Source organism: Danio aesculapii, chromosome 5, assembly GCF_903798145.1.
Source record: "Danio aesculapii chromosome 5, fDanAes4.1, whole genome shotgun sequence".
In the NCBI taxonomy this organism is placed as follows: domain Eukaryota; kingdom Metazoa; phylum Chordata; class Actinopteri; order Cypriniformes; family Danionidae; genus Danio; species Danio aesculapii.
The window spans coordinates 64232470-64304558 of record NC_079439.1 but is presented as its reverse complement, the minus strand read 5'-3'; the positions used below and the strand labels follow the sequence as shown (position 1 = coordinate 64304558).

General features: G+C 37.6%; 4 protein-coding genes across 7 annotated transcripts in view; all 4 read right to left on the bottom strand.

The window, feature by feature from the left end:
• Positions 1–14972, bottom strand: part of LOC130229728 (transcription termination factor 1-like) — a 15861-nt gene extending 889 nt beyond the window's left edge. The window contains exons 1-9 of one of the 2 annotated variants that reach the window (XM_056458680.1): positions 14886–14972; positions 14087–14799; positions 10428–10610; positions 6445–6523; positions 6228–6358; positions 5922–6129; positions 5731–5817; positions 5571–5636; positions 139–224 (exon numbers count right to left, since the gene is read on the bottom strand). In XM_056458680.1, coding sequence (XP_056314655.1) covers positions 139–224; positions 5571–5636; positions 5731–5817; positions 5922–6129; positions 6228–6358; positions 6445–6523; positions 10428–10610; positions 14087–14717 — 1471 coding nt within the window. In that variant the 5' untranslated portion in view covers positions 14718–14799; positions 14886–14972. Of the gene's footprint in view, positions 1–138; positions 225–5570; positions 5637–5730; positions 5818–5921; positions 6130–6227; positions 6359–6444; positions 6524–10427; positions 10611–14086; positions 14817–14885 lie in introns of both variants that reach the window. The other variant, XM_056458681.1, reaches the window with a different exon arrangement.
• Positions 14973–19910: 4938 nt separating this feature from the next.
• On the bottom strand, positions 19911–35065 carry LOC130229725 (transcription termination factor 1-like). Of its 3 annotated transcripts, none has more exons than XM_056458676.1 (10): positions 34973–35065; positions 34169–34886; positions 30818–31003; positions 26809–26887; positions 26587–26717; positions 26281–26488; positions 26084–26170; positions 25924–25989; positions 20973–21058; positions 19911–20771 (listed from the first exon to the last, which is right to left on the bottom strand). In XM_056458676.1, exons 2-10 carry the CDS (start codon positions 34803–34805, stop codon positions 20431–20433), a joined length of 1821 nt encoding a protein of 606 aa, XP_056314651.1. In that variant the 5' UTR covers positions 34806–34886; positions 34973–35065; the 3' UTR covers positions 19911–20430. The 3 variants fall into 3 exon arrangements, with proteins under 3 accessions (XP_056314651.1, XP_056314652.1, XP_056314650.1); XM_056458677.1 differs by having other exon boundaries at positions 34169–34903; positions 34973–35057; XM_056458675.1 differs by having other exon boundaries at positions 34169–35051.
• A 3848-nt stretch (positions 35066–38913) lies between these two features.
• LOC130229729 (transcription termination factor 1-like) lies at positions 38914–50786 on the bottom strand. The gene is made up of 10 exons (XM_056458682.1): positions 50699–50786; positions 49988–50618; positions 46411–46596; positions 43375–43453; positions 43151–43275; positions 42841–43048; positions 42670–42756; positions 42514–42579; positions 39685–39770; positions 38914–39201 (listed from the first exon to the last, which is right to left on the bottom strand). Exons 2-10 carry the CDS (start codon positions 50553–50555, stop codon positions 39008–39010), a joined length of 1599 nt encoding a protein of 532 aa, XP_056314657.1. The 5' UTR covers positions 50556–50618; positions 50699–50786; the 3' UTR covers positions 38914–39007.
• A 10163-nt stretch (positions 50787–60949) lies between these two features.
• LOC130229727 (transcription termination factor 1) lies at positions 60950–71734 on the bottom strand. The gene is made up of 9 exons (XM_056458679.1): positions 70823–71734; positions 67967–68152; positions 65288–65366; positions 65071–65195; positions 64738–64945; positions 64536–64622; positions 64362–64427; positions 61994–62079; positions 60950–61796 (listed from the first exon to the last, which is right to left on the bottom strand). The coding sequence occupies exons 1-9, from the start codon at positions 71460–71462 to the stop codon at positions 61588–61590; spliced, it is 1686 nt and encodes a 561-aa protein (XP_056314654.1). The 5' UTR covers positions 71463–71734; the 3' UTR covers positions 60950–61587.
• Positions 71735–72089: the final 355 nt, after the last annotated feature.

The following is a 72089-nucleotide window of genomic DNA, read 5'->3' as shown; positions in this document are numbered from 1 at the left end:
AAGTCTTCTGAGATATTAAGCTGTTTAAAAGACGAGTCTCAAAACATTAAAAAAAAAAGGAACTTGAGTGTCCATCTATGGAGTGTACCTGGCAAAACAAAAGAAAGCAGTGGTTCATCTCTGAAAGAAAACACCAACCTTTAAAACTCCTGGTGTTCCAATTTGGCACATAGCAGGTTTTCATTTTGCACCACATTCTTTGAACATATGTTGGAGGGACATTTCTGTGAGACACAAAGGACAAAGATGTAAGGCCAAACACGTTTAAACCGCCAAAATCATGAGTACGCCTGAACGTGCATGTGCATTATTCTAGTTTTGCTGGGAACTGGAATAAGTGTCACTTAATGGCCTGTTTCCACTGAGTGGTACAGTACGGTAAGATACGGGTCACCTTAATCAGGCTTGCGTCTCCACTGCCAAAAGGGCACCAACTAATCAAATCATGTTCACATAAAGGTTAGTAATGAACATTTACACACACAAGTATTTGTGCGTATAAAGCATCTGTTTTGTGAGAAGTGCTTCTCATATGATATGTGAACAACCCATACAGCTTTACTGTAGACATTTCCTCAAGCGAGAATGACTTCGGCTGAAACTTTGTTGTACACCATGCCCAACAAAAGGCTACCATTGGTACCCGTACCGTACCACTCAGTGGAAACGGGCCATTAGACAATGGAAACAGCCATTAAAGCGTACCGAACCGAACTGTACCACTCAGTGGAAACGGGCTATAACTGTGCTCAGATGCCATTACTACCGCTTCATTAACTCAGTTGATGATACAATTCCTCATCTCCAACCCCAGACAAAAATTATGGAATCACCACACTTAAGATTTTTCAGTCAAATTATTTAATTTACAGCAAATTAACACAACAAAAATGCTCCATGAACCGCCACCTTATCGTATTTGATTGCATGAGTGATCCTAAGAGCCATGACGTTGGGGGCTAATGCCCCTGGTAGGGTCTCCTAAGGCAAAAAGGTCTTAGGTGACAGGTCAGACTAAGTGCGGTTCAAAAACCACTTATGAGTACAAAAATATCAAGGACCGTGACATTGCCCGGTATGGCGCAGCCGGGGCCCCACGCTGAAGCCAGGCCTGGGGTTGGGGCTCATATGCAAGCGCCTGGTGGCCGGGTTTCTTCCCACAGAACCCTGCCGGGCTTAGCCTGAAGGAGTGATGTGGGACCATCCTCCCGTAGGCCCACCACCTGCAGAGGGAGCTGTAAGGGGCAGATGCATAGTGGAAAGGGTGGTGGTTGAAGGTTAGGACCACAACAACCTGATCGTCAGGCACAGAAACTGGCTCTGGGACATGGAATGTTACCTCACTGGGAGGAAAGAAGCCAGAGCTAGTGCGGGAGGTGGAACGGTACGGATTAGAGATAGTTGGGCTCACCTCCACGCACAGCTGGGGCTCTGGAACTCTTCTTGAGAAGGACTGGACTTTCTTCTACTCTTGAGTTGCTCACGGTGAGAGGCGGCAGGGTGGTGTGGGCTTGCTTATAGCTCCCCAACTTAGCCGCCATGTGTTGGAGGTTTCCCTGGTGAACGAGAGGGTCGCCTCCCTGCACCTTCAGGTCAGGGAGAGGTCTCTCACTGTGGTTTGTTTGTGCCTAAGGGCCAAACACCAGTGCAGAGTACCCGGCCTTCTTGGAGTCAATGGGAGGGGTGCTGGAAGGTGCTCCATTGCTCTACTGGGGGACTTCAATGCCTATGTGGGTAATGACAGTGATACCTGGAGAGGCATGATTGGGAGGAACGGCCTCCCTGATCTGAATCAGAGTGGTGTTTTGTTAATGGACCTCTGTGCTAATCACAGTTTGTCCACAACAAACACCATTTTCAAGTATAAGGGTGTCCATCAGTGCACATGGACCCAGAAAACACTAGGGCTGAGGTGGTTGTCTCACTTTGTGGTTGTATCATCTGATCTCCGACTGTATGTCTTGGATACTCGGGTAAAGAGAGGAGCAGAGCTGTCAACTGATCACCACCTGGTGGTGAGTTGAATCTGCTGGCAAGGGGGAAAGCTAGACAGACCTGGCAGACCCAAGCGTATTGTGAGGTCCTCTGGGAACGTCTGGCTGAACCTCAAGTCAGAGGGAATTTCAACTCTCCTCTCCGGAAAAGCTTTGACCAGATCCCGAGTTAGGCTGGAGACATGGAGACTGAGTGGTCCATTTTCTCCAACTCCATTGTTAACGCGGCCGTGAGGAGCTGTGAGCGTAAGGTCTGTTGTGCCTGGTTGGGCAGCAATCCATGAACCCGGTGGTGGACACCGGAAGTAAGGGATGTCGTAAAGCTGAAGGAGTCCTACAGGGCTTGGTTGACTAGCAGGACTCCAGAGGCAGCCGATAGGTATCGACGGGCCAAGCGTGCTGCAGCCTGGGCGGTTGCGGAAGCAAAAACTCGGGCCTGGGTAGAGTTTGGGGAGACCATGGAGGAAGACTATCGGTATCAATCCACAAAAAAAGGTTCTGACAAACTGTCCGGCGCCTCAGGAGGGGACAGCAGCTCCACATTGAAACTGTTTACAGCTGAAGTGGGGAGCTGTTGACCTCGACTGGGGATGTGGTCGGATGGTGGAAGGAATACTTTGAGGATCTCCTTAACCCCACCAACATGGGGTCCAGTTCGGGCACCACAGCATTTCATCTCTGTTATTTGTAGACAATGTTGTTCTGTTGGCTTCATCAAACATGGACCTTCAGCATGCACTGGGGCAGTTTGCTGCCGAGTGTGACGTGGCTGGGATGAGAATGAGCAGTTCCAAGTCTGAGGCCATGGTGCTCCACCGGAAAAAGGTGGTTTGCCATCTCCAGGTTGGAGGAAAGTCCTTACCCCCAAGTGTACAAGTTTAAGTATCTCAGGGTTTTGTTTACGAGTGAGGAAAGGATGGAACGTGAGATTGACAGGCGGATTGGTGCAGTGGCAGCAGTAATGCAGTCGATGTACCGGTCAGTGTGGTAAAGAAGGAGCTGAGCCAAAAGGCAAAGCTTTCGATTTACTGATCAATCTATGTTCCTACTCTCACCTATGATCATGAGCTTTGGGTCTTGACCGAAAGGACAAGATCTCTGATATAAGTGAAATAAGTTTCCTTCGAAGGGTGGCAGGGCACACTCTTATGGATAGGGTGAGGAGCTCTGAGACCCGGGAGGAGCTTGTAGTAGAGGGAAGTCTGGGGTTCTCTCTTAAGACTGCTGCCCCCCACGACCCGGCCCCGAAAAAGCAGCAGAAAAAGAATGAATGAATGAAATGCCACAAAACACTGACTCACTCACTCACTCTCCCTCTGCTAAGTCCCTGATTTTATCAGGGGTCACGCCACACTGCAATAAACTGCCAATAACTCTGGCATATGTTTTATGTGGCTGATGCCCTTCCAGCCACAACTCAGCACTGGGAAACAACCATACACCATCTCATTCACACGCACACTCATGCACTACGGACAATTTTTAGTTGATCCAATTCACCTATAGCACATGTGTTTGGACAGTGGGGGAAACCAGAGCACAGAGGAAACCCACATACTCCACAAACTTTTATTATGTTGTGTCATATAACGTTATAGGTCAGTCATCGTGGATAAAAAACGCATTAACAATCTTTATTCAGCTCACTGCGCTATTATGTGCCAAGTGAAAAAAATAATAATTAAATGACTCACTCAGTCTAATCTTCAAGATGAGCCCACAGTTACCAGACTTAAAATCGCTTTGCTTCTGTCTCCCGCTTCCCTGATCCATTTGCACAGTTTCATCTTCTCAAGATTTCTTTTGATCAGGCTCATCATCAGATTTACTCATTTTAAAAAATGAAAATAAGCTTGATTGCCTCTTTGCCATTTTAAAAATACAACTAATATTTACTATGCCATTATTTATATTCGCTGCTCAGTGCATGCAAAACAATCATCAACCAATGAGAGTGATTGTAAAGATAAGAAAGCCGAATTGCTGAAAATATTGTTGAGGGCCAATAGTTAAACATGACTTTTGCTTTAACTTGCGCATGGTGACCCGGCACTCGGTCTTCTGCTGCTGTAGTACAACTCTTCTGCATACCTCGGTTGTAACAAGTGGTTATTTGAGTTACTGTTGCCTTTCGATCAGCTTGAACGAGTCTGGCCATTCTTCTCTGACCTCTGGCATCAACAAGGCCCACAGAACTGCTGCTCACTGGATATTTTCTCTTTTTCGGACCATTCTCTGTAAACCCTGGAGATGGTTGTGTGTGAAAACCCCAGTAGATCAGCAGTTTCTGAAATACTCAGACCAGCCCGTCTGGCACCAACTACCATGCCACGTTCAAAGTCACTTAAATCAGCTTTCCTCCTCATTTTGATGCTCGGTTTACTGCAGCAGATCATCTTGACCATGGCTGCATCCGAAACCGCCTACTACTCAGTAGGTACTGCATTTGAATTTAAACATACTACTCGGCCGTAAGAAAAGTACTTTCTATACAGTATGATTGTGAAAATTATAAATGGAATTCGAACATACTACATCCGCCATTCTGTCATGGTCACGTGACCTACATTCGTCAGTTGCGTCGCTTCACGCTCATTCATGAATTCTCTCGCAGGGCATCATGGAATAGCGCAGCATGCATGGGATGTGCACTTCAGAATCTCGCCGGAAGTAGTAAATCGTTCGGGTACTTCTCGCATACTGTTTTTCAAATTCTATGAATTTGGACATACTACTCGGCTCACATACTGATTTTAGTGTACTGTATAGTATGGAAGTATAGTTCCGTTTACATGCCTAAATGCATTGAGTTGCTGCCATGTGATTTGCTGATTAGAAATTTGCGTTAACGAGCAGTTGGACAGGTGTTCCTAAAAAGTGGCCAGTGAGTGTACATGCGTCCTTCAATATGTTATATGTTTGGTGAAAAAAAATGCTTTTCTTCCTTAAAATTGTCTTGTTTCTAGTCCAGATCTTAGATCAAAAAGCACTTTCTAGATGAGTAAAAATTATTGTCTTGGAAGAGTAGTGTTCCTTTAAAAATGAATATGAAAAGCACTGTCTGCATAATGGATATATTGTCAAGGCATGGGATGATAACCGTGTTCAAGGTATACCGCGGTTTGGTGTCAAAGTGTCAAAGTTTTAAAACCGTCAAAATTTTCTGTAATACCGTTCCTAAGGTATATGTAAGATTTTTACATTTTTTTAGGACAGCAGAAACGATATCCAAAGATATAGTTTTAAATTGTAAAAAAAAATAAAATAAAAAAATCAGTGTTTTTAAAAACTGAAGGCAGCAGAAGTCAATAATTCATTTAAATTATTAATCCTGACATGTTTACCATTCCAAAATATTCTAAATGTTTCTCAAATTAAAACATATTGTGTACAAAGGGGAAAAGGTTGTTGTTGTTTTTTACCCAGACATTAAAGAATATATATTATAGAGCAGTAATCACAATACTGTGATACTGTGAAACCATGATATTTATATCCAAGGTTATCATACCGTCAGAATCTTATACCGGCCCATGCCTAATATTGTCCTAGATATACTCATCAAATAGTTCTCACCCGAAAGCAGCTGTGAGACTTCCCCAGTCGATATCCGTCACATCCTCCACTTTCATTTCATACATCCTGTGTCAACAGATCATTATTTTACAATGATTTTACAATAGTACAATTCAAGCAGATTAAAACAAGTTAACGCAAGCAATACAAGATCTCTTACGCTTTGATGAGTCTGATTTTGGCCAGCACACCTGTCTTTCCTCTAAATGTAGCCCCTGAGGACATTCGCACAGAGAGTATGGACATCCTTAGGGTGTAAAGGAGGAGAAACAAAAATCTGAAGAATGTATATAATAAAAAAAAAATTTAAAAATCTGATAAAATATCAACAATATAAAAGAGCTCTCTTACCATTTTTCTCTGCATTGCCTATAACATCGAGTTTCAACATTCTCAGCAATTGTGGTCCAGGGCAAATTTTCGTACAGTATTTCTCTACTGACTCTTTTTGGTTTCTTTTTATTAGGGTTTGCAGATTTCAGGACAGATACAACATGCTCACGCACAGCCTTTAAAAGCCTCTGCACCTCCTCAGTAGTCCACGGTCCCTTTCTTTTATCTGTGTGATGAATAATGATGAAATAAAAATGACTAATTGTCAATAATTTGCAATTGACAGGTGAACGTGTGAGAAGCAGCTCACTGAAATAGACTTACCCGAACTAATTTGTGGATATCGTTTCCTGAGGGAGTAAGGACTTCGACCTATCTTTTCAGACATTTTTAGCCATTTCGGGCCATACCTTTTATAGTACTTTAGCAATCTTCTGTCTTCTTCTTCAGTAAAACTTTAGAGAAAAAGGAAGAAATCAGTACAGAACAAAATTAAAAACCAGAACCATAATATGATCTGTGTGAATAATATTTTACATACCTCCCCTTATAATGTCTGTGATCAAACATCTTCTTTCCACGAGTGTAAACATCATGACAAGGCCTGGCAATTCCTTCCGCTGTTCAATTTTAATTTAGAAAAAAAATAAAATAAAATAAGCTTCATTAAGCAACAAAAATGTCACATTTGCAGCAGTTTCTTATAATGTTCAATATTCACTCAAGTCTTTATTAAAGAGATACTTCACTCAAAATGCTTAATTCATCACTATATAACATTCTACCAATTGTATATATGTTTTATATTGTAGAATGCATTTATGTTAGTGCTGTAAATCTCCCAATAATATCTTCAGAGTAAGTCACAAATATAGGTCACTTGAAATCCAAAATCTTTCCTGCAAAATACTACAACCCCACCCCAGCCCAAACTCACAGATAAGCCGCATTTCCACTGTCGGGCTAGTGCGAGCCAGGGCTTTTATCGGACCAGGCCTGGAAAAATCGCTCAGAGGGTTGAGTAGTGAGGCCGTAACCATGTCAAGTTTCCACTTGTCGGGCTAGTAGCTCACAGCGCGTCATGCAAACCCCATCCCCAGAACGTCCCCCGAATAAAACGTCACACTAGCTGCCCACTTCAGTGGGAATCAGGAAAATAAAGCACACCATCGCATCATCACGAAACCATTCAAATGAAGACAACCGAAACAAACAAATGACACGTTACTGTACAGCAGTACATTATATGTCTATATGCACAGGCCTATATGTATTTGCATTCATTGTATTTGTTTACTCGCCAACCGACTGTTGGCATCGTGCATCGAGTGGTCTCGCCACTAACGGAGGGACCCAGCGCAGTGAGCGCACCCATCCATAATATAAAAGTGTTAAGTGTTTCAGCAGTTTTCCCCAATGTGTTTGTAAAGCGGCGCTGTGCGCAGGACTGCAAAAGTATTTCTGCTTTTACTATAAATGCTCTGTTTGCACGATTTGCTTAATATCATCGTATCCAAATACTTTATAAATAATATTTCAAACCTCCTCCTGTGTTTATTGTTTATAGAAAATATCTAAAATCTTTTTTTTGTTAGGCCTTTGTAAAATGAAAGTTATACATGTAAACGGTTTAATTTATGTATTGTATATACCTACATTGTTATAGCTAGCTTTTGTTTGTTTTATATTGGTTTATTTATTTAATGTGATTTTATTATATGCAATATTTGTAATTCTTTAAATAGTTTCAATATAGCTTAAGCTATTTTATCGAGATATGACACTATGGAGCCTACAAAAGTGGACACGAAATTTGTAAAGTTTTATGTCTTTCTGTTGTATTCATATTTTGTATTAGCTCCAAAATAAATAAAAAAAGAAAGAAAGAAAGAAAGAAAGAAAGAAGCCACTCGCAGCATCAACAGAGCTGTCAAGCGGGCACTCTTTAACTCGGTCTCTCACACACATACATGCATCTAACGTGCACGCATCACACACAAACACACCCTTTAAACTTGACAAAAACTCTTGACAACCTTTACTGGCTGCTGTGTCTTTAATATGGTTTAAAGATTATCATGCGTAACTGAAACATCAAGGAGGACGCAGCAAAGAAAAGTCACTTATAAATTAAAACTTTATTATTTTATGCAACAGCCTTACATATAAAAGGGAAACAAAAGGGCGATCATAAGCAAAAAGACTATAGCCTATAAGGTGTTTTATGGAATAGCCAATCTTAAACTGACCAGCTATATGTTTTCTTTCGCTTATTTATTTATTTGTTTGCCGCATGTACTTGTGTGCAATTGGAAAACTAGTGTAATGACGGCATGCCATCTTTACCAGACTCGGGCAATGTCCGCCTCTCCTTACACTCCGCCCCGAAGCCCCAGCTGGCCCTCTTTGGCCCAAGGTATTCGGCGGGCTGAAAAAGGCCGGCTGCTGGCCTAGAGAAAGTGACAGTTAGGCGCGATACTGGAAAGGGCCATTAACCCCACACAGACGCAGGGGTGAAAGACAGTGGCTGTGTTTACATGGACATTAGTAATCAAATTATTTGCCAAATTATTAATTTGTCAACTTTAACTGCAGTTTGGTACTTTCACTTTCATTTGGGAACTTTTTATGCATGCCCCCTATGCAAAACGAGATACTGGATGCGAGGAACTGCTGGAAGAGTGTAGTTTTAATAGAATGTTTGATACCGCACGGCGAATGGGAGAAAAAAACAAAAAAAAAAACAGCACTTTTCTCTGTAACTTAGATGCACTCAGTACGTGCAAATAATAGTGTCAGAAAGTCGTGTGTGTGTATAGACTATCCTGTCACAAACTGTGGCGAAAATCCTACATGACGGTAATAGTTTGATTAAGGTGTTTACATGTTTACAATCAGAGAGCAGCATTTACTGCGGATCTTTCAGTCCATAATATTGTAGTGGTATTAACGTACAGTAAACTTAGTAACTAAATCATTTTGACTAAAGTATGTCTTTAAAAACTAAGAGAACTCTTGCCGCTACAAACTAACTTCCCTTCTGAATAAACAAACAACGAAGACTGATCACACACTTATCAAATCCGTAAAGACCGGACAATAAACACGAACTGGAACCACGTCTTTTTTAAAAGAAGACGAGCGGCAAATCCAGATTTCATCATTTCCAGATGCGAAAAGCTCTCGGGCAAAAAATGCTCTTTACAAACGTATTTTTGTCGCATGTTATCGGAGCGCTGTAATCCACACGTGAGTCCAGCTGCGCTCTCATAGAGGGAAATGAAAACAAAACCTTCGTTGAGGCACATTTATAAACGCAACACTGACGACCAAACAATTCTTCTTCTTCCACTTGTTTTTTTTTTACTGTTGGCAACACAACGTGGTGTGTCTCTGCCATCTGAACACTGTAACTGTGCGTTCACACCGAAGGCGGTGAGAGCGTCAAAAGTCGCTCTGGCGACAATGCTATCTGCCTTCAGCGGCGAGAGTGGCAAAATTCGATCCATTGATCTCGTATTTAAAGGAGCCGTTGCAGCACATCATATCAGTTACATTCCCATATAGAACATGCTTTCTAGCGTGAAAATGTTGCGCACTTTTTATCAAATTTATTTAACTGTTAACAATGGAAGATCAAGTTGCATGTGGTGTGGCTTTGCTTCACTTAATTATACTATATGTCCATATCTCTGAAAAACGCTATAGTAGCAATACTGTTTTGTATTGTCACAAGAGACTCCCGCTTTTTTAAAGAAAAAAAAATATGTATAACATTAATGCACATCAGAAACTCGCCAGTAACTTTTTTAATGCATGTTACTGTAAGAAAACATTGCAAATAATTGAAAATCCGGCGCCCGTAATAATCAAACCCATAGTAACAACTGTGGTCGGAACCAAAGTTCACAGTGACTGTGTTCTCTGGACTCTTTTTAAACGGTGAACTTCTTCATTCTGATTGCTTGCTGCCTAACCGCGTCATAGCTCATTACCATAAAGTTGACTTGATTTCAACTCTCCTCGACGCCCACACTGGCGAAGACGTGCCGCACTGCTCCTTAATGCTTATCGCCGCCGGCTCCCTTTGAAAATGAATGACTTCCAGCTACTTTGGCGCTCTCGCTGCTTTCAGTGTGAACATAAAGTAGCAAGTAAAAACAGTCTTTGAAGCGATCATGCATATTAATGAAGTTGCACCTCATTCACAACAGAGCGCGCTGAACTAAGTCTTTCTCATGAATTAATGCTGAAAGCTCAAAGACGTCATGTTGTACTCGCTGGTACAGACATCCAGTCTACACGCTGGAATTTACACAAAGATCTAATCGTCGTGACGAAGCTTCAATTTTTCCTTTTTAAACCAGAATAATGAATTTGCTCTAAATAATGCAAAAACAACAAATTTTTACTTTTTAGTGAAATATATGTGTCCTAATAGTGTTTATACCAGCGTGGGACACATATATGACTGTCAACATCTCTAAAATGTTCCTGACGTTTTAAATCAACATAAACACTCACCAATCGTTTGAAAAAACCCGTACTTCCTTTTCAACTTTGCCAGTTTCCTTTCCTCATTGAACCGTTTGGGATGAAAGAGCCTGACCGCATCTTTCACTTGTGTGAGAGCCAGAATGTTGCTTACGTTCTGTCTTAACCTCTTATTTTCTGCTTTAGAAAACCTTCCATGTCTCAGTGCGATGCCTGTGAAGAAAGAGTAAAAGGAAAAAAGTAATTTATACACATATACAGTAAATACAAACATTTGTTTAAGTAATATTAAGAATAATTATGAGAAGAGTCGTTCTTAACTAGTGCTGGGCGAAAATGCAATCACTGTAACTATTTTCCATATTGAACGTTAACGAAATACATTTCGATATAAGTTGTTAATGCTTCCAAATTTAATAGAGTACCTCAACAATAACTTAATCCACAAAAAAATTTAAATTTTCGGCCGATAAAATTTTGGTAAATCTCTAATATCAACACTAGGGATGCTCCGATCGATCGGCCGGAGATCGGTATCAGCCGATTATCACATTTTATGACTCGATAGGTACTCGCCAATCTGTTCGATTTCATGAACCGATCGTAGTTTGTTTATGAGTTTACTCGCAGAGGAAGATGCATGGGCACACACAGCAGCGCTACAACACGTGAGGAGGTAAACGATGTGTGGGCGGTGGTAGTGATTGTATGCATTATAAAGCTTGAAGCATCAGAATCAGTACTCTGTATCGGCTGATCACCATGACAAGAAATCAGTACTCAGTATCAGCTGCAAAAATCCTGATCGGAGCATCCCTAATCAACACACTTTTAGATTCCCATTGTTGCACATTTCTGCTATGTGATTGGCTCTTAGATCAACATGGAGTAAAAAAGTCCAGATTGTTATTGACATAAATTTTATCGCGATTCAATATAGTATCATTTATCGGCACAGCTCTATTCTTAACTTAGGTATGATATATTACAGTCAGAAAATGTACTACTATATATTATATTACACTATAATATATACACATGGGACATTCTACCAGAAATGTATATTTTCACTTCTAATAAATGTGACAGGGACAGACTTAAGCGTGTCTTCCTCAAAAAATCATACAAAAACAAGCATAAAATCATACAATTCAATGATAGAGCGCATAAGTCATAGCCTTAAACATGTTTTTGCACTCATTTTATATTAAAAGTTGATGCAACTGTGACAGGACTAGGCATGGGATGATAACTGGTTTCAATGTATATCACGGTTTGGAAAAGTTAAGGTTTTAAAACCACTAGAATGTTATGATATACCATTTTTACATGTTTTTTTTTTTTTGTGACTATTTTATTATTATTTTAAAGAGAACAGTATCTCCAGCATAAAAGGACCCTCCACATCAAAAGCTACTGTGCCAAAATACTTAAAATGTTTCTTAAAATAAAACATATTGTGTTCAAAGGAGGAAAAGTTGTTAAAAATAAAATATATTTCAGAGCAGTAATCATAATACTGTGAAACTGTGATATTATTATCAAAGGTTATCATACCATCAGAATCCTATGCACTACTACACTTGGTTTTGGTTTTATTGTAAAAAATTAAATAAAATAAATAAGAAAACCTGTTAAATGAGAATCTGAAATATTTTATGGCATACAAAAAAAATAAAGATGATTTAGTATTCAAAAATGATTAATTTGATTATTTTTTAATAAATCCGTCTTACACTTTATATTTTCTGATTTTCATAGTATTTGTATTTATTCCGGTATTTTCACCATAAACCGACTATTTGATAGAGCTTGATTTTTTAGAAATGATGGGATGTGTTGGAAAAAATTGCATTGCGTGTGTTAACTAGCAACATTAGGAGATTAGAAATGCAATACAAAATGTTTTTCTTGGCGTGGCAGTTAAAGAGATATTAAAAAAAAATAAAATCTGAGAAGCAAATGAATGACATATTGTTTTACAGAACAACTCACAGAAATCAACCCATTTTCAAGCCATCAACCCATTTTTAACCCATCAGTCCGTTTTAGAAATTTTTGGGATGAAATACATTTTATTCACTGTATTCCTGTTTTCATTTCAGGGACAGATAATGTACGTTTCTGGGGGCTGTTCCATAATCCAAGCTTAGAGAAAAAGCCAGGCTTATTTTGGTAAGTCAGGTTTATTAATGGCAGATTCAGTTTCATAAATCAAATCTGCAATAGTTCAAGCTCAGTTACTCTGGCAACTTATGCTGCGGTCACATTGGGCTTTGTGTGTGCGAAATTCTGTCGTGCGGCGCTGCGAAAAGGGGCGGGATTAAACAAGATGATTAGACATTAAAAAAAGCGAGCGATTGCTCCATGTTTTAAATTTCTGTCCAGAGAGGTCATGTTTTGATCCTCGATGGTCTCACGCAGCCAAGTGATGCGATTTCGCAGGTCAGAGTTCACCAAGCTTGAACTTTGCACCCCAGCAACCGGCGAAATTTGACGCATGACCCTGCGTTTCCGGTCTGACGCATTCGCGTGCGTATGAATGGAAGTCTAGGGGAGGACAAGCCCAGTGTGACCGCAGCTTCATGCTGGGAAACTAGCCTGACCCGGGGCAGGTTAACTCTTAGGCTAAGTCTTAAGTTCAAGCTTAAAGTAATGTTAACATTTACATCCCATAATTTGATGCAATTTTAATTCACTTATGAATTCGGACATACTACTCGGCTCGCATACTGATTTTAGCTTACTATATAGTACGGAAGTACGTGGTTTTAGACGCAGCCTAAAACTTCCAGGCAAGTGTGTTGACGAAAGTTGGAGCTAAACTATGCAGCACACCAGCCCTCCAAGACTGAGTTTGGACACCGCAGTGGTAGAATGGCCACATATACACAGGGTGCGAATTTTACATTGACGATCGGTCATCAATCTGAAGTTTTTCGATTATATTCGGTAATATGCCTCAATGAACCAAATTCATTCATTTATTTAAATAAATTACATCTAATTTATTACTCAAACTTATGTTTTCTGTGTTTTGAGGGATATTGAGCGGTTCTCAATGACATTTGTGATATTAAATAAACCAACCCTATAAAGCCGCATGTATCATATTTGATACATGAGTTTCTAAGACCTATATAATATCAACCTGATCAATACTTTGTTTAAAATCCTGTTGTATATGATTTGATAAAAGGTAACCAGTAAAAACAGTGAAAAACTGAATTTCTTCGGCTGTAAAAATGTTAAAGGTAAAATTATCTTTTGCCATTAAAATTAACTCGTCTGTCTACTTTTTGATAACTCAGGTCTTAAAGGAGTAAAAGGATGACCATGAAAGACTTTCAAGTGCAAGCAAATGTATAATAAGATACAAACCATGTATCTAGTTTTATGGAAAACTACAGTCTCGAAGCCTATTGTACAAGAAACATGTTTGTGAGCTCTGACGCTGTCTGTTGGTGCTCTAGATTTGCCCGTTTAAACCCGCTGAATTAATATTTGAGGCGCAAACATGAATTCACAATGGTACGGACCATTATAGGGGTGGTCAAATGCATTTTTTAAGTTATCTATTATTTTAACTAGCAATATTATTTAAGATACAGATCAGAGCTAATTATTTCTTAGCTATAAAAGGGCAGACCCCCATACATCTTGTACATATTTCAACACTATCAACTTACCTTGTTTTCTGAATTCCCTGAATCTTGGCAGGTCATACTTGATCATTTTATTTTTCTCATTATCGCTTTGGAAATCTATCGGCATATTGTGGCAAAACTCTTTCAGTTCTTCCAGGAGTTTCAAATCTACTGGAATCTTACGAGTTTTGCGCGTTCTAGTCCCAATCATTACATCAGGCGGGTCGCTTTCCTCATCTCTCGTGTTTGGCTCTTCTTCCTCATGCTCTGACTCGATCTCAGTGTTAGTCTGTTCTTCTTCTGCCATTTCAGCATAGCTGGTCTGTGTCGCATTTACTCTCGTTCTCAATCTTCTAGAAGTCTTCTCTTCACTTGAGCCCTGAAGCTCTTGTGTTTGTGCTTCATGTTGATTTGAGACACCATCATCCATCACTGAAGTCTCGCCTTCATTATCCAGCTTTCTCCTCTTCTTCTTGCCTGTATGTGTTTGCAGATTATCATCAGATTCAGTTTTACTGTTTCTCCTCTTTTCCTTCTTTTCGCGCTGTTTCTCAGTCTGTTCCTGTGGACTTTCAGTGAGCTCATGCTGCTCTGTAGTTTTACTTCTCTTTTTCTTTTTCTTCACCTTTTCCCCATCAACCTTGTTAGGAGAATCTGACTGCATCTCATCCATCGTAAATAAACGATCTTCACACGCTAAAACTCCTGACGACCCCCTTGCACGTGTATCGCTAACTTCTCCTCCTGCGCACGAACTGATAACAGAAGCACACTAAAAACATTACAAATATATGTTTAGCGACACATATAAACTTACATAAGCAGAAATATAATTCTGTACCTGAAAAGGTGAGCGAAACGTTTACTAAAAGAGTACTTTCGCTCCTGAACTTCTTCACTGATATGTCTGCGAACTTCCCAGCGCCACCACAGCTATCCTGCCACCTGTCGGCCAGAAGAGTTATTACATAGACATGACAATAAGTTACTGTACTGTACGTGATCCTGCACCTGCACATCTGAACATTATTCAGTAGAGATCACTGCGTGTAGTTGAGAATCCAATATAATATAATAGTATTTAAGAACAAAATAAGCATTTATGTTCAGTGACTTCAAGCTTAAAGGGCACCTATGATGAAAATCAACTTTTGTAAGCTGTTTGGACAGAACTGTGTGTAGTGTGTCCACACTCCACAGTCATATTGGAGTGATAAAAACCCAACAAGTCTCTTTAAAATTCTTAAAATTCCCTGATCAGGCATGTGATAGGCCGAGGACAAAAAAGAAGGAAATTAACTTTCTATTTAATTAACTTTATTTAATTATTTTAGAAAATGGTGTATCTTAAAATAATACTGCCTCTCAAGTAAATGTGTTTTCATTTAAGAATGTTTAGATCCGGGGTTCTCAATCTCAGTCCTGGAGGGCCGGTGTCCTGCAGATTTTAGCCAAAGACTATAGAATACAAAAGACATGTCACTCGTAATATTTTGAATAGAGAAAAGTGTAACGGTCAATATGGTTAATAAAGCCAACCTTCTAGTACAGGAGCCAATCGTAGCTCACTTTATGGCGAATAAAGCCCGCCTTCTAGTACAAGAGCCAATCATCGATCGCTATAGACTGACAATATTCCGGGGGAGGGGCTTGGACCAGATGTCAGTTTTTGCAGATTTTGTGTGATTCGAACATTTAGAAACGAAACTTTTGACCAGGGCCAAACAGAATCTGCGGACATTTTTTGCTATTTCTGCGCAGAATCAATGATGGGATAAAAATCTGCAGAATTCTGCACGCGCAGATTCTGTGTGGGCCTACTTATGAGACAGATCTTCATCGGTTTGACAGCACATGTGCTACGAAATCTTCACAATGCATAAACATTCAAATAAAACACGCTGCATTTCCCACAACGTAAACAATTTATGAAAACCCGCTGCATTTTTCACAATACTTGCAAAAACATCGGAACACAATGGAAATGTTTTTTGTAGCACGTTTGCTGTCAAATCGTTAAAGATCTTTTCTTAATTTGCAGGGGTTTTTTGTAATTGCGTGTGTTTTCTTAAATTGCAGCACGTTAAGCTCTCTCGCTCACCGTAGTTGAGGCAAGTTGGAGCTAGTTTGAGAACCAATGGTTTAGTTTTTTCTCGTCTATTCTTTTTTTATTTAGAATTATAATTGTCAAAGTTGCCACCATCTGTAACAAATAAGCAACAAAACTAAAAACACTTAACCAAGCTAAGCAATGAGCTGTTTTTGTCACTACAGAACAATATAATATATATCATAATAAACTGTGAATGTGCACTATATAAGACAGGGGTGCCCAAACTCGGTCCTGGAGGGCCAGTGTCGTACAGAGTTTAGCTCCAACTTGCTTCAACACAGCTGCCAAGATGTTTCTAGTATACGTAGGAAGAGCTCGATTAGCTTGTTCAGTTGTGTTTGATTAAGGTTGGAGCTAAATTCTCCAGGATACTGGCCTTCCAGGGGTCCGTTCTTCGTACCTCACTTAAATGATCCAAGATGATTTAGCAGATCCTGGATCTTTTAATCTTGATAAATTAATTAATTGATTAAAATGTCTGGATGAACTGATCTGAGATCGCTGCGTGTGTTGTCCTCAAAATTATGATCAGCAATGCAACGATTGGCTGACGGCACAGCAGCGTAATGATATCATCTGATTAATATTCAATAATCCATGTGAGCAAAATTACATAAAATTAGCAGTAAACGGTTTGTTAAATATAAATACCTTTACAACTTTGTTGTGGACTACAGGATTTACACTTTCTTGTGTCGACGGTATTTAGCAATTTATTAAGTTTTACAGTTAGAGTAGATTTTCTTCATAGTAGCCATAGTAGATTAATTGTAGCAGGTTTCTTAATCGGTGTAAAGAATAACTGGATGTTTACAAAAGCATTTTGATATTCGTAAAGGTGTCTGCAAATTTTGTTTAGCATCAAATCACCATCATATTAGCCGTCAAAACATGTTTATGACTGCATAAATGTATTATTGATTTTTCAAAAAAGTCACATATTGTGCATGTCTATTACACACAAATTGTACTAAAGCGATCTAAAAAGTTCATATCAATAAATTTTCTCCTTGAACCACCAGGTGGCAGTCTTTGTACTTTCATTTTGGAGTGCAGATTGCATACGTTTTATTAATATATATATATATGTTTACTTTGGACCGAGTTTGGCACCCCTGATAAAAGCAATGTTTCCATCATTATAGCATAGAACAAAGATTTCAAGAGTTCACACTTAGCTGATGATTAATTATAAGCTTGGCATGCTGTCCCGGGAGAGAGCCCTGAGCTCATAAGATCCTCGAGCACGGGGCTCCCTCCCGTTGCAAGGCGAGAGGGGAGTTTGAGCTCAGGTAGATCTCGAGAACTCCCCCGCTGTAATAATCAATGAACAGCCAGTGATTGCTCTTGAGAGATAACCAATTACTAGGAGAATGTTTATAGTGCCGGTTTGGATTAGTCAATTAACTTATGTTGCATGTTTTTTTGGACGGTGGGAGGAAACCGGGAAACCTGGGGGAAACCCACGTGAGCATGGGGAGAAAATGCAAACTCCGCACAGAAATGTCTGCTGGTTTGGTAAGCCTAGAACCAGAGACATTCTTGCTGTGAGGCAACAGCGCTAAGCACTGGGTCACTGTGTCACCCATCTAGGAAGGAGGAGGAGGAGGAGGAGGAGGAGGAGGAGGAGGAGGAGGAGGGGTAGGGGTGGATGGGAGGATTCTTCAAAACGAAGATAGCGGTAGTACATAACCCAGGGTATTTGTAGTAGCTTAGGAGTCGTCTGATTGGTGCATTGAGAATTGGATAATTTGGATCCAGCCGCTAGCAATCATAAGCACGTGATCCTCTCGAAATTTGTTTAAAGCTAAACTTCACTTAAAGTTATTGTATGGATTTTATGCAGCTACCTAAATTTAAATATCTTAAAAAGTGCAATAAACATATCCCACTGCAATTTGCCAAAACTTTGTCCAAATATTTGTGCTGTTGTTGTTTTTATACACTGAAAACTGAAAGACAAAAGAAAATACATTTTAAAAAGTAGGGTGTGTGGCATTAAAAATGGAAATCCTGATCAAGGCATATTTAAACATGAGCTAATTAATATCTGATTAACGACATTGCTTTATAATATTACATCACTCAAAAAAAATGTATTTACTTCTCAGTCTCGTTGTCGGTGCAGACTTGGTTTAGCAAACCGTAATGAAAGTGACAGTTAAAAGAAACCTCGCTCTAAAACAGGACAAAAATATAGTTTATGGCTAGAAGAAAATATTTCATGACTCCAGACACTTCTTTGTTAATACAGTTGCATAATACAATGAAATATTATGTTTCGCCATTTCTAAACTTGGGCGACATGGTGGCTCAGTGGTTAGCACTCTCGCCTAATAGCAAGGTGCCTGGTTCAAGTCCCAGCTGGTCCAGTTGGCCTTTCTGAGTGGATTTTGCATGTTCTCCCTGTTTTGGCGTGGGTTTCCTCCGGTTGCTCGGGTTTCCCCCACAGTCCAAAGGCACTATAGGTGAATTGAATTAGGTGTGTATGGGTGTTTCCCAGTACTGGGTTGCAGCTGGAAGGGCATCCGCTGCATAAAACACATGCTGGATAAGTTTGGTTTTTGACCCCTCATAGAAAAGTTTGGGCACCCATGATATACAGGAATCAGAGAGTGAAATTCAATACCTTTCAAGACCTTTTTTAAAGACTCTTTCCATACATTTTAAGACCTTATAACCACTTTTCAACCGGAAACACTGGCGAGATTTTAACTTACAGTATATTTACTAAATATTAATGTAAGAAATTAATCCAAAACTAAAACATTATTCGTACATGGTTAGTTTCCACTACGTGGTACAGCACAGTATGGGTCACCTTTATCAGGCTTGCATTTCCACTACCAAAAAGTGCCCTTTCCGTGGGCGTGGTGTACGACAGTTTCTGTCAACATCATTCATCATTTTCATATGAGAAGCACTTCTCTCAAAACAGATGCTTTATACACATAAATACTTGTGTATAAATGTTCATTACTAACCTTTATATAAACAGGATTTGATTATAACTGCAGATCAACGACAGTGCGAAATAGCCTACTGCAACGTCAGCAAATATAACGCTGTAACGTCTCGCGCTTTTCCGTTTCTGAAAGGATCATATGTCAGAAGCACTTCGCCCATGTTATTATCATCAGCTCAAGAAGTTTATTTCAAATATAGACACGCTGCGAGTGCAAACGAGCTCTCTGGAGAAAGTCAAACCGCTCACACTTTTAGACGACCCCGTAAAACAAAAACAGGGCACAGCAGATTTTGTTCTTCTTGGCTTTGTGGCTATAAATCAAGACGACAACAAAGCAGCATGATGTCAAATCCAGCAGGAATTCATTGAATTCATAAACTACACAGCATCCTGATATTCAGATTTATTACAGGCAAACTTTAGCATACAACCATACATTGCATAAACAAAAATTATATAAAATTTAACGCCTTGCAAGACTTTTTAATGGCTTTAAATTTCTCAACTTTGATTTATCAACTTTGAATACTTTTTCAGACCCCGCGGACACCCTGCATTGGTAACAGAAAGAGACTTATGCTTTTTGCTGTATTATTTTACTGGTACGGTGAAGTCTCCGCCTGGGGCCACAACCAGATTCATCCACATCATACCAGCAGAGCAGTTTGACTGAAGAAACACAAACAAATTAGTGATCTGCTTTTGTTCTTACTGATTAATACTGACAATTGGGCATTTAATAATTTATATATAACACTAGCAATAAAGAGCTTTCAATAAAATCATTGTTCCTAAGGTCTTTGTTTGGATGGGAAATGATCAGGTGAGGAGAACCCAATTTTCACAACAGTACGATTATGGAGTTATCCCTAACTAACCATGTACCTCTTTACGTTTCTCACTTTAGTGGCCAAATATATTGAACAGATCCTGCCAGTAGGGATAAGAGGACCCCTATTGTTACAGTGAATCAGGGCTTTGAATTTCCGACCTTTACAGGCTGGTTCTTGGGGTGGGACCATGACTTCTGGAGTTCTGACCCACTGCATCGGGCCATGGCTGGTCTGAAAATGTAATTGGATTGATGTAATGTAATTCTGCCACTGCGTGCTCTCCCATTGTTTACCTCTATCACCCAAGTTTGAACTCTTTGAGGAAAAACGAAATGTCCAGAAAACCTTTGAAACATTTGACAGATTCAGTTTTTCCTGCTCAACTGTAAAACCCAAGAATAAAACAAATTTTAAAAAACTATGTACATCTTTTCTTTAAATCATTGGTCTGGAGACTGTGACCAATTGCTCACTATTGATTAAAGCTGTTGTTCTCCTGCTGGCCAGTCTCTTCATCTCCATCACGGCCATCTTTCTCAATGTCCTGGCCCTCTTTCTCAATGTCCTTGACATCTTCATCAATGTCCTTGACATCTTTCTCAATGTCCTGGCCCTCTTTCTTAATGTCCTTGACATCTTCCTCAATGTCCTGGCCCTCTTTCTTAATGTCCTTGACATCTTCCTCAATGTCCTTAAAAATTTTTGATAGCCGGAATAGTTCCTTCTGCTCTACCTTGACCTCATCGACATCAAAGCCTTTGCAACTTCTCACCAGGCATGGCAAAATGTCATTGTGGAGAAATGACATATTGTCTGAAAACACAACACAGACATGCAATAAAAGAAAGCAATTTACTCCATCATTACATGCACTATTTGTTTTGAATTGTACACCAGAAATCTTTACAAGTCTTCTGAGATATTAAGCGGTTTAAAAGACAAGTCTCAAAACTATGCAGTGTACTTGGCAAAACAAAAGAAAGCAGTGGTTCATCTATGAAAGAAAACACCAACCTTTAAAACTCCTGGTGTTCCAATCTGGCACCAAGCTGTTTTTCATTTTGTACCACATTTTTTGAACATATGTTGGAGGGACATTTCTGTGAGACACAAAGGACAAAGATGTAAGGCCAAGCATGTTTAAACCGCCAACATCATGAGTACGCCTGAACGTGCATGTGCATTATTCTAGTTTTGCTGGGAACTGGAATAAGTGTCACTTAATGGCCTGTTTCCACTGAGTGGTACAGTACGGTAAGATACGGGTCACCTTAATCAGGCTTGCGTCTCCACTGCCAAAAGGGCACCAACTAATCAAATCCTGTTCATATAAAAGGTTAGTAATGAACATTTACACACAAGTATTTGTGCGTAGACTGAAACTTTTTCGTACACCACACCCACCAAAAGGGTAACATTAGTACCCGTACCGAACGGTACCACTCAGTGGAAACAGACTATAACTGTGCTCAGATGCCATTTACTACCGCTTCATTAACTCGGTTGATGATATAATTCCTCGTTTACAACAAAATTGACAGCAAATTAACGCAACAAAAATGCCATAAAACACTGACTCACTCACTCTGCATAGTGCCTGATTTTATCAGGGGTCGCACCACAATGCAATAATCTGCCAATTACTCTGGCATATGTTCTATGTGGCAGATGCCACTCCAGCCACAACTCAGCACTAGAAAACAATCATACACCCTCGCATTCACACTCATACACTACGGCCAATTTTTTGTTTATCCAATTCACCTATAACGCATGTGTTTGGACTGTGGGGGAAACCAGAGCACACAGAGGAAACCCACATAAACATTGTGAGAACATGCAAACCCCACAAACTTTTTTTTTTTAAATAATTGAATGGATTTAACTAATGAATAACAATATTCTGCATCAATTTGGCTCCAGCTTTCTCAAATAGCAGTTGACAGATCAGATTTGCAAAAAGGACTATTTTTGTCATTGGCTAATCCCACCATAAATGCCCAATTGGATGTAAACCTGGACTGTTTGCTTGCCATTGTGTTGGTTTGCCTTTACTGAAGAAAAGCTGTAACCACTGCTTCATTTGTAAATGAATAATTCCTGGAACAAAACCAGGAAATGAGTTACCGTGACCGACGTCCACCACACAATTTAAGATGTTTTCCCAAAACATGACGTCATTAAACAGTGATAGCGCCAAAAAAAAAAAAAGCATCACATTTCTCAATTGTCTTTTATTATTTTGTGTCATATAACATTTTAGGTCAGTCATAGTGGATAAAAACATGTAGCTACAAACAAAAATCACATGAACAATCTCTATTCAGCTCACTTCACTATTATGTGCAAAGTGAAAAAAGTAATAACTAAATGACTCCAATCCAGTCTAATCGTCAAGAAGAGCCCAGTTACCCAACTTAGGCCCAATCCCAATTCTATTTTTGTACCCCTACCCCTTCCCCTTGGCCCTTAAAACCGAGGGTAAAGGGGAAGGGCTTCAAAATTTACCCCTAAAAATTGGGACAGCACTACAGCACCTGCACACGTCATCATATGGGGTTCCTCTTGGTTCATATGAGATCAGACAATCGCGCCTGCTGTAGTTATTCCAGTTGTGTTATTTATTAATATTTATCTTCAGGAAATCCCTGAAGTCATATATTATATCATAATAACGATCTAATGTGGCAATAAGACTGTAATACAGTGCATTTTACACAGTGGCCATTTAAACACACCAAAAACAACATTAACATTATAGCAGACGCTGTAAAATGCCCATTCCCAGCCACTAGACATTACTGACAGGGTATTCGAGTGTCAGAATGTTGTGGGACTGCTGTACAGGAGTTATGATTATGGATTTTGGACCGCGAAATTTGGCGGTTTTAATTTTAGCGTTTTTTTAAAGCATGACGGTAAAACATGAACGTGGTTATGAATATATTAAAACACGTTTGTTTGTTGTAAAAATTCGTAATAATGACAAAAAAATACAAATTTATGGATCTACTTACTTCCGGGTGTAACTACCTGGCGTTGTGGCTGGTGTATTCTGGGAAATTTTCTTACCCCTTGGTTTCGAGTGTGGTCCTGAAAAATCTTTGTTCGAAGGGCTATTCACCCCTTCCCCTTAGCCCTACGCCTTTAAGCTAAAGAGGATTGGGACAAGGGGAAGGGCTAAGGGCTAGAATTGGGATTGGGCCTTAAGATCGCTTTGCCTTTGTCTCCCGCTTCCCTGATCCATTTGCACAGTTCTATCTTCTCAAGATTTCTTTTGATCAGGCTCATCATCAGATTTACTCATTTTAAAAAATGAAAATAAGCCGCTTTGCCATTTTAAAAATACAAATAATATTTGGGCTGGCCGCTATGCCATTATTTATTTTCGCTGCTTAATCACCAACCAATGAGAGTGATTGTAAACATAAGAAAGCCGATATTGTTGAGTGCTAATAGTTAAACGTGACTTTAGCTTTAACTTGCACATAGTGACTACCGCCATGCGTGTGTACATACAATCACACAGCCTTCGCTTGCACTCAATCTCATTTTCTCACACACACACACACACACACACACACACACACACACACACACACAAACACACGTAGGTATTCACCGCGCATATCGGTTAATGCCAGATCCAATAAAATAAATACCGGAAGGCACAAGAACCAGCAAGGTCCGGCTCAATTTAAGCACTAACTGTAACAGTCCTTGCTCTGCGTTATCATCGTGAAAATGACATCATAATCACTAAACATTTTTTCTACTGATGGGATGAGAAAATTATCTATTTGTAACTAAATTTGCTCTTACTTCGGTTGCAGCACGTTCTTAAAGCAAACCATAGTTAGTATGTGGTAAGCTCTCAATAAATTCATGCACAGTCACATTGTATGATGTATTATTCAATAAAAAGTCATTTAACTGCTTTAAAATTCTGCAACTAATTCATCGATATATACACTCACCGGTCACTTTATTAGGTACACCTTACTAGTACCGGGTTGGTCCCTCTTTTGGCTTCAGAACTGCCTTAATCCTTTGTGGCATAGATTCAACACGGTACTGGAAATATTTCTTAGAGATTTTGCTCCATATTGACATGATAGCATCACGCAGTTGCTGCAGATTTGTCGGCTGCACATCCATGATGTGAATCTCCCATTCCACCACATCCCAAAGGTGCTCTATTGGATTGAGATCTGGTGACTGTGGAGGCCATTTGAGTACAGTGAACTCATTGTCATGTTCAAGAAATCAGCCTGAGATGATTCACGCTTTATGACATGGTGCATTGTCCTGCAGGAAGTAGCCATCAGAAGATAGTTACACTGTAGTCATAAAGGGATGGACATGGTCAGCAACAATACTCAGGTAGGCTGTGTCATTGACACAATGCTCAATTGGTACTAATGGGCACAAAGTGTGCCAAGAAAATATCCCCACACCATTACACCACCACCACCACCACCACCAGCCTGAACCGTTGATACAAGGCAGGATGGATCCATGCTTTCATGTTGTTGGTGCCAAATTCTGACCCTACCATCTTAATGTTGCAGTAGACATTGAGACTCATCAGACCAGGCAACATTTTTTCAATCTTCTATTGTCCAATTTTGGTGAGCCTGTGCCAATTGTGCCTCAGTTTCCTGTTCTTAGCTGACAAGAGTGGCACCCGGTCTTCTGATGCAAGTAGTACAGTCACCTCAAGGCTCGACGTGTCAACTCTTTTGCATACCTCGGTTGTAACAAGTGGTTATTTGAGTTACTGTTGCCTTTCGATCAGCTCGAACCACTCCGGCCATTCTTCTCTGACCTCTGGCATCAATGAGGCATTTTCGCCCTTAGAACTGCCGCTCACTGGATATTTTCTCTTTTTCGGACCATTCTCTTTAAACCCTGGAGATGGTCATGTGTGAAAAATCCCAGTAGATCAGCAGTTTCTGAAATACTCAGACGAGCCCGTCTGGCACCAACTACCATACCACATTCAAAGTCACTTAAATCACCTTTCTTCCCCATTCTGATGTTCGGTTTACTGCAGCAGATCATCTTGACCATGTCTGCGTCCGAAACAGTCAACTACTCAGTAGGTACTGCATTTGAATTTAAACATACAGCTCGACCGTTAGAAAAGTATGTTCAATACCAAGGATCACCAAACTTGTTCCTGGAGGTCCGGTGTCCTGCAGATTTTAGCTCCAACCCTAATCAAACACACCTGAACAAGCTAATCAAGGTCTTAATAGGTATACTTGAAACACCTAGGCAGGTGTGTTAAGGCAAGTTAAAGCTAAACTCTGCAGGGCACCGGACCTCCAGGAACGAGTGTGACCCCTGTTCTATACAGTATAAATGTGAAAAGTATGAATGGAATTCAAACGTACTACATCCGACATTTTGTCATGGTCATATGACCTAACTGTGTCAGTTGCGTCACTTCACTCCCATTCATGAATTCTCTCGCGGGGCATCATGGGATAGCGCAGCATGCATGGGATGCGAACTTCAGAATCTCGCCGGAAGTAGTAAGTCTAGCAAACTAATTTTCAAATTCTATGAATTCAGACATACTACTCTGCATTCTGATTTTAGCGTACTGTATAGTATGAAAGTATAGTTCCGTCTACATGCCTAAACGCATTGAGATGCTGCCATGTGATTGGCTGATTAGAAATTTGCGTTAACGAGCAGTTGGACAGGTGTACCTACTAAAGTGGCCAGTGAGTGTACATGCGTCCTTTAATATGTTATATTTTTGCTGAAGAAAAATACTTTTCTTCCTTAAACTTTTTGCCTTGTTTCTAGTCCAGATCTTAGATCAAGAAGCACTTTCTAGATGAGTAAAAATTATTGTCTTGGAAGTCGAGTGTTCCTTTAAAAATGACTATGAAAAAGCACTGTCTGCATAATGGATATATTGTCCTAGATATACTCATCAAATAGTTCTCACCCGAAAGCAGCTGTGAGACTTCCCCAGTCAAGATCCGTCAGATCCTCCACTTGCATTTCATACATCCTGTGTCAACAGATCATTATTTTACAATGATTTTACAATAGTACAATTCAAGCAGATTAAAACAAGTTAACGCAAGCAATACAAGATCTCTTACGCTTTGATGAGTCTGATTTTGGCCAGCACACATGTCTTTCCTCTAAATTTGGTCCCTGAGGACATTCGCACAGAGAGTATGCACATCCTTTGGGTGTAAAGAAGGAGAAAAAAAAACACAAGAATGTATATAATTTTATTAATTACATAAAACGAAAATCTTATAAAATGCATGAAAATATAAAAGAGCTCTCTTACCATTTCTCTCTGCATTGCCTATAACATCGAGTTTCAACATTCTCAGCAATTGTGGTCCAGGGCAAATTTTCGTACAGTATTTCTCTACTGACTCTTTTTGGTTTCTTTTTATTAGGGTTTGCAGATTTCAGGACAGATACAACATGCTCACGCACAGCCTTTAAAAGCCTCTGCACCTCCTCAGTAGTCCACGGTCCCTTTCTTTTATCTGTGTGATGAATAATGATGAAATAAAAATGACTAATTGTCAATAATTTGCAATTGACAGGTGAACGTGTGAGAAGCAGCTCACTGAAATAGACTTACCCGAACTAATTTGTGGATATCGTTTCCTGAGGGAGAAAGGACTTCGACCTATCTTTTCAGCAATTTTCTGCCATTTCGGGCCATACCTTTTATAGTACTTTAGCAATTTTCTGTCTTCTTCTTCAGTAAAACTTTAGAGGAAAAGGAAGAAATCAGTTAAGTACAGAACAAAATTAAAAACCAGAACCATAATATGATCTGTGTGAATAATATTTTACATACCTCCCCTTATAATGTCTGTGATCAAACATCTTCTGTCCACGGGAGTAAACAACTTGACAAGGCCTGGCAATTCCTTCCGCTGTTCAATTTCAATTTAGAAAAAAAAAAACCAAGAGCTTCATTAAGCAACAAAAATGTCACATTTGCAGCAGTTTCTTATAATGTTCAATATTCACTCAAGTCTTTATTAAAGAGATACTTCACTCAAAATGCTTAAAGGGCACATAGGTTACCCCTTTTTTCATATTTAATATAAGTCTTTTGTGTCCCCAGAATGTGTCTGTAAAGTTTCAGCTCAAAACACCCATCAGATTATTTATTATAGCTGTTTGAAGTGTCTGTATTATAGCTGGAAAAAAGGTTTTGCTGTTTTTTTTGTACTGGCCCTTTAAGGCTAGTCCTCCCCGCCCACCATTCCCACGTGCCTGTCAGCAATCGCCGCCCTCGGCTGCCTCAGTAAGCAGATCTCACATAACATTTGTGAGACATACTACAGAAAGAACTTTAACAATCAGTATTTGATGCATTTTTTGTGGAGTTGCAACAATGAGTCACACACAATCCTTTATAATTGTTCTGACACGCGGCTCTGCTGATGAAGTAAAGCTAAGCTAAATCGCTGTAATTCATTACACACGTGCACTGTTTTAAAACATTTTAAACATGTGAAACTCACTCTTGATCACGTTTGATGACTCTAGCGAACTGAACAGACCTTTTATTCCCGGTTGCTTTGCGCACGTCTGGTCTTGTTTATATGATTATACACGTGACTACCGGGACATGTTAATGCGCACAGATGTCAATCAATATTGGTGGGCGGGGGGACGGCACTCCTACATAAAGTTGTGGTCGATCTGAAAACAGCTCCAATTGGTCCACCATTTTGATGTGGTTAAATTTGAACAAAAAAGCACTGGGTGTGTTTATTTCACCCCAATATGACAGTTTATACACATTTCTGTCCAAACAGCTTGAAAAGTAGTTTTTTCACCATAGGTGCCTTTTAATTCATCACTGTATAACATTCTTCCAATTGTATATATGTTTTATATTGTAGAATGCATTTATGCTAGTGCTGCAAATCTCCCAATAATATCTTCAGAGTAAGTCACAAATATAGGTCACTTGAAATCCAAAATCTTTCCCGCAAAATACTACAACCCCAGCCCAGCCCAAACTCTGATTTTGTCCACAGTGTCCGCTTTTGTTTCTTCTCACAACAAACAATAATGTATCACTATAGCAGGCCTGGCGCCAGGATGTCATAACTGAGAGGTCATCTTAATCCCATAGGGGGGCACTAGACCTGATGACTAATTTTGGTCCCTCTAGTTCCTTTCATTTTGGCTATTTATTCACTTATTTATTACTTTGCATTCCTGTGATTATACTGCATTATTACTTTGCACTACTAAGTTACTGACTTAGGCCAGTAATATAAATTTTATAGTAATAATAACAGGCTATGCACAGTTTCGCTATTACTGATTTTATTAATGAAGGTTAGCAACAATACCGTTTATTAACGCAGACACGGATCATGGCTTCAGCGCCAAACAAGTGGTTTAAATTAGATTTTATTCTTCTTATTACTTTCCATTTTATTTCAAATACCATAAATGTTTTTATTTACCATTAAAGTTTTAGCTAAATGTGTTACTCAGTTACATTTTAAGGTGTAGCAAAACAGAGTCCGTCTAGCCTAGACTATCATGCTGCAACCTACCTGCAGCGCATGTGAGAGGTAGATCTGCGGCAAATCCACAATACTCAAGCTAGAGCAGCACAATTAATCGAAAAAAGATCGCGATCTCTATTCGACCCTCTAGACCAGTGTTTCCCAACCCTGTTCCTGGAGGCACACCAACAGTACATATTTTGGATGTCTCCCTTTTCTGACCCATTAACTTCAGGTGTTGGAGTCTCTTCTGATGTTATGATAAGTTGATTCAGGTGTATTTGATTAGAGAGAAGATGAAAATGTGTACTGTTGGTGTGCCTTCAGAAACAGGGTTGGGAAACACTGCTCTAGACAATCTTGATCCAGCATTTTTATAATTCTGCCAATCATATTTTCAAGTTCAGGAGAGAAGCAAAGGCAGCTACACAAGTCTTTACATTGTTTTATACACATGGCGTAGCAACGTAGACACCTCCAATTGGTGTTGAAAATGTCACATTCTGCATTTAAAAGGTACAATTCACCCCAAAATTTTATTTCTGTCTTCATGTAATGATGTATTCGCGGCCGCAAAAATCACACGTGGCGTGAGCTGCTGCCATTGATCTGGTACCAGAGAGGGCGGGCACGCGCCCTACTTAATGATAGACGCACGTGCGTCTACTTTAGCAAAAAGAACCTGCATAGGCTATGAATAACATGTAACAAAGTTGTAAATAACATTCAGTTTGTGAAACAGAGTGATCGTTTGGGAGCCACGCGGGAAGTATGAACAGCACTTAGCTGTGAAAATGAAACCGAAAGTATTTAAATAATCATATCGGATTTTAGAGTTATGATTGTGACAAACATTTGATGTTTTGTTCTTTCATGGCGAACACAAAGTTTTGTGCATGAAAATAAATGTTTATCAGTGTCAGTATAACTACTCTAGCCTATATAATGTTTAATATAATGTAGGAGAGAATCTGATGATGACAAATGTCTCATTTTACCAGTGAAAGAAATGGTCTAATATTGCTGTCAATGACTTGCAAGCACATGTCTCAAACATAACAATTCAACTTCATAATTATGAATATTCTGTGTTCTGATGTTGCCAATTTACTGTGCATTAATGACCAGGACATATTTAAAGTCTATTTAAGTCCACCATTCTAAGTCTATTAAAAATTCAGCATTTTAACCAACTGTAGACCTACACATATTATTATTATTGTTGTTTTACCATATGTTTGAGGATAATAATAATAATAAAGCCTACTTATATTAACCTTTCTTTTACATCTACAGAATCGGGAGAAAATCGTGATTTTTATTTTAAGAAAAAATAAATAAATAAAATTCGCGATTTTCATTTTAGCCGGAATCGTGCAGCTCTAACTCACGCACAATATACCTATTTCATTTATAACACTGTAAACTTCGCAGGCTGATCATCTCAAAAGGCCTTTTTTTAAGTGTCCTAACTTGAGACTGCTGTTGCATAATGGGGTGTTTCTATACATAACTGTAAAAGTGCGCTTTGCGAAAGTGAAAGCAGATATTTTAAGGGTTCTGCGTTTTGTCAATTTTCTAGCTTAATTTTAATAATATTATTTAATAATATAATTATTATAATATTAATTATAGTGTAGACTACTGTAGGACTGTGCAGTGTCCAACTAACTTCCGATCTGAAAAACTAATGTGAAAATGACTGGCGGTTAGAGCTCAAGAGAGTCGTATTTAAAGAATTAGTTAATCAAAACATGTAATGAATAAGGCTGCTCACCTTCATGTCATTCACTAGTCCATTTTTCTCCCGTTTGAGTTAAGAGTGCATCTCCACCGCCGCGTGTGCACTTTAAAGGCTATATACGGGCGCACCCTGACGTGATGCAGGGGACCAGATCTCTGGGCTATTGCTTTCATTTGACAATTTTCATAATCGAATTGCTTTTTTCATATTATATAAAATATCAAAATGTGTGTTCTGAGGGTTGGAATGACGGGAGTGTTAGTAATTAATGACAGAAAGACTTGTCACTATTGAGTGAACTTCTGTCACGGATATTTTACAGCATAATTGACCCAACCCCCCCACCACCACCTCAACACCGGCGATTGTTGGTGACTTCCCACAACGGTAGAAAAAAATTGTCACAGTCACAGCTCTAAACCAATGTTCACTTTTTAGTAAATTATGTGTGTCCTAATAGTGTTTTTAGCAGTGTGGGACACATATATGACTGTCAACATCTCAAAAAATGTGTTTTGGTGTTTCGTGACCCTTTAAACTGTCCAAAAAGATGACCTTGGACACAACCAACATTTAACACTCACCAATCTTTCGATAAAACCCGAACTTTCTTTTCACCTTGGCCAGTTTCCCTTCCTCTCGTGGGAACAGTTTGGGATAAAAGAGCCTGGCAGCATCTTTCACTTTTGTGAGAGCCAGAATGTTACTTACGTTCTGTCTTAACCTCTCATTTTCTGCTTCAGAAAATCTTCCTTGTTTCATTGCGATGCCTGTGATGAAAGAGTAAAAGGAAAAAAGTAATATATACACATACATAGGGTAAATATATAAGTTTAATTAAATTTGATTATAACAAGGGTCATTCCTAACTAGGGCTGGGTGATGTGGCAAATATGCAGTCTCGATAATTATTTTCCATATTGAACGATAACAGTATATATTTCGATAAAAATTGTTAATGTTTCCAGATTTAAAAGAGTACCTCAACAACACCTGAATCCACAAGAATTAGAGTGTCCACTGAATGACATAACATTTTCGGCTGATAATTTTTCGGTAAATCTCTAATATCAACACACTTTTAGATTCCCATTGTTGCACATTTATGCTGTGTGATTGGCTCTTAGATCAACAAAGTGTTAAGAAGTCCAGAGCTTATCATTGTTATTGACATACATTTTATCACGATTCAAGAGTTCACACTTAGCTGATGATTGATTATAAAGCTTATTTGGCATGCTGTCCCGAGAGAGAGCCCCGAGCTCATAAGATCCTCGAGCCCGGGGCTCCCTCCCGTTTGCAAGGAGAGAGGGGAGATTGAGCTCATGTAGATCTCGAGAACTCCCCTGCTGTAATAGCTAACGAACAGATAGTGATTGCTCTTAAGAGATAACTACTTACTAGGTGCCTATGTGTCTATGGTGCCGATTTGGATTAGTCAGTTAACTTAAGTTGCATGTTTTTGGATGATGGGAGGAAACCGGGGAACCCACGCGAGCACAGGGAGAACGTGTAAACTCCGCACAGAAACATAGGCTGGCTTGGTAAGGACTAGAACCAGTGACATTCTTGCTGTGAGACAACAGTGCTAACCACTGGGCCACCGTGCCACCCATCTATGAAAGGAGGAGGAGTAGGGGTGGAAGGGGGGATTCTTCAAAACGAAAATGGCTGTCATATGGAACTTAGGGTATTTATAGTGGCTTAGGAATCGTCTGATTGATGAATCATAAATTGGACAATTCGGGACCTATCATAAGCACGTGATCCTCTCAAAATTAATTTATAAATAAACTTTACTTCGATATAATATTGTTTATCGGCCCAGCCCTATTCTTAACTAATGGCTTGTTTCCACTGAGTGGTACGGTACGGTACGCTTTTATGGCTGTTTCCACTGTCAAAAGGCATACCAAAACATACCATACCACTTTTTCGGTTACCAAACACGAGAAAGGGTACCAAAAGGCGGAGCTAGACACGCAGCTGAACGCTATTGGTTTACAGAGATGCATCATTCGCTAACTCAATAAGCCAGAATCGAAACAAAGAAACCGCCATGATTAAAATTCACAGCCGACGAGCCGAGAGATTACAGCGTAATTATATATACATATCCATGGTTTCCGCTGCATTCATTCCTCCGTGTCGGGGCGCCACACCAAACTTCATCCTCCACAGCTACATTACAGCATCTCATTTAAAACATTCAGTTGTTTTTTTTAACAGTGGGTTATAATCACACCAAAACGTATTAAAAGGTAAGTGAACTATAACAGAGCAAACTTTTCTGTAACTGCAGTACAGAAAAACGTGTTTACTTGTTTTTTTGTGTGACTATTTTATTATTATTTTAAGGGGAACAGTATCTCCAGCATAAAAGGACCCTCTACATCAAAAGCTACTGTTCCAAAATATTTTAAACGTTTCTTAAATTAAAACGTATTGTGTGAATTGTATCAGTGCGTACATCTATATGTATCAATATCATGTATATTTTAATGCCTGACCCAAGATTAACCTAAGAAAATATTAAAATTTGCCATTAAATGTTTTGATTCCTAAATATCGGATTTGTCAAAGAGCAAAAAAATAATAAAAATAAATAAATTAATTAATAAAAATAACATATCGTGTTCAGAGGAAACGTTTTTTTTTTTTACCCAGACATTTAAAAAGAAATTATTTTAGAGTAGTAATCATGAGACCGTAAAACTGTGGTATTATTATCCAAGGTTATCACACCGTCAATCTTAAACAGGCCCATGCCTAGACAGGACAGACCGAAACATGGGGACAATTGTAAATCTATTTGTATTATATTTATTTGTATAATTTATTTATGATTTCATGTTTTTGAATGGTCATAACTTAAGTTTTGCTATTTCTGAAGTTTTTTTTTCTCTAAATAACAGTTTTTAGCATTAAAATCTATTAAAGCTGTAGGTTCAATTGAGGGCAAGGACAATGACAGGGTTTGTACATTTGTAAAGTGTTTAAACTCTTTAACTGCCTGCTCTGCCAAATGGTTGACCATATTTTGGCTGTTTTATATCCACTGTTAAAGTCATTTAAAGATTGACAGTTTTGAATAAGGTGACGCTGTGGCGCAGTCAAGAGTGCTGTCGCCTCACAGCAAGAAGGTCACTGGTTCGAGCCTCAGCTGGGTCAGTTGGCGTTTCTATGTGGAGTTTGCATGTTCTCCCCGCATTCATGTGGGTTTCCTCCGGGTGCTCCGGTTACCCCCACAGTCCAAAGACGTGGTACAGGTGAATTGTCCATAGTGTATGAGTGTTAATAAGTATGTATGAATATTTCCCAGGTAATAAAGTCACGGTTTTAAAAACCACAGCAATTTTCTGTTATACTGTTTCTACGGTATGTGTAAGATTTGTTTTTACGTGTTTTTTAGGACAACAGTATCTCCAGCAGAAAATGTATCCAAATATGTATTTTTCAAGTTGTAAAGAGATCTGTTTTTGCAACTATTGAAGACAGCAGAAGTCAATGATCCTATTTAATTATTTAGCCGGACATGTTTACTTAGAGCTGGGCGATTAATCGAAAAGTAATCGAAATTAACATTCAGAACAGATGCATACCCTCGCACCTCATAAAAAAACACGGCGACGTTTGCCGCAAACATCCATTCACAATGGTACGGACCATTATAGGGGTGGTCAAATGCATTTTAAGTTATCTATAATTTTAGTTAGTAATATTATTTAAGATACAGATCAGAGCTAATTAACTATTAAAGGGCAGACCCCCCACCCATACATCTTGTTTTGATGTCCTTCTGGGAGGATCAAGCGTTAATTAGGGGGTCTGACACCCCCCAAATCCCCCTGTAATTCGCACCCTGCATACACGGACATATACAAAACTGTCTATGCAGGAAAAACACTGTATATATTTCTATTCTATCAACTTACCTTGTTTTTTGAATTCCCTGAATCTTGGCAGGTCATACCTGAACATTTTATTTTTATCACTATCGCGTCGGGAATCTATCGGCATATTAGGGCAAAACTCTTTCAGTTCTTCCAGGAGCTTCAAATCTACTGGAATCTTACGAGTTTTGCGCGTTCTAGTCCCAATCATTACATCAGGCGGGTCGCTTTCCTCATCTCTCGTGTTTGGCTCTTCTTCCTCATGCTCTGACTCGATCTCAGTGTTAGTCTGTTCTTCTTCTGCCATCTCAACATAGCTGGTCTGTGTCGCACTTACTCTCGTTCTCAATCTTCTAGAAGTCTTCTCTTCACTTGAGCCCTGAAGCTCTTGTGTTTGTGCTTCATGCTGATTTGAGACACCATCATCCATCACTGAAGTCTCGCCTTCATTATCCAGCTTTCTCCTCTTCTTCTTGCCTGTATGTGTTTGCAGATTATCATCAGATTCAGTTTTACTGTTTCTCCTCTTTTCCTTCTTTTCGCGCCGTTTCTCACTCTGTTCCTGTGGACTTTCAGTGAGCTCATGCTGCTCTGTAGTTTTACTTCTCTTTTTCTTTTTCTTTTTCTTCACCTTTTCCCCATCAACCTTGTTAGGAGAATCTGACTGCATCTCATCCATCGTAAATAAACGATCTTCACACGCTAAAACTACTGACGACCCCTTGCACGTGTATCGCTAACTTCTCCTCCTGCGCACGAACTGATAACAGAAGCACACTAAAAACATTACGAATATATGTTTAGCGACACATATAAACTTACATAAGCAGAAATATAATTCTGTACCTGAAAAGGTGAGCGAAACGTTTACTAAAAGAGTACTTTCGCTCCTGAACTTCTTCACTGATATGTCTGCGAACTTCCCAGCGCCACCACAGCTATCCTGCCACCTGTCGGCCAGAAGAGTTATTACATAGACATGACAATAAGTTACTGTACTGTGCGTGATCCTGCACCTGCACATCTGAACATTATTCAGTAGAGATCACTGCGTGTAGTTGAGAATCCAATATAATATAATAGTATTTAAGGACAAAATAAGCATTTATGTTCAGTGACTTCAAGCTTAAAGGGCACCTATGATGAAAATCAACTTTTGTAAGCTGTTTGGACAGAACTGTGTGTAGTGTGTCCACAGCCATATTGGAGTGATAAAAACCCAACAAGTCTCTTTAAAATTCTTAAAATAGGATTCAAATTTCAGTGATTTTGAGGCACACAGCAATGTGACGTAGGAGTGCGGATTTCCCCGCCCACTGAATTGATTGACAGGCACCATGTTGCTTTAATAAGGGAAATATTTGGGAGATCACATTCTGGAGACACCAAAGACTTATCTTTTAGCTTCAACCACAATCAGACACACCTGGGCTAGCTAATCAAGCTCTTGCTAGGTTTTCTAGAAACATCGGCTGCATCCGAAATCAGCTACTCAGTAGGTACTGCATTTGAATTTAAATGTACTATTCTGCCGTTAGAAAAGTATGTTCTATACAGTATGATTGTGAGTGGTTTCAAAGAGCATAGAAGAGCATAGGTGATACTCAAGTGCGATTTGGGAAACAGCCACTAGATGGCGGCCATTTTGGAATGAAAATTCAAATAGAAAAACAGCATATTTTAAGTCTGTTATATCTATATAACTATATCTAAATAAACTATTAAAAGTGCTGATGATTGTGATAGTAGGTGTTGTATTGTCGTCTTTCAGGTCTTATCTCAGCTTTAATCCGCTTTTTAAATAAATAAATAAAAAACAAAGCAGCTGCTTGCCATCGCGACAGCAATAAGATCCAATAGACAGCCGATCGCTTTCACTCCAAAATGGCGGAATCCGGGGATGTTGCTGGGCGCTGCTGTTGCAATGGAACCTTTTATTGAGTGTCGCCTCTTGGTCATTCTAAGCTCTTGTATTTGAAATTTTTATGCTATTACCTAAATTTAAATATCTCATAAAATGCAATTAACATATCATAATGCAATTTGTCAAAACTTTGCCCAAATATTTGTAGACAGGAATTAATTTTAGAGATAAGTACTGTTTCATTTTTGTACACTGAAAATGACAAAAGAAAATAAATTTTAAAAAGATAAGATGTGTGGCATTCAAAATTTAAATCATGAACAATGCACAATTAAACATGTGCTAATTAACAAAAAACAAATTTACTTCTCCTCCTCGTTGTCGGTGCAGACTTGTTTTAGCATACCGTAATGAAAGTAAAACTGAAATAAAAGCCTCGCTCTAAAACAGGACAAAAATATAGTTGACGACTAGAAAAAATATATTTTATGACTCCAGACACTTCTTTATTAACACAGGGGCATTATACAGTGAAATATTATGCTTTTTTTGCCATTTCTAGACTCAAATCGTATGTGTGTAACAGTACCTGTGAGAGCTCATTGCTCAGAATCAGAAAGAGCTTTATTGCCAGATATGTTCACACATACAAGGAATTTGTTTTAATGACAGAGCTTCTACAGTGCAACAGGATTACAGAGACAGGACAAAAAACAGATAATAAATATATTTTAAAAATAGAAGTAAGTAGTGAATGCAAATTGACAAGTGCATGTAGGTATATTACTATATACAAAGTCATATGCGCAGCTGTTATGTGCAAAAAAATTGGCATGTAAAGTGTGTTGTTAAATAAGTGTATTTGTGTATATAAGTGTATAGCAAGTAGTGATGTTGGTTCCACAATTATTATCATCAAGTGTTCATGAGATGGATTACCTGAGGGAAGAAACTGTTTCTGTGTGCTCAAACACCCTGTCGTCGTCAAGGGTTGTTGCTAGATCAGATATGTTTGCAGCTGAAAGTTGAAGAGAATTCCCATTTTATTAACGTCTACCCCAACCATAAACCCAACCGTCACAGTACTGTTTATTCATTTATTTATTCATTTATTTTCTGCCGCTTTTCTGGGGCCTGGTCGCGGGGGCAGCAGTCTTAGGAGAGAACTCTCCCCAGACTCTCTCCAGCTCCTCCGGGGGGATCCCAAGGCGTTCCCAGGCCATCCGAGAGACATAGTCCCTCCAGTGTATCCTGGGTCTTCCCCGAGGCCTCCTCCCGGTGGGACATGCCTGGAACACCTCCCTAGGCAGGCGTCCAGGAGGCATCCGAAACAGACGCCTGAGGCACCTCAGCTGACTTCTCCTGATGTGGAGGAGCAGCGACTCTACTCCGAGCTTCTCCCGGGTGTCAGAGCTCCTCAGCCTATCCATAAGAGTGCACCCTGCCACCCTTCGAAGAAAACTAATTTCGGTCGCTTGTATCCGAGATTTTGTCCTTTCGGTCATGACCCAAGGCTCAGAGTAGGAACTTAGATCGACCAGTAAATCGAAAGCTTTGCCTTTTGGCTCAGCTCCTTCTTTACCACAACAGACTAGTACATCGACCGCATTACTGCTGCCGCCGTACCAATCCGCCTGTCAATCTCACGTTCCATCCTTCCCTCACTCGTGAAACAAAACCCTGAGATACTTAAACTCCTCCACCTGGGGCAAGGACTTTCCTCCAACTTGGAGATGGCAAACCTCTTTTTTCCGATGGAGCACCATGGCCTCGGACTTGGAGGTGCTGATTCTCATACCAGCCGCGTCACACTTGGCAGCAAACCGCCCCAGTGCATGCTAAAAGTCCATGTTCGATGAAGCCAACAGAACAACATCGTCTGCGAATAACAGAGATGAAATCCTGTGGTCCCCGAACCAGACCCCCTCCAGCCCAAAGCTGCGCCTTTAAATTCTGTCCATAAAAATTATCAACAGAATTATTGACAAGGGGCAGCCCTGTAAAAATATTAATTATTGTGATACAGTGTTACAAAAATGATGCCATATTGATGTGCATATCCGCAGCTGTATCCTATCTAGACTTTACCAGCGTCCAGCGCTGATCTGCTGATAACACCATTAAAAGAAAGAAATACCCAACAAGTAGGCCTGATTTGTTTGTTTTTTACTTATTCAATAATCTTTTTTTTAATTCATGATGTTTCCTAACTAAATTAGAGCAGGTTTCACTTGTTTTCAAATGCATAATTGCAGTTCAAGGAGGCACGGTGGCTCAGTAGTTAGCAATGTCGCCTCACAACAAGAAGGTCGCTGGTTCGAGTCCCAGCTGGGTCAGTTCACATTTCTGTGTGGTGTTTGCATGTTCTCCCTGTGTTTGAGTGGGTTTCCCCCGAGTGCTCCGTTTTCCTGCACAGTCCAAGGACATGCGCTATAGGTGAATTGAATACGCTAAATTAGCCATAGTGTATGAGTGTGAATGTGAGAGTGTATGGGTGTTTCCCAGTACTAGGTTGCAGCTGGAAGGGCTTCAGCTGTGTAATGCATATGTTGGATAAGTTGGCGGTTCATTCCACTGTGGCGACCCCAGATGAATAAAGAGACTAAGCCGAAGGAAAAGGAATGATGAATGAATTGCAGTTCAATGTGTCTGATATTACTGTTAATAATGAATTTTCCTCAAGCTTCCTCACAGTAAGCAGTCATAACTGTTTTGTTTCAGGTAGGAGTAACTTATCTATTAAAAGTGTTTAAAAAAGAAGCTTGGCTTATCTCTAGATATCATTAGTGTGGATTTATTGATTCATAATTGTAGAAAGAAAATAATCTAACACACTTCTAATAGCCTGTTTTAATTGAGCGGTACGATTTAGCACAGTATGCTATTTTTGTCCAGTTCCACTGTCAAATGTCCAGAAAACCTTTATAAAAATCTGTTTATTTACTGCTCAATTAACTGATATGTACATCTTGAAACTAGATTTATCTGAAATATATACACTGATGGCTCACAGTTGATTAAGTTAAGCTATTGCTCTCCTGCTGGCCAGTCTCTTCATCACTGTCACAGCAATCTTCCTCATTAATGTCCTGAAAAATTCTTGAAAGCCGGAACCGCTGCCTCTGCTCTAGCTTGAGGTTACTGTCATCACGGTATTCACATTTTAAAAGCAGGCCTGGCAGAGTCTTCTCATAGAGAAAGGAAACAATCTCTGAAAGACAACCCAACACAGATGTGCATTAAAAGGCAATTCAAACTCCTGCCACTACATGCGCTACTACTTTTGTTGAATCACTACTTTTGTTTTAATCGTACTCCAGAAATGGTTTTAACAAGACTGTTTTTTTCGCAACTTGAGTTTCCATCTCTGAAGTGTACTATGGAAAACAAAAGAAAGCAGTCCAGACCATTTCAATGTGGTCATGTCATTGGCCCATGAACATTTCCAGCTTGTTCTCAAACTATTTTATAACTGTAACAAGAGGCAATTCAATCATAACTTAATATTAAAACAGCTACTATAACATTATTTGTCAATATGTGGCTCTTTTTGAATTTTCAGAAGCTATAAAAATTTGTAAATAAAATAAAATGTAAATTAAAAAAAATGTAAATAAAAATGTAAAACAGGAAATACGTTGTGACCATTGTTTTTGTTTACATCCCTCAAAATGGTCTATAAAACAACACCAACCTCCAAAACACTTGTTTTTCCAATCTGGCACATAGCGGGCTTTAAGATGGCGCCATCTTAATTGAGCATATGCTGGAGGCACATCCCTTTAAGACAAAGAGGACAATGATGAGACGCCAAACATGATTAAACCACCAGCTGCATTATTATGCCTGAACAAGTGGCATTCTAGCTACTTGTGAACCAGAATAATAATGTAACCTGCGTATTTGTGCTCGCATGCCATCTAGCTCTGCTTAATTAACTTAGATGAGGATATTCTTAATTCTGGATTTAGCAATTATAGCATCTGTTTGAAATGCTTTAAATGTTCAAGCAATATAAATGTAGCATTTGATATGCTATTTGTATGCATGTGCAAAGTGCTAGGCTTAATGTGGCTAATGGTTTTGTACACCACACACAGTAGGTATACAAAGTCTACACACCACTGTTAAAATGCCAGGTTTCTGTGATATAAACAAATTAGACCAAGATAATTAATTTACCACTTTTATTAGAAACCATACCATGTAAAACTAAATTAAGAGCAAATTGAAACTGTTTAGGTCCAAGTAAAAAGACTAAAATAAATAATAATAATAATAATGTGGTTGCATAACCTTAAATTAATAGTTTGTTAAAGCACCAATAGGGTATATGCAGAAGTATGCTGAAGGACTTTTAATTTGTCAGTTCCTGGGTTAAAATAAAAGGAACCGTATAAAATGGAAAGAATTCACATTAATTATTCACCGTAAGTTTATCAGTATGGGAACACACACTAGCTCAGCATATACCTTATTGATTTTCTTACAGCACCATATTTTGGGGTATGAGTCTATCAGCATGGTCTCAAATTGGTGATATTTGCTCAGACTTCTCTGCAGAAATACTTCAAATTTGCAAGGGCATCTCCTGTTCACAGCATTTTTCAGATCACCTCACAAATTTTCAATTGGATTTATGTCTGGGCTCTGGCTGGGCCATCAAAAAAATGTGAATCTTCTGGTGAAGCCATTCTTTTGTTGATTGTGGTGTGTACTTTGAGTTGTTGTATGTGCTGAAATATGAACTTCCTCTTCAGGTTCCTAGCAGAAGCTTGAAGGTTTTGTGGCATGATTCCCTCCACCTTGACGAGGCTCCAGCTTCAGCTATTGAACGCTTGACTAGTGTTCTTTTGGTAATTATGAAGCCAAATCAATCACAACAATACATATACAAAATAAAACTCATACATGCGCAGCACAGTTCACTTTTACAAAATCCACTTTGTAAATTCAAAACACAATTCATACACGAGATATAATATCAATATAACTCTGAACCTGCATCTCATTTCAGAGGCTGCTACTGTCCTTCTGAGGTCACGTTTTCAGCTGAATCCACATAAGACCGTAATAAGACTGAAATGAAGCACACTGTTTTTATTTATTTATTTATTTATTTATTGGCACATCAGCAACGTATGGCTATTTCATGGCAAAATGGATACACAAAAAAATATTACATGACAAAAGCAAATCCGTATTACAATAAAAAGTTACTTAGACAAATATATAAAATGTAAATAAATAAAATTCACACAAAATATATTTTAAAAAATGTACTAATTAATTACACTTTTTTGCAATTAATCGCGATTAATCACATATAAAAGACTGAAACTTGTAATTTTGGCTATTCAAATGTAAAATGTATGTAAACGCAGGACAAAAAACTATTTAAATTCAGAATATAACTGTTTATTAGAATTTTTGTTTGACTTGTAACACAGATTTCTTCATGTAAACAACATACAATAAACCATCAAGATCCTGGCTTGACAGCCATATTTATTACAGAAATAAAAACAGGCATGTTAGTGTCATTTGAATATCAAAACAATCAATGCCAATAACAAAAGAAACATGTAAACAACTTTGAGGTATATGGCCGGCGACATCGGCGATGTTTAGGCATTTGTTCTTGTTGCTAGGAAACAAGCGCACAGACGCAGAGACACAGCCGGAGCGACTCCCTTCAGATTCAACACGCATGAGCGCGTTCATCAAATTTGCTTAATCTAAGCGTTCTTAAGAATGGCTATACTTCACAAGGATTCTGACACAGCAACGTGAAGCTGACGCTTTACGAAAGTTACGTTTAAGGGGGAAACACGCCAAACTTAATGAAACATTTGAGGGCGCATGGAATGTCTCTTGACAGCTTTTAATTTTTTTCATGCGCTAAATATTTCAAATTAAATGCATGCGTTAACGCACTAATTTTGACAGCACTTATTTAAAGTTAAATATGATTTTTCAGTTCAATTTTTGAAAAATAATTTTTAATTCTTCCTGGTGGTACCTTTTTAAATATGTCCATCAAAGTACTCTCCTTATAAAAATTTAGTCTAATGGTATTCATACTTCCACATTCCAACAAAATATGTTTTCTAGTAAGAGCAGGCTGGCAGTAATTACATTTAGGTGGGTCTTCATTACGGAGTAAATACAAATAAGTCAACCTAATTTGACATCTAGTATAGACAGTTTGATCATGGCTGGTCTCAAAATTATAAGTATATAAGTGTCTTTCATTTATTTTCGGGTTAATTTCATGTTATTTATTATTTATGCAGTTGTCCCATTCCCTTTAAGTACACTGTTTTCCACAAAGGCATCCTTGGGTGCTGAATTATAATTGGGTAAACTGGCAGTGGGCAGGTTATAGAGACCAAAACGAAGACAGACATTCCGACACAGAAAGCATATTTCTTTAAAAGTGAATATGATTGAGAACTGGCAAGATTCAACCTGAAAACAAAAGGATATACTCTCCCAGATATATTCACCAAATAATTCTCACCCAAAAACCGCTGTCAGATCCTCCCAGTCAACATCCACAACATCCTCCACATGCATTTCATACATTCTGTGTCAACACATTTTTGAAAAGTACAATTCAGGCAAAGAATGGTAAGACAATGAAAGCAATACAAGCATGTAAATCAAGATCTCTTACGCCTTAATGAGTCTGATTTTGGCCTCCTGAGCCATCCTTCCTTTAAATGTAATTCCTGAGGACATCCGTGTGGCAAGTATAGACATCCTTAGGGGTAAAGAAAAAAGAATTAGGAGAATGTTGAAAAAAAAAAAAGCATGAAAATAACAGAATATACAAGTGTTCTCTCACCATTTATCTCTGCATTTGGTCCAGCATCGAGTTTTCACCTGCTTAGCAATTGTGGTCCAGGGCAATTTTTGGTACAGTATTTCTCTACTGACTCTTTTCGGTCTCTTTTTTTTAGGGTTTGCAGATTTCAGCACAGATACAACATGATCACGCACAGCTCTTAAAAGCCTCTGCACCTCCTTTGTTGTCCACGGTCCCTTTATTTTACCTGTGTGATGAATAATGATGATATAAAAACAACTATTAAAGTCAATAACCTGCAATTGACAGCATAGTGAAAGATGTGAGACGCTCAATTAATTAGACTTACTAAGGTGTGAAAACCGTTTCTCAAGGGAGTAAGAACTTCGATCTGTCTTTACAGAAATCTTTTGCCAGTGCTTGCCATATCGTCTATGATACTTTAGCAGTGATTTTTCTTCTTCTTCAGTAAAGCTTTTTAGAAAAGGAAGAAATCACTGAGGTTAAGCACAGAACAAAATTTAAAGCAGAGCAGAACTATGATATGATCTGTGTAAATAATATACTACTTACTTTCCCTTGTAGTTTTTATCATCATAAATCTTCGTTCCACGAGTGAAAACATCATGACAAGGCCTGGGAATTCCTTCCGCTGTTAAATTTTAATTTACGAAAAAGATGAACAGCTTTGTTGAGCAAGAAAATGTCACATTTTCAGCAGTTTCTTCTTTATTAAAGAGATACTTTAATCAAAATGTTCAATTCATCACTACTCACTTTAAATCTCCACCAAATGTAAATGGCTTCATATCAAAAGACAAACATAAGCTATATTAATAAAAAAATCTTTCTCTATGAATCCATTTAACGCAAGTGAAAAGACCTCGGGATCATGGTTCGGGATCTGTAGAGCTGCGCATCGTTGGATTTGCTCTTCAGTGTTTGGACTCTCAGTAGTGATTATTAAACCACACTGAACTGAGCTAAACTGAACTGAACTTAAACACTACAAACTGAACTACACTGTTCCAATTTACTATGACCTTTTATGTGAAGCTGCTTTGACACAATCTACATTGTATAAGTGCTATACAGATAAAGGTGAATTGAAAAATTGAATTGAATAGACCTCCTAAAGAGACAATTCACTCAAATATACAAATTTGCTACCAATCAAAGTACATATTGTGAAATTTCAAATTGTTAAATATATATTGTGAAATTTGCCATGCACTTCTGAATTGAGGCAACAGACACATGTAAAGTGCTGAGTATGTGTTTATGCATCATGTCATATCACTCAGCTCATAATAAACTTCTAAACAAAACTCATCTGTTGATATTAATTCCTGCCCATTTTTTCATATACATTAAACCCATTTACAACTCTAAATACATCTTTGTCTGTAACATTTGTTGGCTATAATTAAACCTTTGCCTATGTTTTATTCACAGCACATAACTCAGGAGCAGTTATGGTGTGAAGACACGCTAAGTGAAGTTTCACAACTAATTTCGAGAGGAGCACGTGATATGATTGACTGCAGCTGGCCACTCATCTACATTCACTAGTTAGCCAATCAGATTAACCCCAACTCACTATAAGTAGCCTAGCTAGAACTACTTATCTTCGTTTTCCGAAGAAACCCCCGTCCACCCCTTCTCCTCCTTTCTTCCTTTACAACGGGGAGCTCTCGAGAGCCACCTGATCTCGTACTCCCCTCAAATGCTCTATGGACCAGGCGGGAGCCCTGGGCTCAACTATCTCCGAGCTCAGGGTTCTCTCCCGGGACAGCATGCCAAACCTGCTAACAGTTGTCAAACAATATCTAAGTGTGAACTCTTGAAATCACTTATGTACTTTTACAGCACTGTTTAACTTAGTAGTATCTTTGCTATATTTATTCATTTCTTTTTTCCTTGTAGATTGATTTTCATTTCTTTTTGACTGTCCTGTTTTCCATACTGAAACAGTGACCCTTAACCATGATACAGACCAGACACTGTTTCATTTTAAAATGGACTAAATGTGACAAAAGGTGTGCTCTGAATGTTTATTTTGAAGCTACTTAATTTATAAGACTGGTAACGGCCCATCTGATTTATAGTGAGAATACAGAATGAAATGAAGCTCGACTTTACTTGTATACCAATATTGTGAACAAATAGCAAAGAAATTCTACACTCACTGGCAACTTTATTAGGTACACCTTACTAGTACTGGGTTGGACCCTCTTTTGCCTTCAGAACTTCCTTAATCCTTTGTGGCACAGTACTGGAAATATTCCTTATAGATTTTGGTCCATATTGACATGATAGCATCATGCAGTTGCTGCAGATTTGTCTGCTGCACATCCATGACGAATCTCCTGTTCCACCACATCCCAAAGGTGCTCTATTGGATTTAATTCTGGTGACTGTTGAGGCCATTTGAGTACAGTGAACTCGTCATGTTCAAGAAACCAGTCGGAGATGATTCAAGCTTTATGACATGGCGCATTATCCTGCTGGAAGTAGCCATTAAAAGATGGGTACACTGTAGTCATAAAGGGATGAACATGGTCAGCAATACTCGGGTGGTCTGTCATTGACACGATGCTTAATTGGTACTAATGTGCACAAAGTCTGCCAAGAAAATATCCCCCACACCATTACACCACCACCACCAGCCTGAACCGTTAATACAAGACAGGATGGATCCATGCTTACATGTTGTTGACACCAAATTCTGACCCTACCATCCAAATGATGCAGTAGACATTGAGACTCATCAGACCAGGCAACGTTTTTCCAATCTTCTATTGTCCAATTTTGGTGAGCCTGTGCCAATTGTAGCCTCAGTTTCCTGTTATTAGCTGACAGGAGTGGCACCGGGTGTGGTCTTCCACTGCTGTAGCCCATCTGCCTCAAGGTTGGACGTGTTGTGCAATCAGAAATGCTCGTCTGCGTACCTCAGTTGTAACGAGTGGTTATTTGAGTTACTGTTGCCTTTCGATCAGCTCGAACCAGTCTGGCCATTCTCCTCTGACCTCTGGCATCAACAAGACATTTGCACCCACAGAACTGCTGCTCACTGGATATTTTCTCTATTTCAGACCATTCTCTGTAAACCCTAGAGATGGTTGTGCGTGAAAATCCCAGTAGATCAGCAGTTTTTGAAACAACCATGCCACGTTAAAAGTCACTTATAATCAACTTTTTTCCTCATTCTGATGCTCAGTTTGAACTGCAACAGATTATCTTGACCATGTCTACAAGCCTAAATGCATTGAGTTGCTGCCATATGATTGGCTGATTAGAAATTTGTGTTAACAAGCAGCTGGACAGGTGTACCTAATAAAGTGGCCAGTAGCCTATTTACATAATAATGTATTAGGCTTGTACAGACTAGAATGTACATATTTTTATGGCTCTAAATGTCTTTATAGACACATATATTGCTGCAAATTTTCTGAAAACTGTGCCATAAACACTTTTTAAATCAGTCATAAAATCAGTCGCTTGAACTCAGAAATATTTCCTGGGGAATTCTACTACCCACCTAACATACTGTGTTTAAACTAAAGAGAAGGATGATAACCTTACACACAAGAGAAGTAAAACACTCACCAATCCTTTCAAAAAACCTGTACTTCCTTTTTAACTTTGCCAGTTTCTTGGCCTTGTTTGGGAACCGTTTGGGATGAAAGAGCCTGATAGCATCATTCACTTGTGTGAGAGCCAGAAAGTCGCTTACGTTCTGTCTTAACCTCTTATTTTCTGCTTCAGAAAATCTTCCATGTCTCAGTGCGATCCCTGTGACATAAGAGTAAAAGGCATAGCATAACTTTTTATGCACAGTTTTTAAGTTTAATAAAGCAGTATATTTATGTACATTGATGTGCTTTATATTACACTATTTATAAATATGCTGCTTTATAAATGTTGTCAAGATACCAACATTTGACTTCCAATATGATACCTAAACTAAATAAAGCACTCACTTTTCATTTCTCAAACCTGCAATGTTTCTCTCAGCTCAATAGTTAAATATAAACATAAAAGAAATGATAAAAAATATATTTTGTCAGCAGTCAAGCAATAAAAACAATAAAATTGTTATAGCTGCTGAGTTTAGCTTACGGTGTTGATATGTTTAAATAACGCTTAATACAGTGCTCTGCATATCTTAACACAGACATCAAAATCTGTTTTATCTATATGATGCTTTACAATATTACGTTTGAGCATATATATTAGATTAAAAGTCACTGACTAACGGATAAAACATTTATCTTCAAAATGGGGTGTACTCATTTATGCTGAGCACTGTATGTTTAAATAAACGTTGGTCCAGAACGTTTTTTTATATACAAAATCATTGCAGACTATATACAACAGAGATATCCAAACTAGGGCCATCTGAGACGAGAGGGAGAATTTTGGTGAGGGTTTGGGGCTTTTAATGCTTTTAATACACATTGTCACTTCTAATTTAACATAAGCTTTCATTTGTTAGTTTTATTTTTAAGCTACAAAAAACCTAACTTGGATTAAACGTTTCAATTAAATGTTGTAAATGAATCCAATAATAAACTAATAACCTTCAAAGTGTTATAAATGTTTTTTTATTATAATAGGTTTGTGAATGGAATAGTTATTATAATTAAAGTGATGTTTTCTATATATTTTTAAATAAATTAGGAAATTATTCATGGAAACTTTGTAATACACCTTGATTTATTTACCTTGGGCTCACGGCTCTCAATTAAAGTTTGGTTTTTGGCCCCTCATAAAAAAGTTTGGGCACCCGTAATATACAGGAATCAGAGAGTGAAATGCAATACCTTTAAGACCTTTTATTAAGACTTCTTCCCATACATTTTAAGACCTTATAACCACTTTTCAACTAAACACTGGCAAGATTTTAACTTACAGTGTATTTACTAAATATTAATGTGAGAAATTAATCCAAAACTAAAACATTATTCATATACTGAATGAAAATCTATTAAATCGAGCGTATTCAGCAGGTTGGGACCAATAAAACTGCAGAAATAAAGGTGTTTCCTTGGTGTCAAACATGACAAATCTAGCAGGATTTCTTTGATTTCATAAACTACATAGCATCCTGATATTCATATTTCATTCAGGCAAACTTTAGCATACATTGCATAATCAAAAATTATACAAATTTAACACCTTGCAAAATAGCATTTAAGACTTAATACTTTTTAAGGGCCTTAAATTTCTCTACATTGATTTATCAATTTTAATCCTTTTTAATATCAACTTTAATACCCGCGGACTAGGGTTGTGGAATTAATTAAAATTGAATCGCAATCGTGATTTGAAACATTGCGATTAGCTAATCGCAAGAGGCTGCGATATGAAATACTTTTGTATTATTTAATTTCCCCTGGCCCAGAGCAAATGCGTGACTGCCGTCTGTGTGTGATAGTCCTATTAGCCAATTAAGTGAGTACAATTGAGCGATGAGTGTCTTGCTAAAAAGTCAACTGAAAGTATTACCCTGACGCTCAATCTAGTAGCAAGCAACAGCAAAGTACAATTTGAGCTATGTCAGCCATGTTAGTTTGCTGAGTGTTCTGTATTTTTATATTTTTTGTTTTTTTAATAAGCTATCCAATAGAAGCTGTATCTACCTAATTTGAGTTTAACTTGTTTACAGAAAGATAAGGTCAATTTACTTGTGTTTACTGTTTGCTCTAGAGAAAAATTGATTGTTTCAATTTGAATAGTTGAAAATACATTTGAATATGTGTTTAAGTAAGTTATTAACTTTTCAGTTCCTTTTTTTAACTAACACTCACTGCATTTTAGCTGTAAAAAGCTACGATACAGATTATTGAGCTGAAGCTTGACTACAAAATTACATCGCAAATCAAATCAAAATCGCAAAATCTGTCAAAAAAATAATCACAATTAGATATTTTACCCAAATCGCACAGCCAAGAGTATAGAATTGGCATAGACGGAGGGGACGTGTCCCCACCAATATAACAAATTGCTGAAATGTCCCTACCAATGATTTAAACGACTTCAAAATAAAGTAATGCTCCTTCAACTCTTAACCTACACATGCACCAAGTCAAGTTCGCTATGAGTTCACCGTAATACTATTAACTAAGGCTGTGCAATTAATTCAAATTCCATTTTGATTTTGGCCTCTGGGATTATGAAAAACAATAATCTGGATAAAACAGTTAAATTGCGTCACACATCTTTCCAAATTCCTCTACATTCATTCCTCCTCAAAGCCAGACTGCAGTATAACCATGTAAATTGACTTTTGCAGCATGGGACGGGGTTGTTATTTGTATTATTAAGTGTTTATTTTGTATTACAAGTACTTTAATCATGTTTTTAAAAGTGTGAAACAAAATTTGTGCTGTTCAATGCAGCTCTAGGGATGTCCCCACCAATGTCAAGAGCAAATCTACGCCCTTGCGCACAGCCCTACCGCAGACACCCTGCATTGGCATGAAAACCAAAACGTGTCCCTGTTCCTGCTTATTCTCACATGTATACATGTATTTATTTTAAACAATTCTCAGTTTTTAAATGCCAAAAAAGATTTATATAAATAGATATATAAATATATGTTAACATTATATTAAAACATCTGTTTATAATTTCCAAAACAACTGAGAACAGAGTTAAGGGATCAGGAAATATCCATCTCAATCACTTTAAACGAGAAAAATAAACATGCGCTATGGATGTGACCAAAAAGTTTGCGAGATTGCAGAAATTCTGTGAATTAAACACAATTCTGCACAACCCAAAAGAAATAATGCTAATCAAAAGGATGCGTCAGCTCTCTACAGAATAAAAATGATTGATTTTATCTTATTTTACAGTTTTGCATTTATGAGGAAAAAGTGCCGTTACGGATGTGACATCTCTCCGTTATGGATGTGACCGATGTGAAATTGCCACTTGTGTGATATAATAGTTTGAAAACACTGACAGATACATTTTGAGTATTTCTAAAGTACTGTAAAATACGTGCTTACACAAAAAACTTAGAAACGGTTTCAGTATTTTGGTAAAAACTCTATTTTCATGGAAAGGTTGACATTTGCATGGAATTGCTCACACATTATATATATATATATATATATATATATATATATATATATATATATATATATATATATATATATATAAATAATCACCTTACCTTGTTTTCTGAATTCTTTGAACCTTGGCAGGTCATACCTGATCATTTTATTGATATCTTGTACGCTTCGTGATTCTAAAGTGATTTTAGGGCAAAATTCATTCAGTTCGTCGAGGGACTTTGAATCAACCATAGTTTCATCATTTGATGCGCGTTTTCTAGTACCAATCACCACACCAGGCGGGTCGCTTTCCTCATCTCTCGTGTTTGGCTCTTCCCCATGCTCTGTCTTGATTTCAGTCTGTTCTTCTTTTGTCATGTCTTCACGGTTTGTCTGTTTCAGCTTTTCTCTCTTTTTCTTTCTTTTAGAATACGTCTCTTCCCTTGAACACTGGAGCTCTTGTGTTTGTGCTTCATGTTGATTTGAGACACCATCATCCATCACTGAAGTCTCGCCTTCATTATCCAGCTTTCTCCTCTTCTTTTTGGCTGTATGTGTTTGCAGATTATCATCAGATTCAGTTTTGATTTTTCTCCTCTTATCCTTCTTTTCGCGCAGTTTCTCAGTCTGTTCCTGTGGACTTTCAGTGAGCTCATGCTGCTCTGTAGTTTTACTTCTCTTTTTCATGACTTTTCCAGCTCCTGTCTTCTGTCAGACTGTCTTCAGTCTTGCAGGTGTACCGCCCATATACTGAAAACACAATACAACAAAAACATTACCACATGAACAATATACAACATTACAAACACATAGAGAGAATAATTCTTTACCTGTTTTTTTCAGCGGAATGTTTACTAAGCGCACTTTTCCTCCACTTTTCCTTTTCATATAAGAGTATACAACCTGCGATCTTCTCAGCGACACAGCAACTATGCTGCCACTCTTCGGCCAGGAGAGTCGTTACACAAATATGAAAGAAGAACAGTGTACATTGCTTTACAAATATCTAAACGTACCTAAATCAAAATGAATGTACTTGAAAATGTAAATATTTTAAAATTTTAACACAGATTTTAAAGTCTTGTTTTCTGAATAAATAAATATTTCAGTGAGCTCAAGCTTAAAATAAAAAATCTGTAAGGGGACTAAGAAAAACACTATTAGTGTTTTTAACTGTTTCATTCGTTCATTGATTTTCTTTTCGGCTTAGTCCCTTTATTAATCAGGGATCGCCACAGCGGAATGAACCGCCAACTTATTCAGCATATGTTTTACACAGTGTATATGCCCTTCCAGCTGCAACCCAGTACTGGAAAACACCCATGCACATCTATTCTCACACACTCACACACACACACACACACACACACACACACACACACACACACAGTATGGCCCATTTAGTTATTCCGTTCACCTATAGCGCATGTATTTGGACTGTGGGGAAAACCGGAGCTCCCGGAGGAAACCCATGCCAACGCCTTCTTGCTGTGAGGCGACAGTGCTAACCGAGCCACCAAGCCACAATCAATATTCTGAATAGCATCACCTCTACTACTATCACACTATTAGCTTTTCCTTAATATCTTACAAGACTAATGTGTGTTATGCAGTGTTGTCACCATCTGAAGACGTTAATAAAACAACAGATTTCTGTCTGGGGTTACTGTAAGGAGTAGTTTGAGTGTTGGGGTCGGTTTATATGTTAATTAAACACAATAGGTTGAACTCTGTGTTGTGTACAAGACATAATTAAATCAAATAAAAGCTCCAGGAGGTTTGTACAGCCCATTTGGAGCTCAAGTCCCACCTATTTAGAGTGGACTCAGACCTCGGTTTATACCAAAGGTAACTCTGCTGCGTGATCTCTCCAACTACAAATGTGATGAAAACACTTCACTACACCACACTCTACTGGACACACAGAGCACTACAGCAGGGTTTCTCCATCTCTTTCAGGTAGGAGCGGTAGGAGTCTGTGCTAATGTCGCACACAAATATGATCATCCTAAAATGTAAAAGGATACGACACTCCAAGTATTTTTGCTGCTTGTTTGATCTATTTAAAGAGCCCCTATTATGGTTTTTGAGAATGACCTTCGATGCAGTGTGTAACACAGCTCTAAGTGAAGTGAAATATCCAGCTAAGGCTTAAATCTTAAAGTGCACAGTGTTTAAAAGTATTGATTCATTTATAAAAGAGTCGACTCAGAGTGCTTTAAATGAATCGTCTTGATAACGAGTCTTTAGCCGTTTCGGCGTGACGTGGATACGAAACTTAAAGGGGGTTGAAATTATGCGAGTTTTCCAGGATAAATAACAAAACGGGAGGGTGGCTTGGAGATGGGACTGAAATACAAGAGACTCCGGGAAAAACAGGAGTGTTGGCAGGTATGCTCACACACACACTTTGCACTCTGACTACTTCTATATTGTTGATAAGCCGTGCTGGGCATTTCTCTCTGTCTCGAGCTGAACGCTGTCAGTGTCGACCAATCACAACAGGCTGTCATTGGTCCAATCAGCGCAGATTAGCTTCGCGCTAAGGAGGGGTTTGGAAAAAAATTAATCGGTTAACAATTCACATGGGAGTCGCTGGCATAATTAGGTAAAAATAAATGCATATTATAAGACCATGAGAGTGTTTTTTAACCTTGCATGCGCATTAGACTGTTGTCGGAGACCCTTACAACCAAAATATGACCCTATTTGATGTATAATAGAGGCTCTTTAAAATTAGCTAAACCAGTAGTTCTCAAACTTTGGTACGCAGGCTTACTTCAAGTGGTACACGGAGGAATCGCTGAATAATAAAGTAAAAATTACCACACTTTTAACTGTTTTACACGTACGATAACACCAATGTGATCAGTAAATTGATTTTGATAGGCTAAACCTTTTATTTTATTTTAATTTTTTTAATGTTTGTTATGGTTTTAACATTAAAAGCAAATTTCCTCCCCATATTTGTAACGGTTGTTGGGGGTGTATCCTGTATTTTTATATCCCAATGTTGACAGGTATAGTTTAATCATTTGCTTTTCTGAAGCACATAGCCTACTCTAACATACAGTAAGCAGATCTAATTTCTAGTTTAAATATGTAAATCCAATTCATATATCTAAAATACAAGTTAATGTTTACATTTCAAAGATATACAAATAATGCAACATATATTTCAAAATTCATCAAAAAGAGTTTATATATGAATTTGATGGCATAAAGTAAGGCAAGGCAAGTTTATTTATATAGCACATTTCATACACAGTGGCAATTCAATGTGCTTAACATAAACAAGAATAAGAGACAAGTATAAGAAAATAAAAACAACTAATAAAAGTGATTTAAAAACAGATAAAAACAAATAAAATGTGTTAAAACAGGTTATTAAATAAGAAAGAAATAATAGTGCGAACTGTTGGACGTAGCACAGTGCTCATTCAGTGAAGGCACAGCTAAACAGATGTGTTTTCAGTCTTGATTTGAAGGTGCCTAATGTTGGAGCACATCTGATCATTTCTGAAAGCGGATTCCAGCAGCGGAGGGTGTAGTAGCTGAAAGCCGATTCACCCTGCTTTGACTGAACTCTTGGAATTTCTAGTTTATATGATCCTAAAGATCTGAGTGATCTGTTAGGTTTGTATTCAGTGAGCATGTCTGTAATGTATTGAGGTCAATTTAGTGATTTAAAGATAAGTAATAATACTTTAAAATCTATTCTGAATGTAACTGGGAGCCAGTGTAAAGACCCGAGGACAGGTGTGATGTGCTCTGATTTCCTGGTTCTGGTCAGAATCCTGGCCGCAGCGTTCTGGATGAGCTGCAACTGTCTGACTGTCTTTTTGGGAAGGCCGTGAGGAGGCCGTTACAGTAATCCGTGCTGCTGCTGATAAAGGCATGAACAAGTTTCTCTAAGTGGCGCAGTGAACCTCATAAATATAGCCCATATCTATGAGGTCCAAGGAACATTTCTAGGTTGATGAATAGGCTACTATATGATAATACTTTACATTTAAGTTCAGTAGTTTTCTTTTTACTTTTTAAGAACAGTGGCATTTTTATTTAACTTTAAAAGAACATTTTAATTTAAACGTTTAATTTTTTTAACCTGTAAGTACAGTACAGTGTTAATGTTTAAACTATTTATAATGTTAAAAGTGGCTGACAAATGACAATAATATATATTCATAATAATAGTAATTAATCTGCCATGTTTTTGAACTGTGCAGAGCTCTAGTTCCTTAACTAGGCCTACAACGCTACTGTATTTCAAAACTGGTCATTATGGTGGTACTTGGAGAAAATTTTTTGTCTTGTGTGGTACTTGTTGAAAAAAGTTTGAGAACCTCTAAGCTAAACAACACAGTTTTGAAGGAGACATTCATTCATTTTCTTTTTGGCTTATTCCTTTTATTAATCTGGGGTCGCCACAGCGGAATGAACCGCCTAACGAACTTATCCAGCATATGTTATATGCAGCGGATGCCCTTCCAGCTGCAACCCATCACTGGGAAACATCAATACATTCCTACACTACAAACAATTTAGCCTACCCAATTCACCTATACTACACGTTTTTGGACTTGTGGGGGAAACTGGAGCACCAGGAGGAAATCCACGCCAACATGGGGAGAACATGCAAACTCCACACAAAAAGGCCAACTGACCCAGCCAAGGATCAAACCAGTGACCTTCTTAGTGTGAGGCGAACGTGCTACCCACTGCGCCACCGTGCAGCCCTTTTGGGGATACATCTTATTTGTTTTACGTTCACTCCACTTAAATTTGTAAAAACTAAGGTAACTTAACTCCTCTATGTTGTCCCAACACAAAGCGATTGTGTGGAACTCAAACATTTATACGTGTATGTAAAAAATTGTTCATTTTGGACTATTTTAAAGTCACCATTGGTGAACATTCATCTGAGGCAGCCTTTTTTCCTTATATATGCTTCCCCTGGGATCTATTTTCAGAAAACATGGTTTGTCTTTCACTGTTATACAGATGACATTCAAATTTACCTGCCCTTAAAACCAAGTTTAAGTGGGTTGGAGACTCTTATGTCTTGCCTGTTGGATGTGAAAGCCTGGTTGTTTTTGAACTTTCTAGATATTAATGAGAGTAAAACCGAAATAATTGTGTTCGGCCCCTCAAATTCTTCTAGGCCACAACCAGTAAATCTGGGTAAATCAAGTTTTTCTGTGAAGCCTTGGGTAAAAAATCTGGGTGTTATCTTTGACGATGGCTTGAGATTGCATAAACACAGTGGTCAAATCCTGTTTTTTTTCAGCTTTGACTCTATGACGTCAAACCCGGGTGCGGACCAAAAGTGTTAGTGTGAAAGCACTCTTAAAAACAGTCAAACCTATTCCATCTAGAAAAAATTATTCATGCTTTCACCATATTTTGGGATCAGTCAGACAATTCTATCCCGCTTACAGTTAGTTCAAAATGCTAGTTCAAGCCGGTACCAAAAAATATGACCACATCACACCAGTCTTACACTCTTTGGTTGCCTGTGCATCATCGTGTCTCTTTTAAAATTGTCCTTTTGGTTTTTAAATCCCTCAATGGCTTGGCTCCTTACCTGTCAGACCTGTTGACTGAACATCAGCCTGGTGGTCGATCTCTTCGGTCATCTAACCAGAGACTGTTATTCATCCCAAAGTCGGGGCTGAAATGCAGGGGTGACCGTGCTTTCGCAGTATATCCTACCTTGTGGAATGCTCTGCCTCTCTGTATTAGGTCTATCTCATCTCTGTTTTTAAATCTAGGTTGAAAACTTACCTTTTTGATTTGCCATTTTATCAGTGAGAAGTGTTTGTTTAGCTATAATAATTATCAGTGAGAAGTGTTTGTTTAGCTATAATAATTATCAGTGAGAAGTGTTTGTTTAGCTATAATAATTATCAGTGAGAATTGTTTGTTTAGCTATAATAATTATCTATGAGAATTGTTTGTTTAGCTATAATAATTATCAGTGAGAATTGTTTGTTTAGCTATAATAATTAACAGTGAGAATTGTTTGTTTAGCTATAATAATTATCAGTGAGAATTGTTTGTTTAGCTATAATAATTAACAGTGAGAATTGTTTGTTTAGCTATAATAATGATCAGTGAGAATTGTTTGTTTAGCTATAATAATGATCAGTGAGAAGTGTTTGTTTAGCTATAATAATGATCAGTGAGAAGTGTTTGTTTAGCTATAATAATTATCAGTGAGAATTGTTTGTTTAGCTATAATAATTAACAGTGAGAATTGTTTGTTTAGCTATAATAATGATCAGTGAGAATTGTTTGTTTAGCTATAATAATGATCAGTGAGAATTGTTTGTTTAGCTATAATAATGATCAGTGAGAAGTGTTTGTTTAGCTATAATAATGATCAGTGAGAAGTGTTTGTTTAGCTATAATAATTAACAGTGAGAATTGTTTGTTTAGCTATAATAATTAACAGTGAGAATTGTTTGTTTAGCTATAATAATGATCAGTGAGAATTGTTTGTTTAGCTATAATAATGATCAGTGAGAATTGTTTGTTTAGCTATAATAATGATCAGTGAGAAGTGTTTGTTTAGCTATAATAATTATCAGTGAGAATTGTTTGTTTAGCTATAATAATTAACAGTGAGAATTGTTTGTTTAGCTATAATTATCAGTGAGAAGTGTTTGTTTAGCTATAATAATTATCAGTGAGAAGTGTTTGTTTAGCTATAATAATTATCAGTGAGAAGTGTTTGTTTAGCTATAATAATTATCAGTGAGAAGTGTTTGTTTAGCTATAATTTTATATTCTTTCTCTTTGTGATTTTGTTGTGCAGCACATTGGTCAACCTTTGCTTGTGTTTAATAGTGCTATATAAATAAAATTGACATTGACATTATGTAGTTTCTTGTATAATGATTTATACTGCGGAAAATCAACACTATAATTGGGTCTTAAATATTATTTGATGATTAATTTCTATAATTTATATTTATATATAGTATATAGTATATTTATATATAGTATTAATTAATTTTATACTATCAAGTCAAATGTTTTTGTGAATCAAATTTATGTTTTATGCAATTTTAATATATAATCATACGTTGCATATATCGTTTAATCTTAACATCTAAGTATTATTATATTCCTCATCATCACCAGTGGTGTGAAAAAGTGTTTGCCCCTTACTCATTTGTTTTTTTCATGTTTGTCACACTTTAATGATTCAGAACATTAAACAAATGTAACCCTCTACCGAACACATGATGAATCTATTAAAAAATATTGACTGTTTTTCTTTTCTTACAGTTTTTCCCAATTGTTTACACATTTTCTGAAAGCATGTCTCATATTGCCAGAACTCTACATGCAAATCAAAAAACACACACACATTGGGCAAAACCCTTCAATTCTCCTGCATAATGAAACGTTACATTCAAAACAATGTGATTTCTTCTCAAAAGGGTATTTTGTTTTCAGATGACACACACAAACCATCACATGAAGAGACATTTATAAGAACCAGCTGATCCCTGATGTGCTTAATGTAAAACACTATGACCACTTCTTCTCCATTTATCATGACTTACTGTAACCCTGTTTTTGTTCAGCGTTACACTTATACAGACATTACACAGGCCTACAGAAGTGCATTGTAAAATATTTCAGAATATTGATTTTATACAACACACAAATACACAGTACCAAATATATTTTACTGTATTTTCCCCACAAAAACTGTACAGTCTTCATCCCAACCAACACAAAGTTGCACATAACGTAGTCTACATATACCACCAACAGAAGTATTTACAGAATACTGTTACAGTAAAATATTAAAAAATGTGGATTTCGGTTATACACTTTCATCCCCAGGCTGAAAAAAAAATCCTCAATAGGTTTGAAGAATGGAGAATATAGAGGGAGATAAACAGCTAAATAACCTGTGTTGGCAGTGACCGTTATGAATTAGATGAGCTCTGATTTCTAAATTACATTTATGTGTGTCAGGTGTTTACCTGTGTGATGAGTTGGTATGCAAAGTAGGGAAACTGACTACAATTTTGAATGACAGTGTGTGCCTTGTGAAAACAAGAGATTTCCTGCATGACAATTGTGCCAAATGCAGAGAATTGTGTGTAGTGTTTTGAAAAAAAAAGTGTGTTTAAACCTGCAATTTGAGTGTAAAGCAGGTATTGTGTTTGTAGTTTAGCAGAATTGGTTCAGGGGGTTGGTGCATCAGTTACATGTGGAAGTCATTGTGTCTGAAGCACAAGTAATTGTGTGTATACTAAGAAAAACTGTAAAATGGCTTAAATTGAAGTGCTGTAAAGGTATTTTTAAGGTATTTTATGATATCTTGACATGTGGCAACAACGTCCAACAGTGGACCTAACTTAGAAATGTCAAATTTAGAACTTTCCTTATTATTAATAATTTTGTTGTCTGAAATTATTCAATTGGTGTTGCAGCTTTAATACTTTAACTTATAAAAAAACACGTTATACATACTTTAACAACTCATATTCCAACAGCTTTCATTTAATCCATTCTTTTTTGCTGAATATAATTAAAAACAAACCTAATATTGTATTATCATGTATACAGCATACAGTAAATATCAATATTTTCTCCAGTAGGTATTATAACAAATAAATAACAAGTCTAATATATCCAGATCAGAATAATGAAGCTAGCTAACAATTTTTATATATAATACTATATACTGTACTACACCCGTTTTATCTGCCTCCGAGCTAACTTACCTGAACTGTCTCTATCAAATGTCCAGTCTGCATCATTCTCATGGTCACTAAAACCCCTCTCATCCTCACTTTCATCTGCAGGAAGAGCCAGTTCTGTCCTTTTCTTCTTTTACTTACCTTAGAACAGGCATGTCCAAGCTCGGTCCTGGAGGGCCGGTGTCCTGCAAAGTTTAGTTCCAACCCCAATCAGACACACCTGGGCTAGCTAATCAAGCACTTAGGCTTTCTAGAAACATCCGTGCAGGTGTGTTGAGGCAAGTTGGAGCTAAAATCTGCAGGACACCGGCCCTCCAGGACCGAGTTTGGACACCCCTGCCTTAGAACATGGTGGTGCTCGCTAATACACAACTAATCAACTTTATATTACTAGCTTTCATGTTGTTATTGTTACAACTTAACAATTCACAGCTGACCTTGCTAGCTAGCTAACCCATTGCAATATTGCATGTTCCACTATTGGAGTAAACATACTGAGATTGACTCTCTTCAATGAGTATGCTTTGCATTATTTATTTAAAAGTACTATGTCAAATAAAGTCTTTTCTTCTAAACAATAACAAGTCCTTAAAGTACTTTAATAACAAGTGCTGTAAAATGCTAAAGAACTTGCTAAACTGAAGATTAGAGATGAAATCAAGGCCATTATCACTTATTTTCTCTTTTTTTTTCTGGGTTGCAAGCAAAGTCCTGCAAACTCTTTCGTTTTAAGACATTTGGAGCAGAAGATGGAGCTGGTCCAGTGGAGGAGGCTGAGGGTCCACTGTTTGTCCAATCATGTTTTTTTCTTCCATCAAATTAAAATACCAGGCTACCTCAAATCGATCGCTCCACAGGAAATATGCATTTAATTAATGCTCCGCTGTTATTATTATTCAACAAAACCTCTGTCAACATTTTTAATAGAAGTCATTAGATTAAAGATTATGTCTTATTATTATGACTTATTTCCTCCGTCTCACTCGCAGTTCATGTGTGTGTGCCAGTGGTGTAGTCCTAAAAAAAAAGGTGGTGTACTATTACACTCGACCCAAATTTTAAATAAAAGTAGGCAAAGAAACGACAAAAGTCAGTGTTTCTTTGATTCATTAGCTATATATATTATATATATATAAGCTAGCATTGGCAATCGGCTGTATGTATGCAGTATGTAGCTTATATAATCATTTTAATACTGAAAAGAGTCAATCAAGATAGTTACAACAATTCAGTTCACTTTTATTTAAGTTTACTCAATAGGGCATGTGCATACATAGAAAGACAGCTTTTTAACTTACTTTCTTTATTGGATACTTTACATTTAATAGGTTCCTTTAAACATCAATCAGCCATTATTTTTGATTGTCAAATTCATGCATGCTTGTTTTAAACCAAACTAATAGGTCTTCTGTTGTCGCTATTATATACTAGTAGTTACCCTTTTAAATTGCACATTGTTACGCAATTTAAGAGTGGTCTTTGCCTCAAAAAAAAAACTTTTTAGAGTTTTATGTATGTATATATATATATATATATATATATATATATATATACACATTTACACACATTTATATACATATACATATATATAAACATATATATACATATACATATATATATATATATATATATATATATAAACATACATATACATATATATAAACATATAAACATACATATATATATTCCCTGTAGTGGTAGGCACGATTAAGACAAATGTGAAATACTGTTGTACTGGGGCGGTTTTAGGATTTTCATTTTAGGGCGGATCAGGAACAGATCATTTTGGGGTAAACCAAGAAAAATGTATATCCATTTACAAGTAAGAATTGAAAATAATACACTAAAAATTAGGGAAGTTTAATCAGAAAAATAAGTGAGTATACCGAGGGTATATGCAATTATTGATCCTCAGAAGTGGTAATACCCAAACAGCTCGTGGAAAAAAGTAAGCATACTGAGTATACATGCGTATAGCAAGGACTACACCACTGGACTGTGCGCGCTGTGTGTGATGGAAGAAAATGACAATGAACCTCTAGGCTCATTTTGTAGTTCATATGCTATTGCATAAATTTGCACACACGTTTTATAAGCTTTAAAATGAAAGCCTAAGTTTGGTGAGGAGTTGTCATTATACAAACATCAAGAAAATCTTTGGATTTGTTTGATTCATAGATTGTAGGCCATTTTAAAAACTGATATAAGAACTATTAATAACTGTAATTTTCCAAATGGAAAAAAGTTGTTTTGTTAGTTGTACACCAAATCATTAATAGCCTGTTTTTTAAGTTTATGACGAGGCTCCAGGCAGCACAGAGGAGATCAGCGTCAGTTATAGGTTACAGTTTTTATTGACATTTACATTTGCATTCAGCAATTACTGACAATAAACACCAGTCGCGCTACAGAAAAACACTGCATGTCATGTGACTTAACCAAAGCACATCATTGGCTACACTAAGGTCTTCTCTTTCCAACAAAAAAATGTAACGTTGGTCTTAAAGAAACAGTGGCAGGGAAATGAACATAAGTATCATGTTGACATATGGGAACACCATGCGGTAGAGGGTTAAATATTGATTAAAGATAACCCAAGTAAACACTTCTTGCAGTTTTCAAATGAACATTTTTATTAATAAAGAAAAACCAAAAATAAAACATAGCCCTGTGTTAAAAAGTGTTCTTAGAAGATCACATCTCTGAAAGGCTCATGAACAAAATGGACAGCCGTCCTCCAAGGCTCTTTAGTTTGCTCTTACAAGAAAGGATAATTCCTTGTGAGTTTCCATGTTGTTAAGAATGTAAAAACAAGTGTTAAACAAACAAAATGAATCATATTTCATATCCAGAATACATTTAAAATGCAATAAAACTGCAGTTTACTCACTGCCCAGTTCATTAAAACACACGAGAATAAAAAGGCAACTATGTACAACCTGAACATGTCTTCTTTAAAACATTAAAATATTTCCACTGACTGCAATTGATTAAGCAGAGCTGTTTTTCTCCTGCTGGACAGTTTCTTCATCACTGTCACAGCATTCATCCTCATTAATGTCTTGAAAAATATCTGCTAGCCGGAAACTTTTCATCTGGTCAACCTTAAGTTTATCATCATCATCATCATCATCATCAAGGTCTTCGCACTCTTTCATCATGCCTGGCAAAACATTCTCATAGAGAAAGTCAACAGTGTCTGAAAGAAAACAACAGACATACAATATAAGCAGGCAATTTAAACTAGATTTGATTTTTCAAATTATTGTACACCAGACATGTTTGCAAGTGTCCTGAGATTTGCAGTTGTTTACAAAATTATGTTGAGTCTCTATGTAGAGTGTACTATAGAAAACAAAAGAAAGCAGTGGTCCATCTAGAAAAGAAAACACCAACCTGCAAAACACTTGTTTTTCCAATCTGGCACATAGGAGACTTTTAGCTGGTGCCACCTTGATTGAACGTTTGATGGAAGAACATCCCTATGAGACGAAGAGAACAAAGATGAGACGCCAAGCATGTTTACACCGGCAGCTGCATTATTATGCCTGAACAAGCAGGTGCACCATTATAGTTACTTGCTGGGAACTGGAATCATGTAACGTAACTGTGCTCAGATGCCATTATCCCCTGCTTAATTTAACTCAGCTGAGGATATCTGTTATTCCAGATTGAGCAATCTCTTCAATATATCCTCCATATCATATTTCACCAACTGTTCCGAATGCTTTTTGCCTGAAACAATGATAGAAGGCAGGATGGAGCCATGCTTTCATGCTGTTGATGCCAAATTCTGACCCTACCATCCGAAATCAAAAATCGAGACTCATCAGACCAGGCAACGTTTTTCCAATCTTCTGTTGTCCAATTTTGGTGAGCCTGTGCCAATTGTAGCCTCAGTTTCCTGTTCTTAGCTGACAGGAGTGGCACCCGGCATGCTCCTCTGCTGCTGTAACCCATACACCTCAAGGTTAGACATGTTGTGCGTTCAGAGAAGCTCTTTTGCATACCTCGGTTGTAACGAGTGTTTATTTGAGTAACTGTTGTCTTTCTATCAGTTGAAACTAGTCTGACCATTCTCCTCTGACATCAACAAGGCATTTGCGCCCACAGAACTGCTGCTCACTGGATATTTTCTCTCTTTTGGACCCTTCTCTGTAAACCCTAGAGATGGTTGTGCGTGAAAATCCCAGTAGATCAGTTTCTGAAATACTCAAACTGCCCGTCTGGCACCAACAACCATGCCACATTCAAAGTCACTTAAATCACCTTTCTTCCCCGTTGTGATGCTCGGTTTGAACTGCAGCAGATCGTCTTGACCATGTCTACATGCCTAAATGCATTGAGTTGCTGCCATGTGATTGGCCAATTAGAAATTTGTGTTAACAAGCAGCTGGACAGGTGTACCTAATAAAGTGGCCAGCGAGTGTAGTTTCTAGCCATACATGTATAAAAAATAGCAACTATTAATTTTTCATAGATAATTTAAATAGGAACATTTTCAAAACTGTTTATTTTTGAGCAAAATGCAAACGGTCTAATGTAGGGGTGTCAAACGTACGGCCCGCGGGCCGGATCAGGTTTAATGCAGCCCGTGAGATGATTTTGTAAAGTATGAGCAATTCCTGCAATTTTTCAATAAAAGAAACTGCTGTTCTAATTGTGTCCACTGGATGGCGGAATAGCTAACTATTCATTTTATCTTATCCAGAAGCCTGAATCAGTGTCAGTTTGACAGCCTTCTCAGTGAAAAAGACCACATCTATACCCTGCCACACCACATTGAGGTGATCTCATGAGGAAACATAACTATTTTACGTTTTGTCAGTTTAGTGGCTATTTTATACAAGTTTAGCCGTATGAAAATGTACCATTTTAAAAAAAGAGGTGTGGCACCCAACCACACCCCTGAACCTAACCATCATTGGTGGATAAGCAAATCGTACTATATTGTATGAATGAGATCATACGAATTTACACAAATTAGCCTCTATGTTTGGAACCACATATCTGTGTGAGCAAGTTTTCCCTGTAATGAGCATAAATAAAAGAAAACTCATGCACAAGCACTGGAATCAGATCCTGAAGTTGGCTGCCACTCAGGACGTGACGCCTGATATTGATGCGCTGGTGAAAGCTAAAATATGCCAGGTATCAAGAGTCAAATAAACTATGCAACCTCACAGTGCTGCATGAGACACCCTGATATTGTTCTGCAGACATCCCAAGTCTCTCAGAGGTCCCGGGAGTCTCCCGCATATGCATAGAGACCCCTGAATGCCCGCAAACGAATGATAATCTCCTGGAAATTGCACGTCCCAAACCCCGCTCTTCAAACATGTTGCGCACTCCTCTCTCTTCCCAACTGTCTTCACATCATAGCTTTACATACGTCGCCACGCACTTCCCTCCCACCGCTCTTGAAATATGTTGTGCTACGACTCAACCACCCTCACCCCCCCAACCCGCTCTTCAAATATATCGCCTATATCCTATACCATGGTTTTACCAGTCTGGCCTACTTGTGAACAGATTTTACTCTATGTGGCCGCTGAGCTAAAATAATTTTGACACCCCTGGTCTAATGTGATTTAATTATTTATGCTATGCTAAGCAAAAGTGTTTCCGCCAGACTTGAAGATCGACTGAATGGATTTTAAAAAGGTAAATCTCAACTGATTAACAGGATTAGCAAAAAAGGTGGAGTGTTCCTTTAAAAATGAATATGAAAGAAAATAGGACAAATTCAGCAAATAATTCTCACCCGGAAACAGCTGTGAGATCCTCCCAGGGAATATCCACAGCATCCTCCACTTGCAATTCATACATTCTGTGTCAAAAGATCAGTGTTACAACATTATTACAATTTTAAATGTAAAATGAGAAAAACGTGTTAAGATAACACAAACAATACAAGCATGTAAAAACAAGATCTTACGCTTTAATGAGTTTGATTTTGGCCTCCTGAGCTTTCCTGCCTTTAAATGTAGTCCCTGAGGACATCCGAGCAGAGAGTATGGACATCCTTAGGGGTAAAGTACAAAAATCAGGTCAATGTTGATCTGAAGAATGTTCATATGAAGAAAAAAATCATATAAAATGCATGAAAACAACAACACAATATATAAGTGCGCTCTTACCATTTTGATTTGCATGATATCCAACATCGAGTTTTAACCGTCTCACCAATTCTGGTCCAGGGCAAATTTTTGTACAGTATCTTTCTATCGACTCTTTTTGGTTTCCTTTGATTAGGGTTTTCAGACTTCAGCACAGATAAAATATGATCTCGCACAGCCCTTAAAAGCCTCTGCACCTCCTTTGACCTCCACGGTCCCCTTCTTTTATCTGTGTGATGAATAAAGATATAAAAGTTGTAGAATTATAAAATGTATAAAAGCGTATAGAGATGTAAAATAAGCTGCAATTGACAGCTGAAAATTGTGAGAGGAAGCTCAATGAACTAGACTTACCTATGAGTGAAAGCCGATACTCAAGGGCACGACAATTTCGCCTTGTCTTGTCAGAAATCTTTTGCCAGTTCCTGCCATATCGTTTATAATATTTAAGCAGTAATTTTTCTTCTTCTTTAGTAAAACTTTTGAGAAAAAGGAAGAAATCATTGAGGTTAAGCACAGAACATCCAGAGCAGAACTACAATATGATCTATGTAAATAATATTTTACTTACGTTCCCTTATAGTTTCTATCATCATAGACCTTCGCTCCACGATCGTAAACATCACCACAAAACCTGGGAATTCCATCCGCTGTTCAATTTTGATTTAGAAAGAGGAACAACTTTATTAAGCAACTTTCAAATTTATTTAGTATCTCTAAAATGTTCAATGCACAGCTTGCAAATGCAAAATTAAGGAAAAACAGATTATACATTCATTTAGCTCCACCCTGAAGACACAACGTCTGTTTAACTGTATCATTTGCAAGTTTAACGCAGGGGTACTCAAGCACAGAGGCTTAGGGGGCCACATTTAAGTCACATAAAACACGAAGGGCCACAAACTAGAAATTTGCAAAACAAGATTTCTTTATTTAAGAGCGTTTCATCAGTTTAACAAACTTCAAAATGCCGCCCATTAACAAATAATACTGATAATATAATGATATAACATGATGACATTTTGATGAAAAAAAGTGAATTATAAAGAGCGTTTATACACAGATTATTTAACTTTATGTTGAACACCATTACAAATATGCCAATATTTAATTATAATATTTAATAATTTATTAGGCTTATATAAATTTACTCATATAGAGTTGAAGTCAGAATTATTAGCCCACCTATGAATTTTTTTCTCTTTTTTTAATATTTCCCAAATTTTGTTGAATAGAGCAAGGAAATTTTCACATTATGTCTGATAATATTTTTTCTTCCGGAGAAAGTCTTATTTGTTTTATTTTAACTAGAATAAAAGCAGTTTTTGGTTTTTTAAAAGCCATTTTAAGGTCAAAATTATTAGCCCCTTTAAGCTATTTTTTTTTCTTGATAGTCTACAGAACAAACCATCGTTATACAATAACTTGCCTAATTACCCTAACCTGCCTAGTTAACCTAATTAACCTAGTTAAGCCTTGAAATGTCACTTTAAGCTGTATAGAAGTGTCTTGAAAAATATCTGGTCAAATATTATTTACTGTCATCCCAGCAAAGATAAGATAAATCAGTTATTAGAAATGAGTTATTAAAACTACTATGTTTAGAAATGTGTTGAAAAATCTCTCAGTTAAACAGAAATTGAGGAAAAAAAATAAACAGGGGGCTAATAATTCTGACTTTAACTCTAGGTCCTTTAAAATTTAAATCAGCTTGTTTCTCATTCTGCTTCGAGGACCATCTGCCGTTTACAAAATGCAAAGTGTAATAAATAATGATGGAGGAAGAGAGAGAGAAGCTTTCATTACTGCAGGCACTACCACGTCATTGTACAGTTTTGTTTATTTAATAATAGTTTATTGAACAATATTATTTTATTAATAAATTACATGTTGCAGGTTAAAACTCATAACCGACATAATTTCCCATGTTGATTATTTTAGTTTTTAAAGGGCACCTATGGTGAAAAATCTACTTTTAAAGCTGTTTGGACAGACATATGTGCAGGTATAGTGTATAGACAGTCATATTGGGGTGATATAAACACACCCAGTTTTTTTTTATTTTTAAATTAGCAACATAAAAACGGTGGACCAATTGGAGCAGTTTTCAGATCGACCGCAACTTCACGTAGTAGTGCGGTCCCCCCGCCCACCGAATTGATTGACAGCTGCGCGTATTAGCATGTCCCGGTACTCACGTGTATAATCATTTCAACAAGACAAGACATGCGCAAAGCAACTGGGAATAAAAGGTGTGTTCAGTTCGCTAGGATCATCAATCATCATCAAATGTGATCAAGAGTGAGTTTTACAAGTTTAAAATGTTTTAAAACAGAGCATGTGTGTAATGAATTATAGCGATTCACTTCAGCTTTACTTCATCAGCACAGCCAGTGTCAGAACAATTATAAAGGAAGATGCTTCAATCCCGGTTTGTGGACATTAAATCAAGTTTATTTTGTACATTAACAAAACAGATGTCCATATAGCAGTGAGGATTAACCTGTATCCTGTCACTAATGCATGCAAACAGAGTGCATAGCTAAACGCGTGCGCTGTCTCTGTCTCTCTCTCTCTCTGTGTCTCTCTATTCTTGCCATAATAAAAATATATTTGTAAAGCATTTTAATAAACTTTAATAGGTAAAACAGTTTGAGATATGAACAAAAGCAAGTGATGTTGTCTTGAATGGTTTGATCTTGATTGGTTGAAAAATCTTAAATGGTTATAAAAATCTTTTATTGCTCAAATAATTTATAAAAACAATAAAATAATAGGTTTACAAATATTGAATGATATTATTGATATGACGTAGTTCTGGAAACTTTCGTTTATCTGCCTGATTTTACAGTCAGTTTCTTTTGACCACCCCCTGTTGTTTTAAAGAATATCACAACAGCGAACGCAACAAGTATAAAAGCCTTGTCCGTTTTGCGAGGTGCACGCGCAGTCAGCGGAGGCGCGCGATGCGGCCCCAGGCGAAAGTGTAAATCCAGCTTTAGGGCCCCCCTGAAGGCTTGGGCTGGCCCTGGTTGAAGGGATCAATTCATTTGCATATTGTATTAGTTAAAACCTTCAGTTCATTCTGGCCTGAAAAATTTGTAATTTGATGACAAAGCACTACATTTTGGGTGGAAGATTTTTTCATGCGAGTATATGGAATGTAAAAGCTCACACGTTGTTTAATATCTACAAAAGGATTATGATCTTAGACACAATAAACATCTAGAGAAGAGGTCAAATCACTCACCAATCCTTTCAAAAAACCTGTGCTGCTTTTTCAACTTTCTCAGTGCCGTTGCTTCTTTTGGGTACCGGCAGGGAAAAAAGAGCCTGACAGCATCTTTCACTCCTGTGAGAGCCAAAAAGTTGCTTACGTTCAGTTTTAACCTTTCATTTTCTGCAGTGGAAAATCTTCCATCTCTCATTTGGATGCCTGTCACATAAGAGAAAGGGGCAAAAAAAATTACAGTGGGCTGCAAAATTCTCTGAAAAGCTTTTGGAGATGGCTTATGATACAGAAATTTACATTCAATTCATCCGCAACAGCTCTGGTGGACATTCCTGCCATCACGCTCCCTCAAAACGCATGATATCTGTGATTTGTGATATTGTGCTGTGTGATAAAACTGCACACTTTAGTGAGGCCTTTTATTGTGGCCAGTCTAAGGCACACCCGTGCATTAATTATGATATCAGATAAACTCTCTAATCAGCATCTTGATATTCCACGGCTGCGAGGTGAATGGCTTATCTTGGTGAAGGACAAATTAAGGCCAGCCATACACTGTACAATTTTAGGTCAGATTTCTGACTTGAGCGACTCTTTGAATAAAGCCCAATTTCAACTTTGTTGTGCATCATTTGTCATGCTGTGTACAGGTGAATCGGAAAGGCGATTAAACTCTCCCAATCAGCAATGAGAGGATTTTCTGTGATGTCAGAAATTTAGGTTTTGCACTCATGAGGAAATCATACAGTAGGATCAGAGCTGCGAACAGATTGTGCTGAACTCATTGTTTGTGCCCTCATTGCACCTCTCACAAAAACAGACACACACAATATATATATATATATATATATATATATATATATATATATATATATATATATATATAATATAATATAATATAATAATATAATATAATATATATATATATATATATAACAATGCACAGAAACAATTAAAGGTTTTTTAAATTTCTTGTTTTCCCACAACATATGCACCATACATCATAAACACAATATGCTGGTTTGCAAACCATTACTGAAAGAAGAAGTGGTGATATGTTGAATTCCAAAAGCAGTCTGTGAGTAGTCAGTGCTGAACAAACAGCGTGAGCACCAGTGGTGTGAAGTAACTAATTACAAATACTCAAACTACTGTAATTGAGTAGTTTTTCTCAGGAATTGTACCAAGTAGATTTAAAAATGTGAACTTTTACTTTCCCTTGAGTACATTTTATTCTGTTTCAGTACTTTTACTCCACTACTTTCTTTTAACCTGCAGTCACTACTTTACTTTTTCCTGTCTATGGGGATTAGAAAAATCAGTCCTGCGATTGCAATCAAATCAAATCGCACATAGAAGGTAAATCGCACCATAATTTACTACCCCAAGACATGAGCACTTTATAATTGCAGCAAACTGTTTGGAAGCATTAAAAGTGCCCAAGAAGATGTCCAAAATCTTTACACACATTGACCCAGAGACTGTTTAGATGCAAGTCACTGATGAGAAGATGACGCCTGTTTACTGTATGTAGAACGAAATGGCCTTAAACACCCAGCAGGCACAAGACGTCAGATTGACAATGACCCTAACGTCATGGACGCAGCATTATTTTGAAAAATTAAAATCAGGTTGACGACTCAACATCAGGCCAACATCAATGTCCAACGTCCATCAACGTCTAATGATGTTATAGCTTGACGTTGCGTGGATGTTACCAATATGACGTCTACCAGATGTTGGATTTTGGTTGCCATACCTGACAAATAAATGTTAGTATTTGATGTTAATTTGACGTTGGTTTAAGATGTTGGCTTGACGTTGGATTTTGGTCCCTATCTAACAACCTAAAATCAACCAAACATCAACGTCAATTTACGTCATTATTGGACATCAAAATAAAGTTTTCCTTAGATGCTGGCTAGACATTGAATTTTGGTCACCTCTCATCACAGCCTAAATCTAACCTAATATTAACATTTTATGACGCTGTGTGCCCGCTGGGTAATAACTAAATGCACTACAGAATGTTACGTTTACACACATCCACATATTACATGTAAACGCATCAGCTTTTCCCAGCGTAATACTCACTACCCTTGAGTACTTTTGAAATGTCTATTTTTTTACTCATACTTTGAATAATATTTACAACACACACTTTTACTCTACTCGCACTATGTTTTTAGGCAAGTAATGGTACTTTTACTTGAATGATTTCTCAGTTCTCTTTCCACCACTGGTGAGCACACAAACCATATAGTGTGAGCACACAACCGTACAGTGTGTGTTGGTATCTTGTAGAAATTGCAAAGTTTTCACAGTGTTTACACAAATGTGCGAAAAATAATTGACAAACTATGTTTGCATAGAAAAAGTTTTTAAATTTTTGAGTTCAATCATGAAAAATGGGAGCAAAAACAAGTGTTGTGTTTATATTTTTGTTGAGTTGATGATTGTTGACACACACATGCACATTTAGTGGATCATCACCACCCATTCTTGTCTTAAGACAATTTTGAAAAGCGTTTTTGATCCAATTCAACATGTTGACTAGGGCTGTGCGATAACACGATATTTGATCGTGGACGATCAAAATTACTGACGGTCCACTTTTTCAGAAAAATCGTTGTATCGACGTATTAAAATATTCTCAAACATACATGGTAAGAGTATATTTTTATATGGGGACATTAGTTTGGTTATACTGTACCTTTGTAATTTGCAAAATAGTCTTAAAAAACAACTTGAAAAAGAATTGGGATAAAAATCATGAATTCCCCAGAAAAAAATCGTGATATGATATTTTTTCCATATCGTCCACTCCTAATGTTGACATTTAATATATTTATGATAGTGTTATATATGGCTTACCTTGTTTTCGAAATTCCTTAAACCTTGACAGGTCATACCTTATTATATCTTTTATATAACTCTTGCTTTGGGATTCTAATTTTATTTTAGGGCACAATTCTTTCAGTTCTTCCAGGAACTTTGAATCAAGTTGATTTTTTTGAGTTTTACTTTCGCGCTTTTCAGCAGTAATTATCACATCAGGCGGGTCGCTTTCCTCATCTCTCGTGTTTGGCTCTTCCTCATGCTCTGTTCTGATGTCAGTCTGTTCTTTTGTCATGTCTTCACGGTTTGTCTGTTTCAGCTTTTCTCTCTTTTTCTTTCTTCTAGAAGTCTTCTCTTTCCTTGAACCCTGAAGTTCTTGTGTTTGTGCTTCATGTTGATTCGAGACACCATCATCCAACACTGAAGTCTCGCCTTCATTATCCAGCTTTCTTCTCTTCTTCTTTTTGCCTGTATGTGTTTGCAGATTATCATCAGATTCAGTTTTACTGTTTTTCCTCTTATCCTTCTTTTTACGGCGTTTCTCAGTCTGTTCCTGTGGACTTTCAGTGAGCTCATGCTGCTCTGTAGTTTTACTTCTCTTTTTCTTTTTCTTCACCTTTTCTCCATCAACGCGGCCATTACAGTCTTTACGAGAAAATGACGGTATTTCATCCATATTAAGTTAAAAATCTTTAAAAAGTAAAAATTACGACGAAACAAACATAAAATCCAACTTCTCCTGACCGAAGACTGTAAAAACTTATTCTGGCGACTCCTTGCTCGTGTGTCGTTAATTTCACGTCATAGGCACAAACACATTACCACAGGAACGAGGTTACGAATTACAAATATATGTTAAGCTTTACATTTATGCACAGGGAATAACTATATAACGTCAGTTGAACATTTTGGCGGAATGTTTACCATGCGCACTGTTTTTCCTGCACTTCTTCACTGATTAGTGAGCACATCCTGCGATCTTCTCAGCGACACAACAGCTGCCACCTGACGGCAAGGAGAGCCATTACATAGATGTGACAGAAAAACTAGTACATATACATAATTAAAAACTAGCAGTATGCAATTCCAAGTACATTATTGCTGTAGAAATATCTAAAGATTTTCATCCTTAATTTTCTGCATAATTAAAAAAAATAAACATTAATGTTCAGTCAGTTCAAGCCTAAAAGGAGAAAAATAACATTGTTCAATATTGTTTTTATAAATTTAGTTATACATAATCCACACACAAACTCAATTAATTATTCATTTCTTTAAATGATTCATTTTCTTTTTGGCTCAG

What these genes read in the sequence shown, in the direction of transcription:
- LOC130229727 (XM_056458679.1), bottom strand. Translation starts at nt 71,462, where the DNA reads ATGGATGAAATACCGTCATTTTCTCGTAAAGACTGTAATGGCCGCGTT. An exon ending in CAGGTTTTTTGAAAGGATTG is followed by an intron (nt 65,367 to 67,966) that starts GTGAGTGATTTG and finishes AAAATTGAACAG; the next exon opens with CGGATGGAATTCCCAGGTTT. An exon ending in GATCTCACAGCTGTTTCCGG is followed by an intron (nt 62,080 to 64,361) that starts GTGAGAATTATT and finishes TTCGTCTCATAG; the next exon opens with GGATGTTCTTCCATCAAACG.
- LOC130229729 (XM_056458682.1), bottom strand. Translation starts at nt 50,555, where the DNA reads ATGAAAAAGAGAAGTAAAACTACAGAGCAGCATGAGCTCACTGAAAGT. An exon ending in GAAACGGTTTTCACACCTTA is followed by an intron (nt 43,049 to 43,150) that starts GTAAGTCTAATT and finishes TTCATCACACAG; the next exon opens with GTAAAATAAAGGGACCGTGG. An exon ending in GATCTGACAGCGGTTTTTGG is followed by an intron (nt 39,771 to 42,513) that starts GTGAGAATTATT and finishes TTTGTCTTAAAG; the next exon opens with GGATGTGCCTCCAGCATATG.
- LOC130229725 (XM_056458676.1), bottom strand. Translation starts at nt 34,805, where the DNA reads ATGGATGAGATGCAGTCAGATTCTCCTAACAAGGTTGATGGGGAAAAG. An exon ending in ATATCCACAAATTAGTTCGG is followed by an intron (nt 26,489 to 26,586) that starts GTAAGTCTATTT and finishes TTCATCACACAG; the next exon opens with ATAAAAGAAAGGGACCGTGG. An exon ending in GAACACCAGGAGTTTTAAAG is followed by an intron (nt 20,772 to 20,972) that starts GTTGGTGTTTTC and finishes TTGTGTTTTCAG; the next exon opens with ACAATATGTCATTTCTCCAC.